The sequence below is a fragment of the Leptodactylus fuscus genome, chromosome 3 (genome assembly GCF_031893055.1).
Source record: "Leptodactylus fuscus isolate aLepFus1 chromosome 3, aLepFus1.hap2, whole genome shotgun sequence".
Classification (NCBI taxonomy): domain Eukaryota; kingdom Metazoa; phylum Chordata; class Amphibia; order Anura; family Leptodactylidae; genus Leptodactylus; species Leptodactylus fuscus.
This window is the reverse complement of record NC_134267.1, coordinates 145,730,266-145,802,354: the sequence shown is the minus strand read 5'-3', so window position 1 is coordinate 145,802,354 and position 72,089 is coordinate 145,730,266. Positions and strand designations below refer to the sequence as shown.

Here is a 72,089-nt window from a genome sequence, read left to right as displayed (position 1 = left end):
TCTAAAAGTTAACCCTGTAATAGCTTAATTCACATTGAATATCTTAAACTATAACATTAATACACATATAAGTTGAATAGTATTAACTTTAATGGGAGCGCTCATAGTGAAAAAAGCAGCCCATTAATTTCAATGGGGAGCGCTCGTACGCCGGCTCCCATTGAAATGAATGGGATGTGCTTTATACGCGAAAAAATATGAAAAGCACTGCAGGAAAAAATGCAATTAGTTTCCGCTGCAGTTTATCCTGCAGTGGTTCTTTTGCTGCGGCAGGCTACTTGGGGTCTTAAGCAAGCCACACATATAGTTAGGGTTTCTTTGTTTAGTTAATAGCTCAGACGTGCAGGATTTATGTAATTGGTTTTTGCCAGAAGTTAAGGCTTGTTTATTTTCTGCCAGTTTTTGCAAAATAAACATACAGGACAAAACCTGTTTGAACCTGATTTTTATGCGTCTCTGACTGTTTGGGTCCAGTGCGGCTACCACTGAGCCTATCCTCCCCACAATAGATATAACCTATATTACCTTTCAGTGACCTAATTCCTGTAAATAATTTACATTCCTGGATTGCATTATCCATATACTGTATACTAAATAATTATACAAAATAAGGTCGTTTTAAGATGGCGTGGGGGGGGGGCCCAGACACTTAGGCTGTATGGGGCTCCAAAATTCCTGATGGCGACCCTGATCATCTCTAATCATTCCAACCATGGTCGGGCTCACCTCCCAACATCCCAACTTGTGGCCGGACTCCTGAGAAACATTGTGGGCATTGTGATGAGTTTTTGTTGGACCTTTTGTGTGGCCCAGGCTGTTAATTGATTTCCACTATTCAGTGACAGCCTCAGGTCACGAGTTTGCATACAACTCAATATATTCATCTGGACTGGGGCTGTAGTTGAGTAGTTAAAATCAATGTGAAGCGCAACAAAAAGTCACGGTGTAGTCCTGACCTCAAAAACAACAGTGATCCCATGTGAGGGCTTATAGACCTCTGGCCTCTGCAGTACCTCTAAACTGCCAGTAGATGGTGAAAAAGAACCTTGAATAGAAAAACACTGAATTTCATGAAGATTTTTCTAATCTAATTTCTTTCTTTTACAGACATTACTTTAGTAGTGATGATCATTTTGGCCTGCATTTGTACTGCAATAAATGTTTTTGCTGTTATTGCTTGCATCATTCATTTCATCTGGTAAGTTCTTAACAACACTTGTTACATGGCAATAGAAATATGACTTGTTTCAGCCTACTTATCACTGGTTCTCTTTAAAGGGGTTGTCCGGGATAATATTGAATTCATAGACTAATTTAAACACCCTCCCCCACCTACTTTCTAATTTGCGTCATTTAACAAAAATGTATATTTACCCATATGACCGCCCCAGCAACATTTTCGGGTTATCCAGTGACATTCCGTTTCCCCATTTTAGAAAACATCACCAATCTACCCTCCCCCAGCCCATCATACTTACCTGTTTTCCTTCTAGGCTTCCTTCTATGGGACTCCTTCTCCTCTTCCTTGACTCTGCTGGCGTGCGCGCAATAGTCGCAGCGATGCTGCTCTGTGCTTTGCAGCTGGCTATCCATCTCTATTGCACAGGTGTGGGAACTCTAGTATCTCATGCCTGCGCAGTAGAGGTGAATCGCCAGCTGCAGCGCCAGGACTATTCTGTGCACAGAGTCAAATTTTTTTTGTCTGTCTCTGACTGTCTGGGTCCGGTGCGGCTACCGCTGATCCTATCCTCCCCACAATAGATATAACCTATATTACCTTTCAGTGACCTAATTCCTGTAAATAATTCACATTCTTGGATTGCATTATCCCCATATATTTCTTGCCCAAATTCTTAAAGTAGTTTTCCAATGAAATCCCTGCCATTCATTTCAGTTGGAAAACAACTCTCTAACTGGTAACAGTGTCAAGACCTGAATCACCAGATGACAAGAGTAAAAACATAAGAAATAAAACATTGTCATGGGACAACCAATGCATGTCCTGTCTAGATTGAATACATAATTGATTTTCCTTTTTATTTTATAGCAAGAGATGTAAAAATAAACAACATCAGGATGCTGAGCTGTTGGACGTCATTGTCCATAATCTAGGTAATAACTTCATTACTGTACAGGGCTTTACAGTTATCTACCAGCTATTATGTATGTGGCTTTTGTGACACAGAGCTCCAGACCCTCTCCAAAACACATTTTAAGCCTGTATTTACTACTTGTATCCATAGGAGCTCTAGGTAGAGGGGACTACAGTCCTATTGGTAGAGCTGGTTGGGGTCTGCTAAACTAAAGCAGCTTTGCCATGTAGAGGGCTTCAGGTCTTAGGGAGCATTCACACGGGAGTTTTTTGGCGTGTAATTTGGCGCGTCATTTTACGCGCTTTTTTGTGGCTTCCATTGACTTCAATGGTGTTTGACGTCCGTGTGGAATGACGCGCGTTGTTTACGCACGTCATTTCTACACGTGTCTTTTTTGTCGCATGTGTTTTGGAACGCACGTGTTTATTCTACGCGCGTTAAACAAATACGACGTAGTTCTATGGTGAAACGGACCGTTTTGACAGCGCGTATATGGCCGCGTTAACGGTGCATCTTTCGCAGAATACGCGCGTAAAGCACGCGCAGGCGTATTCCAGCCCATATTCAAGGCCACGGCCCACAAGGGCTGGGCCAGCGGCCATTTTAAAACACATTCAGCATCATCAGCATCCCCACTCCATTTCAGTTGGTGCAGGGAGCCTGGAAACATTCTCCATGTAAGTATTGGCCTTTAATGTACTTTTCTTACATGTAAATTTTGACCAAACCCACTATTTTGTACATGTCTACCAACGGAGGTTTTTTTTTCATTTGTTTTTAAATACAGCTGAATACATAGCTCACAATTTTGGTCTCCAAACAGACACGGACGGCCATTCAAGCTGTAAACTATCCCAACATTTCAAAACACATTAAAAACATCAAAAATGTAAGTTGTGTTTACGTACTATTTGTTTGACGGGTGCACTTTTTTGTAAAGTGAACTTTTTGCACAGTTAACACTGGCCTTTTGACTGAAAAGTGTGTATTATGGCTGTGTTAAGAAAGCAGCCTGTATTGGCCTTAATATAATACTGTATGTGTTTTGCATCCCAACACACACAATACTGTGTTTGGTGATGTTCTCACTCTTTGTCTATGGGTTTTTTTTTTGTTTGTTTGTTTTGGGTGATTTTCACACAATTTGTGGGCAATGACATTACGACGTTTTTGTGTGAAAACATGTTGTTTTTTTTCAATCTTTAGAAACCTCATGTCTGCACGTGAGGCCAAAACTACAACCCCCAAAAAGTCCACATATCATCGAATGGACATTAACGTTACACGCCTCATCGAATTAGTAAGTGTCTGGTCCAGATGGCAGGACCCATATTATGTTGCTGGCAATAAATAGCATGAAAATATGCACTTTAGTATGGCATGTCCAAAGTGTGGCCAAATTATGCCCCACCATACAGTTGTTTTATATCCAGTCTTCTGACATGTGGCGCATATGTGTTTTATAAAGCTCGACTAGCCTTTTCACAGGGAGGGCAAACATTTACACCCCAACCAAAAAACACTCATGTGTTGAGATTGGGACTTCAACGCCACTGTTTGTTAGGAAACTGTGTTAAAAATGCAAACATATAGATATAGTACCGCCTCCTTCTGGTGTGTCGTTTTGGTATATTAATTTCTCTGTTATGTTCCCCTTCACAACTATGCAGCTTCATTTGAAACCCAATCTTTGGGCTAAAGCGGATCCATTGTATGCTGATCGCCATGCTCGAGAGGCCACATGGATCAGTATCTGCGAGGACTTATTTGAGCCACAGTGGTCCAGCTTTCGGCGCAGTGAGAAAATACGAATTGGTGAATATATTTTTGCATTCAGCTTTTTTTGTTTTGTTGCAATTGTGTATGTTTAACACTGGCTTATGTTAAAAAGCATTTGTAATTTGTTTTTTTGGCTCACTGTTTTTTTTCTATATTTTTTTCACAGAAAACGATGTTCGCACACGGTGGAAGAGTGTGCGGGACCGCTTCATCCGAGACATCCGGAAGGCGGAGCGGAGTGGGGCCTCTCCTGCCAAGTGGCAGAAAATTACGTTCTATGAGGATCTGCAGTTCCTACTCAGCGGCATGGGAGAAAAGTCGTAAGTGTTTTTTTTTAATAATCTCTTTTTTGGTTAAAATCGACGGCCTTTTAAGTAATGTTTTTTCTTTTTTTTTGGTTCAACATCCAGATCTTCAGGCAATGTCACACAGACACTGTCAGACTCCCCTGCACCACCACACAGGAACTGCAGACTAGAGAGGCCAGCCACTCACAAAGCCCGCCTGCCGGTTGCTCGTATGAACCGGTGAGGGGACGACAAGAAACCAGTTACGACGACACCTCCTTCCGAGTGGGTTCCGAGCCAATGTCACCTGCTTCTTCTCCGGCTGGCCAACTTCTCACGGAAGAAGAGTCAGCCCAGGAGCCGGTGCCACTCACCCACAGGAGGAGGCATGGACGTCGTGCCCCTCAACGCCGCACACCTTCCACCTACGAGCAGACTGGAAGGACCCCCCGGATAGAGGACAGACAGTTGGATGTTGAGCGGGAAGCTGTGTCCTTTATTCGGAGGGTGAACAGCCAGGACCACGCCAGTTACTTTGGGAATGATGTGGCAGCTATCTGCCGCCAGTTGCCACATGAGAGACAGCAAGATTTCAAGGCGTATGTCCATGCTGTGGCGGCAGTCTTCCAGTCTGCTCGTGAGCTGCCAGAAGTGGGATATCTCATATCCCAGTTCCGGCAGCTGTGTTGCCGTGGCCCAGCCACTTGTCCTCCAGCCCAACTACAATCCCCAAACTTATCCTCCACCCCAACACAGCCCCTACTTCCCAGTCCCAGGCCCACATTTGTGCCATCTCCTGCTCCCCATGTTGCGCACTCTCCCCTTCCCAGCCCAATCCACTGTTCACTTTTGAATCCGGATGATTATCCGTCTTCTTAATTTCCTTCCCCGTGCTCTTTTCTCCCTTTTTTACTAAGTTGTAAATATTGTAATAAAATTTTTTTTTTTGTTTCAAAACTTTATACATTGTTTTGTGTTTTCTTCTTTTCAATACATTAGGTTGCAATATACTGCAGATTTTCCTGCCTTTCACCATAGGCATCTTTAAAGAGGACCTTTCATCTTATCCGGCCACATGCAGTGTTTTATATAGTGCTGGAAAGCTGACAGTGCGCTGAATTCTGTGCCGTCAGCTTTCCAGCAGTATATAACACTGCATGTGGCTGGATATGATGAAAGGTCCTCTTTCTAAGGGAGAAGTTTTCATGGTTTGGCACACAGGCTGCTCAATATACTTCTGCAAAGCCAACAGTGCACAGATTTCAGAGCATTGCTCCACACAGCTAATCTGTCAGGAAGATACTTCTGCAAGGCAGCACCTACAGCACTGTACAGTATAAATTCAGAACCACTCCAAATAGACTCATGTGAAAATGAACATGATGTAACCTAGCCCAACAAGGAGGCTGCATTCCTACACCCTGCAAACTCAGTACAGTGCTATAGATGCTGCCTACTAAATAGAAGGCCAGCCTGAAAAACATTATAGAAAGTGCAAATTGGCCTTTTTAACAATAGCTGTTCTCCTGGGGCCCATTGTCCTCTATTCTGCGCACTGTTGGATTTTGCACACACTTTCTGTGATTTGACAGACTATAATATCTTAAAGTGGCTAAATATATTAGGACAAATATCCATAGGTAACCTTCCTAGTTTCTGAAAGGAAAGGAAAACACAGACACAATTTTTTTTTATTTTTTTTTTTATATATTCTGTCTTTGACAACATACAAGGAAATACACATTTTACAGCCCAAAAGGAAGAATATATACATGTGACATGGTTTAAATATATACATGTGTGAATGTGCACAAATACACATGTGGGAAAATGTACATGTGTACAACACAAATGGCAAAGAAACCAAAAAAAAACCACCACGATGAGGAAGGTCTTCATTCCGGGTCAGGTTGGTCATCACTGAGGCGAGAAAACTGCCAAGGCACGGCACCTTCGGGACTCATGAAGTAGTCTGTGAAGGCATCTCTCACCTGTACAGCTGCATTGGCTGCCCGACCTGAGGGCCTAGCTGGTACCAGTGGGTGACCCAAAGCTGCCTGTGGCTCCACTCCAATGTTGGGGCTGTCACACTCCAATACAAAGTTGTTAAGCACACAGGCAGCTTTGATCAACACCTCCCCAGTTTCAGGAGCCAACTGCAGTGCACAGGTGAAGACCCTCCACTTACTACTCATGAGCCTGAAGGCGCACTCCACGAAGCGTCGTGCCCGGCTCAGTCTCATGTTGAGCATCCAGTCTCCTCCGTGGGAAAGGGCGCAGCAGGTTTTCCAAGAGGGGAAATGCCTCATCCCCTACCATGACGAAGGGGACTGGATGCGTGGCACCCGGAAGCGGTCTTGGTGGAGGTAGAGTCACCTGATCTAGCAGTACTGTGCGGCCCAAAAGCGAGGTCAGTAGCGCCCGACTTCGATAGCAACAAATCGGTACGTGGCATCAGCCACCGCCATCAGGACCACTGAAAAGTACTTCTTGTAGTTGAAGTACAGTGATCCTGAGTGCGGTGGCTTCCGCACACGTATATGCTTACCGTCGACGGCGCCTATGCAGTTGGGGAAATTGGCCACAGACTGAAAGCCTGCTGCTGACTGCAACCAAATCTCCGGGGTCGGACTGGGCATCACTATGGGTTGCAAGTGCTGCCATATCAGATGGCATGTGCTCCTCACAATTCCGGATATGGTGGATATACCAACCCGGAATTGGAGGTGCAGGGATGCAAAACTCTCCCCTGTTGCGAGAAACCTAGAAACAAACAAATATAAGTATTTTGCCAGTATATGAACAGTAGTGCCAATATTTACTTTATACCCAAATTTGTTTACCTACACATACAATTTGTTAACAGTAATGCTTAACTATATCCGACCACTTTTGGCCTAACGCCCTTCCAAACAGACGCTGACATTGTACAAACTATTTTATAAAGTATATGGGGACAGTGTTTGAAGGCGAGGTTGTGAAATACATGATGAATTTGTAGCATCAAACATTCGCCAAATTGTTTATCAGGTAATGTTTTGGCTCTTTAATTTATAACCCAAAATCTAAAAGTTCAACTAACAAAAATGGAAAATGTGAATGTAATACATACCGCAACGTGATGACCAGCCTTTCCGTGGGACTGATGGCCTTCCTCATGGTGGTGTCTTCACGCTGGAGATGCTCCGCTAAGAGACCAAGGAGCCGGTCAAACGCCTGTGGACTCATCCTCAGGAATGTGTGAAATTTTGTGGGGAATCTTTTTTTTTTTTTAAAAAAAGGAAACCTGTGATGGGATGCACTTGCAACTGCACACAGTGAAATGTCCCTATTTAATGGACCCTACACACAATATAAATTACCAGAGTGTCCACAATCGAACAATGACACGACATGAAAATACATTGATGAAGAAACATACAAGCTCAGAACGTATTGAAAAGGTAAGCCAAATATAAAAACATGCAAACATAAAAAAACTTACAGCCTCAACTCCTGGTACAGCATGGCAAAGCTTCCAGTGGAAGGCCGCTTCAAATTTAAGGGGTGTACCCAATATTGTCGTGGTTTCTTGGCCATAGGCGCCTGCTGGTGTTGGTGTTCACCCTCCTCCTCCTATGAAAGAGTTGTTGTTTTTATCAAACCACACGTGTTTTAACATCATTTAAAAATCCAACACATAACTATTTTTAGTGAACTTGCCTGCTGGGGAAGATGTCGTCTGCGAACCATATTGACTGGCACTGCCAGCAGCAGTGGCATGTCTTCATTGCGTACTGCAATTGTCGTCTCTTGGGAGTTTGGTTGCCTTGCACTCTGCAACATTTTTCAGTCTTCTGTAAAGGTAAAGGTAATGGCCTTCTCATCAGAGCTCAAACAAACTCTCTCGTGTCCATCATGACAGGTTTATCGTGATTAAATAATGGATTGTCCTTTCTGGCCCTGCCCAGTGGGCTGGCTCTTGTTTTTAATGAGTTGTAGGTGTTTTTACGCTTCCATAAACGCGAGTTGAAGACACGCCAGAAAACGCCTACATAGCGCGACGCGTTCAATAAAAAAACGCGCGTAAAATGACACGCCAAATTACACACCAAAAAACTCCGTGTGAATGCTCCCTAACACGGACGGCCTCTCCTTAGGATTAGATCTGCCGCTCTCATGGATAAGTGAATAACCCCTTTAAGCACTGTGTATTCTATAAAAAGAGAAGCCATATATACGCATATATACATATATATATCACACTATTCACATCATCATTTCTTTTCTTTCTTAACAGAGCCTTCTTTCAACAAAAACTATGAGAAAATAGATCATCATTTCTTTTCTTTCTTAACAGAGCCTTCTTTCAACAAAAACTATGAGAAAATAGAGATATGGACAACATCAGTGATGAAGGCAATAAAGCCCAGCGACGACCAGGGAGGATCCACATCCAATCAACAAAGAATATAAAATATGCATGCGACAGGAGATTAGTATTATTATCCATGTCTACATGGTTGTTGACATTTTATGGGTAAATGCAGTTTTTTGTTTTACTTTCTTCATTGGGCCCAACTGGGATTTAAAGATGGCTTGCACACTTTTGGGCTGATTCGCCCCTCCTCTCTCGAGCTACTTATCGATTTAGGTCATCAATGCATTTGTATACCAATTTTATACATTTTTTGGCTCTTCTTTTCCCATCTAGATCTGTCACTGTACATTTATTTCTTGATATAGGGGTTCATTCATTGAGGTATTCTGGGTCCCCTCATGTTTCCATATTTTGATGTTTACATATTACTACGCATGGGGCGATTTATCTTAAGATGGCTGATCATGTGATTACCTGGTTTCATAAAAGATACACAAGATCTATTAAAAACATTCAGGGACTTTAAGTGGGACTCCAACTTTAAGTGGCTTACTTGCAATATTGTATCATTATATTCTAGAATTCCTCACCTAGTAGCATTGGAAGCACTTTCCTACCATCTTTACTCGTACTCCAATTACACCGAAGAATTCTGCCACTACATCATAGAGTTAGTCGAATACCTGTTTAAGTATAATTATTTTAAGTTTAACGAGCAATGCTACCTACAACTATGTGGTGTACTGATGGGGGCGAAATTTTCGCCTTCCCTTGCCAACCTCACCATGGCTTGGTGGGAGGAATACGTCATCTTTACATCTCAGAAACCATTTATATCGGATATACAATACTATGGCAGATACATTGATGACGTGCTGCTGGTGTGGACGGGGGAAGAGAAGACAGCTGCAGCCTTCACCAACCACATCAACAGTAATGTCTATAATCTCAGATTTACTTCTAATTTCAGTATACAGTCCTATGAAAAAGTTTGGGCACCCCTATTAATCTTAATCATTTTTAGTTCTAAATATTTTGGTATTTGCAACAGCCATTTCAGTTTGATATATCTAATAACTGATGGACACAGTAATATTTCAGGATTGAAATGAGGTTTATTGTACTAACAGAAAATGCGCAATATGCATTAAACCAAAATTTGACCGGTGCAAAAGTATGGGCACCTCAACAGAAAAGTGACATTAATATTTAGTACATCCTCCTTTTGCAAAGATAACAGCCTCTAGTCGCTTCCTGTAGCTTTTAATCAGTTCCTGGATCCTGGATAAAGGTATTTTGGACAAACAATTCAAGTTCAGTTAAGTTTGATGGTCGCCGAGCATGGACAGCCCGCTTCAAATCATCCCACAGATGTTCAATGATATTCAGGTCTGGGGACTGGGATGGCCATTCCAGAACATTGTAATTGTTCCTCTGCATGAATGCCTGAGGATTTGGAGCGGTGTTTTGGATCATTGTCTTGCTGAAATATCCATCCCCGGCGTAACTTCAACTTCCTCACTGATTCTTGAACATTATTCTCAAGAATCTGCTGATACTGAGTGGAATCCATGCAACCCTCAACTTTAACAAGATTCCCGATGCTGGCATTGGCCACACAGCCCCAAAGCATGATGGAACCTCCACCAAATTTTACAGTGGGTAGCATGTGTTTTTCTTGGAATGCTGTTTCTTTTTGGACGCCATGCATAACGCCTTTTTTTATAACCAAACAACTCAATTTTTGTTTCCAAAATGAAGCTGCCTTGTCCAAATGTGCTTTTGCATACCTCAGGCAACTCTATTTGTGGCGTACGTGCAGAAACGGCTTCTTTCTCATCACTCTCCCATACAGCTTCTATTTGTGCAAAGTGCGCTGTATAGTTGACCGATGCACAGTGACAAAATCTGCAGCAAGATGATGCTGCAGCTCTTTGGAGGTGGTCTGTGGATTGTCCTTGACTGTTCTCACCATTCTTCTTCTCTGCCTTTCTGATATTTTTCTTGGCCTGCCACTTCTGGGCTTAACAAGAACTGTCCCTGTGGTCTTTCATTTCCTTACTATGTTCCTCACAGTGGAAACTGACAGGTTAAATCTCTGAGACGTTTTGTATCCTTCCCCTGAACAACTATGTTGAACAATCTTTGTTTTCAGATCATTTGGCTGTCCATGTTCGGCGACCATCAAACTTAACTGAACTTAAATTTTTTTTGTAGAAAGAAATGGTCCAAAATACCTTTATCCAGGATCCAGGAACTGATTAAAAGCTACAGGAAGCGACTAGAGGCTGTTATCTTTGCAAAAGGAGGATCTACTAAATATTAATGTCACTTTTCTGTTGAGGTGCCCATACTTTTGCACCGGTCAAATTTTGGTTTAATGCATATTGCGCATTTTCTGTTAGTACAATAAAACTCATTTCAATCCTGAAATATTACTGTGTCCATCACTTATTAGATATATCAAACTGAAATGGCTGTTGCAAACACCAAAATATTTAGAACTAAAAATGATTAAGATTAATAGGGGTGCCCAAACTTTTTCATAGGACTGTATCTAGTACAGACTTTCTGGATGTAACACTCATTGGAGATGCCCGCAACCACAGAGTCATCACCAAATTACATCGGACACCTCAAGCAGGCAACACAACAATTGTATCCTTAGTTATATCCAGAAGCTAACTACCTATAGCAGTGTCGGACTGACGGGTCTAGGGCCCAACAACAGGAACTTGTTCTGAGGGCCCACCCAATAGCTAACTACTAATAGCCTACACTATGGCTCCTTCACTGAAATCTTACATATGTGCTGACTATCCGGCATCGTGTATTTTGTCAGTATGGTCATTCTCTATAGTACTGTGCATGCCCTAATAGCTAAATGGCCTTTTCATGCAAAGTACTGTATGTGCAGGATTTTAGTGAAAGAGCTGTGATGCAGGCACATCACATAGGACTGCCATCAGGAATTTTGAGCCCCCTCACAGTGTAATGCCCCACATGGTATATAATACTCCACAGTATAAAATGCTCCCCTGAGCCCTCCTCAGTGGTGCCACACAGTGTAAAATATTCCCCTGAGCCTCTCATAGTGGCACCACATAGTATATAATGTTCCACAAAGTATAACGTACTTCCCTGAACTCTAATACAGTATAATGATCCACAGTGGATAAACACAGTATAATATGCACCTCAGAGTCTGTCCCACCACAGTATAATGCTCCACCATGTCTCCACACAGTATAATGCCCACAGTGGCCCCACACAGTTTAATATCGTTCACAGAGCCCACCCCATCACAGTGTAATATGTTCCTCAATGCCCCACAAACAGTGTAATGCTCCCGAGAAGCCCCACACGCTATATAATATGGCCTGCAAAGGCTACACAAAGTATAATATACTTCCCAGAGCCCCCACACAATATAATATGTACCTCAGTGTTCCCACTACATTAATATATGCTCTCCAGAGTCACACACAGTACGTTATGCTCCCCATAGCTCCATGCAATATAATATGCACCTCAGAGTCCCCACCACAGTATAATATGCTCCCCAGAGCCCCAACACAGTATAATACCCCACGGTGGTCCCACACAGTATAATATGCTCTACAGAGCCCGCCCCCACCACAGTATAAAGCTCCACAGTGGCCCTCACACAATACAATATGTATCCCAGAGGATTCTCTAGTATAATGCTTCACAGTGTACCCACACAGTATAATAGGATAACCATGCCCCTCTAGTATAATGTGCCACATTGGCCACACATAATATAATATGCTCCCCTGAGGCCCCCCTAGTATAATGCCCCACAATGACCCCACACATTCTAAAATATTCCCAAGAGCCTTGAGTTGATTCAGATAAACCCCTCGAAATTCTTTCCAATGCATATTCATGTGATTTGTACTGGTTAATATGGGTGCTATTATTATACTCTGTAATCACTTCAGCAGTGACATCCTGAACGCGTGGCATCAGCTGCAGGCCAGAAATGGCAAGAACATGACACCGGATCACCAGATTCCCAGGAAAGGAGACTATAAATATTTGTTATTTTTACACACCTTTCCTGGATAAGCTTTTCGTGGAAATTTCTGTTAGCAATGTGGCTGACGCTGACCTAGAGGCAGAATAAAGTTGCAGCTAAGAGGACAAGTTGTTTGTCACCTCCTGTGATGTAACTCAATGACATCAGGCAGGGGCATAGCTATAGTGGGTACAGCTGTAGTAGTCACTAATGGGCCCAAGGTAGGTAGAGGCTACATTATAGGTTTTCCATTGGGTCCAGGATCTTCAAGTTATGCCTCTGGGTTACCCAGTGCGGAAATGGATCCTTTTAATACTTCACAATAGTGGGCTGAATTGGAGGACCGCTTGCAAGAATGACTGTAGAAGTGGAGGACAGCTTGGAGACATGTAAGATTGGAAGATGGTTCTTCGATCTGCTGTAATTAAAGTGTTTGTCCAGAAATGATTTATGTATTTATATGTGATCAATTGGAGGCCAATAACTGGTCCTTGCACGAAACTGCTGTTTGGGGTATGTCTAGTCGCAGTGCTATACAGTGCATGGAGCCAGAAGCAGATAATTCTGTGCAATTGTGCCATATATAATGACCCCATGCCGTTACTGTCGCTCTGCTCCCATTGAAGTCGTTATTGATACCCAACTCTACACAATCAAAGTTATGTCCAACTTTCATAGATTTAACATTTGTAGATTTTTTTTTATTTCACATATGTGAAACAGGTTCCTGTTTTTCTGCAGATTTTATGTTTGAAGTAGATTACAATTAATGTGTCTCCTTCACTGCAGTGATAGAAAGGTGTGATTGTTTATAACGGGTCAGTGTCCTCATGCTATAAAGAGAGAAAAACAGCACCATCACCGTGGGTGTAGCATTCCAAAGATGAATGTTACAGATATAAATGTAACAGCCACACAGCAGATATCAGGAGCAGGCTAATGTTTTCAGTGATATGGAATACATTATTCTTTGGTTGTTCTAGTTGGCACTCAGTGTATGGTGGTAAGCATGCTGCATATGCCATGACATGTGCTATATAAGTTTGTTCATGTACGCCATGGAAAAGGTGCGCCATTGGTCCTCTGGAAAATATTGCAACATCTTCCCCTCCGTGAGTTTCTGAATCCAGTGGAACTGCAGCCTGGGGTTTATAATTGATCCCCTCTACAATAAAAAAAAACAAAAAAAACAAATATATATTAGGAAGACTTTAGAAGCTAACACTGGAGATCCATTATGATTTTGGTTCCTATCTAAACTTATGGTATGTTTTACTGTGCTAAGCCTACAACACTTCACATAACACATTATTAATAGAGATGAGCGAATCGAAGTTTCAGAAGTGGAATTCATTCTGAATTTCAGGAAATCTTCAATTCTCCAAGAAGTTGGATTTCCTCACACTGCTAAACATGTTAGGACAAGGGGCAGGGAATCTGATAACGAGGGATCACCCACTGTGATGGTCAGCAGGGTTTATTAAAAAAAAAACTAAACAACTGAAAAACCCTGCGGAGCCCTCTGGGCTACTGACTGCTAAAAACCTGGTGTGAACAGTGTCTGACAGTTGATGTCACTGCCAGCTAAATTAAACAACCAGGTTTGCTCTGTTACCAATCACAGAGTCCTGTGCAATCAGAGCAGCCGCACAAATAAACAAACTGGCTAGCCTGAACTCCAGGACAAGCCAGAGACCAAGTAAACCCTGTGTGTAGTTGTTCCACCCAACCACCCAGGCAACTACTGCCAAGCCCACTCCCAGTCACCCTGTCTGAGAAGTTATGCTAGCTGAACCTACTAAGTTCTACCACACACATACAAGGCAGCATGCTGCCTGACTGACTGGCATTGCTACCTCAGGGGTAATTTACTAGCTAGGGCAATTAATGTTTACAGGCTGGAACTCATATACACATATACATACACACACATATATATACACACACACACACATATATATATATATATATATATATATATATATACATACACACACACTAATTCAGGTTTCAGAATGTGATCATAGAGCGCCGGGCGTCCAGACCAGCCCCCTTATATAGGCAAGGGGCGGTCACCAGCAGATCGCCCAGCTGCCCAATCCGAGCGTCCATTGGTCGACACACCAGTCCATCAAAGACTGGACCACACCCGGCTGTTGCAAGGCAGATTAACCCTTGCAACTCTGGACTGTACAGAAGAACAGGCAGCGACGCCCATCTCATGGCCGCAGCTTCTGCACAATCCTAACACCCACATCGCATTTAGTGTAGGGACACCCCCCCACACACACACATCGCTTTTAGTGTAGGGACACCCCCCCCCCCCCCCCCCCCCACTCATTTCACATCGCATTTAGTGTAGGGACAGACATCAACAGGAGCTAGGGAAAAACTAAGGCAACAATACAAAACCAGTAGAAGTTGAAGGAAAAAGTAGTAGAAATGCAGGGAAAGGATAGAGAGGACTTTAGAGAATAATTTGGGGTGGTTGCAGCTTTGTTAATGGCAAGAATTTTAATACACATTGTAGCATTCAGTGCAATTATACTGCTGCTCATTACTCATATATGTGTGCTTCAAGTCTGTTGCAGTGCAGTAGTGCAAAAAAAACTGAATTCTCATCCACTAATATCTGCAGTTATCTGTTATAACACCTTTTTAAAAGATGGATGCAGGGAGTCCCTCGCAGTCACTTATGCAAATCGCCCGATGCATGCTCACTTGTTTGCACAGTGACAGCCAAATTGTCACCATTAGGCAGAGGGATGACTACTGGCTCTCCACCATGTTAGACCCTTACTACCAGGGAAAAATGGGGGCCTTTTTTACACCCGCTGAGAGGGAGGACAAACTGAACTACTATGAAGACATTCTATGTATCAAGTTGGTCACTGTCTATCTGCGTCATTGTCCATCCACTCGCATGTCTAACCGGGGGGACCCTGAGCGCTCACCTAACACTGGCACGGTAGCTGTGGAGGGGTGGGGGTAGCAGGAGCGGTATGGCCTCCATCCGCAGCAGCCTGAGCTTAGAGTCGCTGATGAGGAGCTTTCTTCACCTGCATAGTGAAGAAACCACTCATCAGGAGCTAGACATAGAGCAGAACCTGAACCAGGAGGTGATGGCATACTTAGAGTGCATCCTGCTACCCATTGTGGAAAATCCGCTGGACTACTGGGCAGCCAAACTGGATTTTGGGCAGCAACTGGCTGAGTTTGCCCTGGAAAAGCTGTCCTGCCTGGCCCCTGGCCAATAGTGTGGTATCAGAGTAGGTGTTTAGTGCAGCGGGGACCATAGATACCCCAAGGAGAACTCGCCAGTCCATCCAAAATTTGGAGAAACTGACTTTTGTGAAGACGAATCAGGTGAGGATCAGCCAGGATTTCCACCCACCAATGCCTGATGCATCAGATGAAATAATCCATGCTGCCTCACCACACCCTGTCACCGAGTCACTGTATGGCCTCCTAAGGCTGCTTCTACCTCTACAGTATGTCAACGAGCACTGTATGGCCTCCTCATACTACTGTTATAACTCCACACTGTCACTGAGCACTCTATTGCCTCTTAATGTGGATTAATGCTGCTGCACACCATATGCATGTGAAAACGTGAGATTTATTGGTACATATACGCCATGAATTGGGTAAATAGGTTTGTAAAGCATAAAGAACAACTAGATCATTTCAGTGAATAACGTTCTGGTCATATTAGACCTTCATCAGATGCGATCTAGAAATGGGCAGAGTATGCAGCGGGGTCTATTGCCTCCTAAGGCTACTGCTACCTCTACACCATATCACTTTGCCACTCTGTGGCCTCCTCATGTTGCTGCTACCTCAGCACTATGTCACCATGTCACAATGACGCCCTCTCCACTCTGTCAGGGGGGCTCTACTTGTATAAGTATTTACTAGAACAGGTTCTGAAGACATCTGTGTGGAATCAGTAGACGAGAGTGTTAAAGGAGTGCGCTCTTTCATGCTACAGTAGGATCTTGAGCCTCTGTACGGTTGTTTATACCTGGCACTAACATCGAGGTTATGTAAGGCTGAGTTCACACTTGAGTTATTTGATCAGTTTTGGCCCTGTAACTAGCCAAATAAGTGAGGTGTGCAGTGGTTGTAAGAGAGAAGCCTGTCATGTGCATATCATACTGACTCACTGTATTGTTTGACTACCACAGCAGACTTCCTATGCATGTTACTGCAAGGCACGGTGTTATACACCACTATACAGGCTCTCTGCTGCCAGGAAATAGCTGGCTTTTAACACTATTCGCCGCAAATAAATTAGAATGGAATCAAATCTTTTTGGGAAATCTGTAGAAACGGCCAAATTGAATTTTTCAAAACTTCGCTCATCTCGAAATATTAACAATTTATCTTCATATGTATACCGTAAGTGGATTAAATAACATACCAGCTTGTAAAATACAACTAACTTAAAGGGGTATTCCCATGAACATAATCATATATATATATATGTGTAGATAATTAAAAGTTAAGCATTTTTGCAAATAAAAGTAGTTAAACATTCTTCGGAGTTTTAAAGTTTAGAGTTTTTATGAGGCAGAGACACTACATGTATCAGAAGATATCCCGGCCACAATAAGTAAATCATGGCTGATTTTATGACCTTAGAAAGTTCCTGTATTCATGGTCATATCCACTGGCAACCGATCAAGCCAACAAACCTGTGACCACAAGATATTTAGAGAAAATCTTTAAACTCTGCAAAATGTTTACCGTATTTTTCGGACTATAAGACGCACCTAGGTTTTAGTGGAGGAAAATAGGGAAAAAAATTTTGAAGCAAAAAATTGTAAAATATTTAATATATGGGAGTTGTAGTTTTGCAACAGCTGCAAAGCCACATTGACAGGTGACCCTGCAGCTGTACGGGGACGCATAGAGTGGGGTTTTTTTGCGGGGCCAAGTGTATTTTTTAGTTATACCATTTTGGGGAATGTCTATTGCTTAGATCACCTTGTATTGAAAAAAAAACCCGGCGGTTTAGCACTTGTGATTTTGACATTCACCGTACAGGAAAACTATTAGTAGACTGGGCATTTTCGGACACAGGGATATCTAATGTGTATGTGTTTGACATATGATTTTCTACTTTTATATATATTCTAGGGAAAGGAGGTGATTTTGAACTTTTATTGATTTCATTTTTTTTATTATATATTTTTAAAGCTTTTTTTTTTTTACTATTTTATTCCCCCCCGGGGGCTTGAGCCTGCAGTCACTTGATTGCAAGTCCCATAGACGGCAATACAACTGTATTGCCGTCTATGGGACATTCTGTATATTACTATTACGGCTGGTCATAGACCCAGCCGCAATACTAATATAGCCGTGACAGGTCTGGGAGCCTTCATTAGGCTCCCGGCTGTCACCCGAACAGGTCGGCTCCTGCGATATCGCCGCGCAGGAGCCAGCCTGCAACTTTACAGATATGGGGCCGGTGGGGACCGGCTCCGGGGGAGAAGGGGCTGCCAATACAGACCCGGCATCTGCTATAATAGAGAGGCGGATGCCGGCGAAGGATAGACGCCGGCACAGGTGCTGGGGCCTGAGACATCGCTACGCTCCTCTGCCCTGCATGAAGCCAGCAGCAGCAGGAGCGATGCTGATATTCCCGGCGGGGGGACGGAGGAGCGGAATAGCATCGCCCCTGCCGCTGCTGGCTTCATGCAGGGCAGAGGAGCGTAGCGATGTCTCAGGCCCCGGCACCTGTGCCGGCGTCTATCCCTCGCCGGCATCCGCCTCTCTATTACAGCGGATGCCAGGCGGCCACATTTGAACTATAAGACGCACCCTTCTTTTCCCCAAAAAAAGTGCGTCTTATAGTCCGAAAAATACGGTAATTACTTATATTTGCAAAAATGTTTAACTTTTAATTATCTACTAATTTAAAAATAATTAAGTTTGTGGCAATACCTCTTTAAAGGGGTTTCCAAGAAAATTAGCATAAAAATTAACTGTTATTGATTCAATCCAAATCGGCACAATTCACACTATTACAAAACAGTTTAAAACCAAACTGCAGGGAATAAATGGAGCCCGGTCAAAGTCCCCCACAATGCTCATTCTCACCCTGCTGATGGACGCCAGTACTATGATGATGGTCCATCATCATAGTACTGGCGTCCACTATCAGGGCACCAGGAACTGTGGTTGCAAGCGCAAGCTGCCTCCTATTTAGGCTTCCAATAATAATATCTCTCTCTGCTGATGATCCCTAATGAATCCCATTGAGAGAATGAGCATTGGGGGGACTCTGACTGGGCTCCATACTTCTAGGGAGCAGTCCCTATAACTTATGCCTATCTATAATCATTATTAGTTCAGCTACTACAGCAGAGGTGTTTATCCTAATAGTGCATTAATACCTTTCCCCTAGCTAACTCTGGTTGACTTGGCTGAGGCATTGCTATTGGTTATCAGATGAGGTAGTGGGAGGATTGACTTTATATCCTACTAGTAAAATCCCCGCGGCTTCGCTCGTGAAAAATATGTTAAATTGTTGGTTATGCTAGCTAAAATCATCTGTTTCTTTTCAAGCCGCGAGAAACGTTGTTCACTTGTCTCAGCTTTTTGACACAATTTTGCGTTCTTAGCTTTTGGATGAACTTGCCCAATAGAAGGTCGTTTTTTGGGCGGCATTTTAAAAACCAGTCCTTAGTACACTGACCCTTTAGTATTCACCTGACACTGATAAGAGATGTAATAGGATGAATAGTAATCCAGAGCAGCCCTCATACAGTATTACTATCACATCTCAGTAATGAAAACCGTCTCACAGGCAGACTTGTGGAGTTGCCCATAGCAACCAATCAGAGCTCAGCTTTCACTTTACCTCAGCAGCTTCAGTGAAGAAAGCTCCCTGTATAGCCAGCAATAATGACAATCTTACTATCAGGCAGTTTTTGCCTGACCAATATTGCTGCTCAGTAAGGCTGCTTGCACACTACAGGATTTTTCACGGGTCTCTGGGCCGCGGATTCTCCAGCTCCACAGACTTCTATGCAAACTGCAAAATTCGCAGATTTGTGCACAAGGAAGTCTATGGAGCTGCCAAATCCATGGCCCGGAGGTCAGTGAAAAATAGTGTAGTGTGCAAGCAGCCACTAAGGATACCAGATGTGTTCTGTCAGTGCATGCGTGTATGTGTGTGCATGTGTGTGATCCATGTGTATGTATGCGTGTGTACATGCACGTGTATGGTCCATGTATATATATGCTTGTGTGTGGGTGTGCACTCATGTGATCCGCATGTATCTGTGTGTGTATACACGTGTGTGGTCCGTGTATATGTAAGTGTGTATGTGTATCCATGTGTTTGTGCGTGCGCAGTGCAAATGTCCATGCGTGCGGTAGTTGTGTGTGAGTACGCATGTGCTCTGTTTGTCCGTGTGCGTAGGGTTCAGGTGCGGTCCTTGCGTGTGTGTATATGCATGTGGTATTTATGGGATGGTGTTGTGGTATTTGTGTGGTGTTGTGCATGTGTGATGTTTATATTGTGTATGTGAAATGTTTGGGTGGTGGTTCGGCCCCTTTAGCAGCGACTCTTTGGCGCTGTCGCTAAAATCCGTCCCTGTCAGTCACAACTATTGTTTTCCCCTCAGCACTTTCACCTTCACATTTCCCCATTATATGCATAGGGCCTATCTTCGGGGGCCCCAATCTCATGGCGGGGGATGTTAGTGAGATGTAACGTGCGCAGTATTATGCTCCTGTGCGTGGAGAGGGGATGTGCCAATATAGACTATACACTTCTGTGTGTGTGTCAGAGAGTTTATGAATATAGTGTCTAAGGGTATGCACTCCCTCAGCTGTCAATGACATTCCCTTTTAAATCCCATATCTGAATAATAATAATACTACTTCAGCTGCCTTACTATTCCTCTGGTAAGGAAATCAATCCTGAGAGGGGTTAGCTGGGTGGACTAATAACCAAACTTTGTGCCAGGGTCTGTGGTTAGACTCCTCTTTCTCAGGATGTTGAGGGTTTGAATCCACCCTTGTTATACTATCCTTCGTTTATTTCAAAGTATTTTGTATTTTCATTTTTCCACTAGTCAGTCTTTGGTGAATAGACTAAAGCATTTTTATTTTGTTGTATGCTAGCTTACTAGGGGAGATCACTACTTCACCCTTAGTGTTTATCCTTCTCTATTAGTGAGCGTTTACATAAGACCCCAGATCAATTAAATCTTATTCTGACATCTATAGTCCAAGGTGTGGGTAGTTTATCCCCAAGCTATCCATACTAATAGGGCGGGCTGCTTTACACTTATAGTGCTCTACTTCAAGAGACTCCTGTGGTGAGGGGTTGGCTGAGTGCACTAAAGGCTAAGCTAGCCCTCAGAATTTAGGGTAGAAATACTGTATATACTCACTAGCCTTGACTACTAAGGGTTCTAGCCCGTCCCTGCTACCTTCTCTAGAATTTACATTTATTCCCTGCAGTTTGGTTTTAAACTGTTTTGTAATAGTGTGTATCATGACGATTTTAATTCAATCAATTTTCTTGGATATTCAATTGTAGCATTAAATACTCGTATTTGTAACTTAAAGAGGACCTTTCATCAGTTCGGGCACATGCAGTTTTATATACTGCTGGAAAGCTGACAGTGCGCTGAATTCAGCGCACTATCGGCTTTCCCAATCTGTGCCCGGTGTAAAGTGCTATCGGTCCCGGGAACGTAGCGCTTTAGTGTCAGAAGGGCGTTTCTGACAGTTAGCCAGGGACGCTCTTCTGCCCAGCAGCGCCTATCGCGCTGTACTGTGGAGCGGGGAGGATCGCCCCCTCCCTCTACTCACAGTGCTCGTCCATAAACGAGTGTTATCAGGAGTGGGAGGAGGGAGTTCCTCCCCGCTCCACAGTACAGCGCGATAGGCGCTGCTGGGCAGAAGGGCGTCCCTGGCTAAGTGTCAGAAACGCCCTTCTGACTGTAAAGCCCTACGGTACCGGGACCGATAGCACTTTACACCAGGCACAGATTGGGAAAGCTGATAGTGCGCTGAATTCAGTGCACTGTCAGCTTTCCAGCAGTATATAAAACTGCATGTGCCCGATCTGATGTAAGGTCCTCCTTAAAGGGGTTGTCCAGGATAACCGATTTTTTTAAATGAGTTCAGGGAAGGTGTAAAAAATAAACATATTCACCAGGCCCCAGTTCTCTGGTGTCTTCCACCACGGTGCGTTTATAAGTAAAGGAACCGGAACATCACTCACAAACGTCACCTGTGATGTCCCGTGTCCTTTCCTTGGCTGTAGAAGCTACTTATTGGCCTTAGCAGTGATGTACAGTAGGTACTCCTGCCAAAACAAGACACCAGAGCAACAGGACTGGACCGAAGTGGGAGACAGTGGAGCATCAGGGACAGGTACGTACAGTATATTTGTTTTGGGTTTTTTTTACCTTCCTTGTCCTCACATCAAAAAACAGGTTATCTTGGACAACCCCTTTAACAGGTTGAGTGTAAATAATGGCAAGATGGGGAAGGAATTATGACTTTTTACTAGAGTTGAGGTCTTAAAGGTTAGTTAAAAAATAAACTGTCTTCCACTTTCAAGAGTATATAGGCTTTTATTATGCCTTCCATCAGCTTAAACTTGCATTCTAATATCCTTATGCTGAAGTTAAATATTGGTTGACAGCTTTTTCCAATGGAATCTTTATTGAAGGATGATGAATACAAACATATACTACGTATCGACCCGCACTGGAGTCTCTGCCCAGTGTTTGTAACCTTATTGTCAGATTTCACTTTATACCAAAATGAAAATTCTTAACTACCATGTACTGAATGTTGGTGACAATGCTTTTACAATGAAATCAACATAGAATTCTTACCACTTATAGATGTATTAATTTCAACATAGAATTCTTACCACTTATAGTGGAATTAATGTCAGGACGTCCATCTGATGTAATAGAAAAGCCTGGTCCATTACCATACAAGATGGATGTGTAAGATTTCTGGTCACCTGCTTTTTTTGGAGCAAGACCTATAAACAACCAACAAATAACACATCATATAACCTAAATAAGACTCTATTTATTGCCCTTTTTTGAACTTTCTTTTACATATTTGTCAATAGATTTTAATGTATGTCTCCTATGTATGCCTTCATCAGTTGCATTTGTTATTCATGACTCTCATTGCAAAGCAATGGAAACATCTGTCAGGTTTATCGGAGTCTATGGCTACATTTAACGCATTGAGGGCCCCTTCACACTACTGATACGCTGCCTGATTCTGAACGTGAAAACACGGTCAGAAACAGCGCGTATAAAGCAGATCTCATTCATTCCAATGGGGAGCCGGCATACGAGCGCTCCCCATTGAAATGAATGGGCTGCTTTTTACTCTACGAGCGCTCCCATTGAAGTGAATGGGAAGCGCTCACGTGTACGGCTCGGGGGTCACGTTGGCGTCATAATGCGTCATGACGTCAATGTAGCCCATGGGGCCCTATCAGTGGTCTCTAATGTAAGGCAGAAGCACTGAAGAGATGCCTGAGTCCAGGGAAGGTGAGTAACATTATTTTTTATGTTTGATCACCTCTCCTGGGCTTCCACATATTATACTTATTATAATAATAGCAATTTTGTATCAGATGTGTTTGGTTTGGGGCTTGGGCTGCCATGCAAGGGAAATATGCCTTGTGTGAAACTCTTGACATGCGTGCCAGGAGTTGTGAACCTCTGCTATATTCTATACTGTAGGTCTAAACACAATAAATCAACGAAACAAGAATAACAGATCTCATCATATACAAAACTCTGTAGATCTTGTTACACCACCAGATGTCTTCTTTTTGTCCTTATAAAAATCTTGTGATTGACAATGAGTGATTAACACAACTTATCTATTCCCCTTCACTGCACAGCAACCTCTGCTGTTGTCAGACTAAGCCAGGCTGTTGTCAGCCATTGTGAATGGTGGTCCATGTGTTTTCTATATGTAAATGATACCTGCTATTGCAATCCTGTCAGTGCTCATAATAATGTGACTACTGCAAGGAAATCTACAGAACAAGAGGTGACAGTCTATTAGGCTTATTTGACGGTGGGAAAACTGGTGTAGTTTAGAATTATTTTTTAAAATATACTGTATGTCAACATGACAAATATAAAAAAAAAACATTAAAAATTCTTAGAAATATGTTTATCATGAAATCCTGAGGTACAAATAGCTAATTTTCTCATGACACATTCCCTTTCACAGTGTGTCACTGTGGGCTTTTATAAATTGGATAATATAATAATATATTGGATATATAATAATACTCAACCAGATTATGTGACCTGTAATACATTTCTGTAATGTCCTTTTATTCCTATATTCATATTAGCAATATCATGGCAACTGCTATGTCACATCTTTTACTAAACAGGGGCTTCAAAACCCTCAAATATACATATATATGGTCTGGTTTATTATAAGAACTCACTCACCAAATAAGCTGCTTCCTCTGTAAGTGTAGCCACCAAAACTAAAAACATGGGAATGGTCAGCAGTGACCACAGTCAATGTGTCTTCTTCATTTGTCAGCTCTCCAGCTCTTTTTATTGCCCGATCAAACATGACACCTTCCATCAGCGCCATTTTGGCCTTTCCGTCATGGTGCCCATGATCTATCCTGCCACGTATTAACGCAAAATAAAACTTTCATTACTTCAAACAGAGAATAAAACATACATTCAAATCCTATATAATGTATAATGATATAATATTACCAATGTAAATAATAGTGTGTGGATAAACACAATAAACATAAATTATTAATATAGTTGAATGATAACACTGTACCGTAGGGTACAGATTTTTTTCTTCAGATTTTCATATACATTTTACATGCAAAATAATATATATTTCAAGAAAAATAGGAAAGCAATAAAAGGGTGATCTGATCAGTGAGAAATAGGCTAAACTGTGTCAGTCAGCTCTTTTATGCTGTTACAATGGTGGCAGTTTGTATGAATTTTGTGTAACTAAGGGCTAGTTCACACGGGGACATGGACGCTGATTTTGACAGCGGATTTCGCGGCCAAATCAGCGTCCATACAATGTATCCCTATGTGAACTGCTCGCTTTTTTTTTTTCTGCTAGCTCGCTAGCAGAAAAAGAAGCGACATGACCTATCTTTCGGGCGGAAGCCGCTCGCGATGAGCCGCGGCTTCCGCCCAGCCGCAGCGCCCTCCATGTCGGCTCATTCATTTGAGCCGACAGCGGAGGTGAAAGCCGTGACCGCGATGGTCGCGGCGGGAGCAGTTCACATAGTGTGGACATTGTATGGATACTGATTTGGCCGCGAAATCCGCTGTCAAAATCGGCGTCCATGTCCCCGTGTGAACTAGCCCTAAAGATTTTCAAACTCTGAGAATGTTTATTGTTTGAGCAAAAAAATAAATAAATAAAACCTCTTAACAAATAAAGATTTTTTCAGGTTAGCAGACTATGTCACATTGTTTATTGGGTGACCAGAAAATAAGAACCTTTAGAAACAGAGATTTTTCAGATTACTGCAGGCAGAATCAATGTTTTGCTGTTAGAAAAACAGTTTGTACATATTTAAAACAAAATTAAACCCTTGCCCTAAAAACCTTTAAGAAAAGATTTTTCACTAAGGGGGCGTTCACACTACCGTCGGTGTCCGACAGGTAGTGTCCGCTCAAAATCTGTCACGGACATTAGGAGCGGACACTAGCTGTGTCCGTGACACCTGTCATTTATTTCAATGGGCATCGGGTGCGTTCTTCTGCACTCCGTGCCCGTGCTTCCCTGTCCGCAAGTGAAGATGTCCGACTTCTCAAGCGGACAGAAAAACCCTGCATGCTTTGACAGCTCTTTGGTCTTCACCATAGTAGAGTTTGGAGTCTGACTGTTTGAGGGTGTGCACAGGTGTCTTTTTATACTGATAACAAGTTTAAACAGGTGCCATTACTACAGGTAATGAGTGGAGGAAAGAGGAGACTCTTAAAGAAGAAGTTACAGGTCTGTGAGAGCCAGAAATCTTGATTGTTTGTAGGTGACCAAATACTTATTTTCCACAATAATTTGCAAATAAATTCTTACAAAATCAGACTGTGATTTTCTGGATTTGTTTACTCATTTTGTCTCTCATAGTTGAGGTCTACCTATGATGTAAATTACAGACGCCTCTCATCTTTTTAAGTGGTGGAACTTGCACTATTGGTGACTGACTAAATACTTTTTTGCCCCACTGTATCTATGATTTCTATCACTAATCTGCCTGTAATTGATTAAATAATTCTAGGGTTCTTTCGCTGTATTGCAAGCTTTGCGCCACTAAGTGCTTTGTATTGCTTAAAAAATTGAGCAATTGCTTTGGATCATGTGGTGATGAATAACAGATCCATCCCCTACTTCCACCATCACTGAAATACCTTGTGTTCCAGCCCACAGCACCTTATATACTGTAAATGACATTAGAATTGTGAGGTGTCTACACATCACAGACTATTGAGAGGTTGTCAGGTGATGCCAAAATAACATGTGTTTTCTGTATTTTCACTGCGCAATACATGTGGCAACAACCATTTTAGTTAATCCAAGACAAAAATAAAGCAAATTATTTGGAATAATAGGGTCGAATCCAACTCGGAACAAAGAAGTTCTCCAGTCTCAAATACTGATATATAATTCAGGATATAGTGATAGTAACAGTATAATTTGATAAAATAGATAGTGTAGCAGAAAAAAGGCCATAAAGTCTAGGCATGCAAGTTCATATCCATAAAATGTAGGTATCCTTAAAATCATTTACTGTTGCTGAATAGAGATGAGCGAACAGTGTTCTATCGAACACATGTTCGATCGGATATCAGGGTGTTCGCCATGTTCGAATCGAATCGAACACCACGTGGTAAAGTGCGCCAAAATTCGATTCCCCTCCCACCTTCCCTGGCGCCTTTTTTGCACCAATAACAGCGCAGGGGAGGTGGGACAGGAACTACGACACTGGGGGCATTGAAAAAAATTGGAAAAAGTCATTGGCTGCCGAAATCAGGTGACCTCCATTTTAGACGAATAGTGGATTTCAAATCCGGGTCATATGAGAATGTGAACTTTGTGACTATGAGACAGGGATAGCTGTACAGGCAGGGATAGCTAGGGATAACCTTTATTTAGGGGGGAATGTTATTAAAAATAACTTTTTGGGGCTCTATCGGGTGTGTAATTGTGATTTTTGTGAGATAAACTTTTTCCCATAGGGATGCATTGGCCAGCGCTGATTGGCCGAATTCCGTACTCTGGCCAATCAGCGCTGGCCAATGCATTCTATTAGCTTGATGAAGCAGAGTGTGCACAAGGGTTCAAGCGCACCCTCGGCTCTGATGTAGCAGAGCCGAGGCTGCACAAGGGTTCAAGCGCACCCTCGGCTCTGATGTAGGAGAGCCGAGGGTGCACTTGAACCCTTGTGCACCCTCAGCTCTGCTACATCAGAGCCGAGGGTGCGCTTGAACCCTTGTGCACACTCTGCTTCATCAAGCTAATAGAATGCATTGGCCAGCGCTGATTGGCCAATGTATTCTATTAGCCTGATGAAGTAGAGCTGAATGTGTGTGCTAAGCACACACATTCAGCTCTACTTCATCGGGCTAATAGAATGCATTGGCCAGCGCTGATTGGCCAGAGTACGGAACTCGACCAATCAGCGCTGGCTCTGCTGGAGGAGGCGGAGTCTAAGATCGCTCCACACCAGTCTCCATTCAGGTCCGACCTTAGACTCCGCCTCCTCCGGCAGAGCCAGCGCTGATTGGCCGAAGGCTGGCCAATGCATTCCTATGCGAATGCAGAGACTTAGCAGTGCTGAGTCAGTTTTGCTCAACTACACATCTGATGCACACTCGGCACTGCTACATCAGATGTAGCAATCTGATGTAGCAGAGCCGAGGGTGCACTAGAACCCCTGTGCAAACTCAGTTCACACTAATAGAATGCATTGGCCAGCGCTGATTGGCCAATGCATTCTATTAGCCCGATGAAGTAGAGCTGAATGTGTGTGCTAAGCACACACATTCAGCACTGCTTCATCAAGCCAATACAATGCATTAGCCAGTGCTGATTGGCCAGAGTACGGAATTCGGCCAATCAGCGCTGGCTCTGCTGGAGGAGGCGGAGTCTAAGGTCGGACCTGAATGGAGACTGGTGTGGAGCGATCTTAGACTCCGCCTCCTCCAGCAGAGCCAGCGCTGATTGGTCGAGTTCCGTACTCTGGCCAATCAGCGCTGGCCAATGCATTCTATTAGCCCGATGAAGTAGAGCTGAATGTGTGTGCTTAGCACACACATTCAGCTCTACTTCATCAGGCTAATAGAATACATTGGCCAATCAGCGCTGGCCAATGCATTCTATTAGCTTGATGAAGCAGAGTGTGCACAAGGGTTCAAGCGCACCCTCGGCTCTGATGTAGCAGAGCCGAGGCTGCACAAGGGTTCAAGTGCACCCTCGGCTCTCCTACATCAGAGCCGAGGGTGCGCTTGAACCCTTGTGCAGCCTCGGCTCTGCTACATCAGAGCCGAGGGTGCGCTTGAACCCTTGTGCACACTCTGCTTCATCAAGCTAATAGAATGCATTGGCCAGCACTGATTGGCCAGAGTACGGAATTCGGCCAATCAGCGCTGGCCAATGCATTCTATTAGCCCGATGAAGTAGAGCTGAATGTGTGTGCTAAGCACACACATTCAGCACTGCTTCATCACGCCAATACAATGCATTAGCCAGTGCTGATTGGCCAGAGTACGGAATTCGGCCAATCAGCGCTGGCTCTGCTGGAGGAGGCGGAGTCTAAGATCGCTCCACACCAGTCTCCATTCAGGTCCGACCTTAGACTCCGCCTCCTCCAGCAGAGCCAGCGCTGATTGGCCGAATTCCGTACTCTGGCCAATCAGCACTGGCTAATGCATTGTATTGGCTTGATGAAGCAGTGCTGAATGTGTGTGCTTAGCACACACATTCAGCTCTACTTCATCGGGCTAATAGAATGCATTGGCCAATCAGCGCTGGCCAATGCATTCTATTAGCGTGAACTGAGTTTGCACAGGGGTTCTAGTGCACCCTCGGCTCTGCTACATCAGATTGCTACATCTGATGTAGCAGTGCCGAGTGTGCATCAGATGTGTAGTTGAGCAAAACTGACTCAGCACTGCTAAGTCTGCATTCGCATAGGAATGCATTGGCCAGCCTTCGGCCAATCAGCGCTGGCTCTGCCGGAGGAGGCGGAGTCTAAGGTCGGACCTGAATGGAGACTGGTGTGGAGCTATCTTAGACTCCGCCTCCTCCAGCAGAGCCAGCGCTGATTGGCCGAATTCCGTACTCTGGCCAATCAGCACTGGCTAATGCATTGTATTGGCTTGATGAAGCAGTGCTGAATGTGTGTGCTTAGCACACACATTCAGCTCTACTTCATCGGGCTAATAGAATGCATTGGCCAATCAGCGCTGGCCAATGCATTCTATTAGCGTGAACTGAGTTTGCACAGGGGTTCTAGTGCACCCTCGGCTCTGCTACATCAGATTGCTACATCTGATGTAGCAGTGCCGAGTGTGCATCAGATGTGTAGTTGAGCAAAACTGACTCAGCACTGCTAAGTCTGCATTCGCATAGGAATGCATTGGCCAGCCTTCGGCCAATCAGCGCTGGCTCTGCCGGAGGAGGCGGAGTCTAAGGTCGGACCTGAATGGAGACTGGTGTGGAGCTATCTTAGACTCCGCCTCCTCCAGCAGAGCCAGCGCTGATTGGCCGAATTCCGTACTCTGGCCAATCAGCACTGGCTAATGCATTGTATTGGCTTGATGAAGCAGTGCTGAATGTGTGTGCTTAGCACACACATTCAGCTCTACTTCATCGGGCTAATAGAATGCATTGGCCAGCGCTGATTGGCCGAATTCCGTACTCTGGCCAATCAGCACTGGCTAATGCATTGTATTGGCTTGATGAAGCAGTGCTGAATGTGTGTGCTTAGCACACACATTCAGCTCTACTTCATCGGGCTAATAGAATGCATTGGCCAATCAGCGCTGGCCAATGCATTCTATTAGCGTGAACTGAGTTTGCACAGGGGTTCTAGTGCACCCTCGGCTCTGCTACATCAGATTGCTACATCTGATGTAGCAGTGCCGAGTGTGCATCAGATGTGTAGTTGAGCAAAACTGACTCAGCACTGCTAAGTCTGCATTCGCATAGGAATGCATTGGCCAGCCTTCGGCCAATCAGCGCTGGCTCTGCCGGAGGAGGCGGAGTCTAAGGTCGGACCTGAATGGAGACTGGTGTGGAGCGACCTTAGACTCCGCCTCCTCCAGCAGAGCCAGCGCTGATTGGCCGAATTCCGTACTCTGGCCAATCAGCACTGGCTAATGCATTGTATTGGCTTGATGAAGCAGTGCTGAATGTGTGTGCTTAGCACACACATTCAGCTCTACTTCATCGGGCTAATAGAATGCATTGGCCAGCGCTGATTGGCCGAATTCCGTACTCTGGCCAATCAGCACTGGCTAATGCATTGTATTGGCTTGATGAAGCAGTGCTGAATGTGTGTGCTTAGCACACACATTCAGCTCTACTTCATCGGGCTAATAGAATGCATTGGCCAATCAGCGCTGGCCAATGCATTCTATTAGCGTGAACTGAGTTTGCACAGGGGTTCTAGTGCACCCTCGGCTCTGCTACATCAGATTGCTACATCTGATGTAGCAGTGCCGAGTGTGCATCAGATGTGTAGTTGAGCAAAACTGACTCAGCACTGCTAAGTCTGCATTCGCATAGGAATGCATTGGCCAGCCTTCGGCCAATCAGCGCTGGCTCTGCCGGAGGAGGCGGAGTCTAAGGTCGGACCTGAATGGAGACTGGTGTGGAGCTATCTTAGACTCCGCCTCCTCCAGCAGAGCCAGCGCTGATTGGTCGAGTTCCGTACTCTGGCCAATCAGCACTGGCCAATGCATTTCTATGGGGAAAAGTTAGCTTGCGAAAATCGCAAACTGACAGGGATTTCCATGAAATAAAGTGACTTTTATGCCCCCAGACATGCTTCCCCTGCTGTCCCAGTGTCATTCCAGGGTGTTGGTATCATTTCCTGGGGTGTCATAGTGGACTTGGTGACCCTCCAGACACGAATTTGGGTTTCCCCCTTAACGAGTTTATGTTCCCCATAGACTATAATGGGGTTCGAAACCCATTCGAACACTCGAACAGTGAGCGGCTGTTCGAATCGAATTTCGAACCTCGAACATTTTAGTGTTCGCTCATCTCTATTGCTGAACTTTCCACTACAATAGTAGGAAGTTTATTACATGTCAATACACTTTCAGTGACTAAAGATAGTATATAGACAGATAAAAATGAGAGATAATGTACAGAGATTATATATATATATATATATATATATATATATATATATATATATAGCAACAAATGGTGCCAAATGACAATCTCAGATGTAAAGATAGATGGATAGATGGATGGATGGATAGATGGATGGATGGATAGATAGATAGATAGATAGATAGATAGATAGATAGATAGATAGATAGATAGATAGATAGATAGATAGATAGATAGATAGATCTCTGTCACTGCTAAGGGTGTACTATTGTACAGACTATCAGCAGACTGAACCCAGAGACACAGTCAACCTGTATGGTTTTGTAGTCATCAAAGTGAGGATTGTTGTTCTCCAATTAAAATGAGAGACTTTGGCCCCCAGATTATATGATTGCTATAATATCAGTGGCGTAACTACTGCCATAGCAGCTGTCACAGGGCCCGGGACATTAGGGGCCCGGTGACAGCCACTACTGCTGCTATCATTATACCCGGGGGTCTTTTCGGACCCCCGAGTATAATCATCGGCGGCCCAGGAGAGGTAAGCAGGGCCAACGTTAGGAGGAAGGGGGGGCAAACTTGGATATTTCCCAGGGCCCCAGCACTTGCAGGGGCCCCCTGTTGGTGGAATACTTTCCCTATTAATATAGGGAAAGTATATGGCCGAAGCTGCAGCAACGGCTGATACACAGGAGCCGATGCAGGAGCTGCAGGTCTGGCTCCTCTCAGCGCTCTCAGGACGCTTTCTCCCCCCCCCTCCCTTTCTTTGGCTGTCCTCTGCCCACCAATAAGAGGGCTGAGGAGAGCTCAGGAGGCAGGGCTTATCCCTATACAGAAAATGTGACCCCTGCCGAGCTCCTGGAAAGTGAAACTAAAGCTCCAGGAAGAAGCTCCAGGAAAGTGAAACTAAAAAAAGAAAACACAACTTCACAGGACATACTGGGGTTACTATGCTTATTAATATCAGGGATTTGGGGTGATTAATTTTGTTTTAATAACTCCATGTGCCTCATATTAATGGCAATTAACCTCATCATGTCCCTCACATTAAACCCTCTGTGCCTCACCATAATAGTTACTAATACATGAGACATATGGGGTAATAATAATGAAGATACTTTATTATTACCTCCATGTCTGTCATATATCAGTAACTCTTATGTGAGGTACACAAGGGTTGATGTGAGGGACATGATGGGGTTAACTGGTATTAATATGAGGCACATGGAGTTACTAAATTGTAATGCACATGACCAGACTTTTTATCCACAATTGTCCTGGTATAGCGGTCAGCGGGTGACGTGACAGTATTTAGTCCTGTAGGGGCCACTGAGGGACATAATACTGTGTGCAGGGGCCACTATGGGACATAATACTGTGTGCAGGGGCCACTATGGGACATAATACTGTGTGCAGGGGCCACTATGGGGGATAATACTGTGTGCAAGGGCCACTATGGGGGATAATAGTGTGTGGAGGGGCCACTGAGGGACATAATAGTGTGTGCAGGGGCCTCTAAGGGACATAATACTGTGTGCAGGGGCCTCTAAGGGACATAATAGTGTGTGCAGGGACCACTATGGGGCATAATAGAGTGCAGGAATGCGTAGGAGGGGCTCGGTCGAGAGCTTCGGGGGGGGGGGCATATCAAAAGTTCGCCACGGGGCCCCGCCATTCCTCATTACGCCACTGTGTAATATGTTGATGTAATAATGTGCACTGCTATTATTATCATTATGATTGTGAAGGATTAATATTCTTATTAATACACCTACATTATTAAGGTTCACTGGTCTGATCCCCATTGATCAGGAAGTGATGACATAATTTAGCTATTTGGCCTCACTTCTAATACTGGGAAAATCCCTTTGTGACAGTACAATTTGGCCTGTCGATTTATAGCCCAGTCTCAAACTATTACAACAGTGTTAAAGGTATTTTATCTTATGCAGTTTCTAAGTAGAACAAAGTGCAAATGAGATATGCAAGATATTTATTAGGTATCAGACACGGCCAATAAAACTGTTAATTCTTGCAATAGCAGCAGTTCAACAAGGCTTTGTAAATAATGAGTTAATGTATAGCTGCTACTTTAGCTGTCACTGTGCTGTGTCCTCTCAGCAACTGGCTGTATAATAAAGCTTCAGCCATCGTAGATTGGTACAATAGCTGAAGCAGGTCATCCTTAACCCTTAACGCTAAGAGTTGCCATAAGAAGAACAATTGTCATTGTTTAGCTTCCAGTCCAATCTGTTATCCAAGTATACAGTGCCTTGCGAAAGTATTTGGCCCCCTTGAAGTTTTCAACCTTTTGCCACATTTCAGGCTTCAAACATAAAGATATAAAATTTTATTTTTTTGGGGGGGAAGAATCAACATGTGGGACTCAGTTGTGAAGTGGAATGAAATTTATTGGATATTTTAAACTTTTTTAACAAAGGAAAAACTGAAAAGTGGGGCGTGAAATATTATTTGGCCCTTTTACTTTCTGTGCAGCAAACTCACTCCGTTCAGTTCAGTGAGGATCTCCAAATGATCCAAGGTTGTCCTAAATGACTGATGATGATAAATAGAATCCACCTGTGTGTAATAAAGTCTCCGTATAAATGCACCTGCTCTGTGATAGACTCAGGGTTCTGTTTGAAGCGCAGAGAGCATCATGAAGACCAAGGAACACACCAGGCAGGTCCGACATATTGTTGTGGAGAGGTTTAAAGCTGGATTTGGATACAAAAAGATTTTCTAAGCTTTAAACATCCCAAGGAGCACTGTGCAAGCAATCATATTGAAATGCAAGGAGTATCAGACCGCTGCAAATCTATCAAGACCCGGCCGTCCCTCTAAACTTTCATCTCAAACAAGGAGAAGACTGATCAGAGATGCAGCCAAGAGGCCCATGATCACTCTGGATGAACTGCAGAGATCTACAACTGAGGTGGGAGAGTCTGTCCATAGGACAACAATCAGTCGTACACTGCACAAATCTGGCCTTTAAGGAAAAGTGGCAAGAAGAAAGCCATTTCTCAAAGATATCCATAAAATGTCTTGTTTAAAGTTTGCCACAAGCCACCTGGGAGACACACCAAACATGTGTAAGAAGGTGCTCTGGTCAGTTGAAACAAAAATCGAATTTTTTGGCTACAATGCAAAACGATATGTTTGGCATAAAAGCAACACAGCTCATCACCCTGAACACACCATCCCCACTGTCAAACATGGTGGTGGCAGCATCATGGTTTGAGCCTGCTTTTCTTCAGCAAGGACAGGGAAAATGGTTAAAATTGATGGGAAGATGGATGGAGCCAAATACAGGACCATTCTGCAAGAAAACCCATTGGAGTCTGCAAAAGACCTGAGACTGAGACGGAGATTTATCTTCCAACTAGACAATGATCCAAAACATAAAGAAAAAAATCTACAATGGAATGGTTCACAAATAAACGTATCCAGGTTTTAGAATGGCCAAGTCAAAGTACAGACCTGAATCCAATCGAGAATCTGTGGAAAGAGCTGAAAACTGCTGTTCACAAACACTCTCCATCCAACCTCACTGAGCTCGAGCTGTTTTGCAAGGAAGAATGGGCAAGAATTTCAGTCTCTCGATGAGTAAAACTGATAGAGACAAACCCCAAGCGACCTGCAGCTGTAATCGCAGCAAAAGATGGCGCTACAAAGTATTAACGCAAGGGGGTCAAATAATTTTGCACGCTTAATTTTTTTCAGTTTTTTATTTGTTAAAAAAAAGTTTAAAATATCCAATAAATTTCGTTCCCCTTCACAATTATGTCCCACCTGTTGTTGATTCTTCCCCAAAAAATTAAAATGTTATATCTTTATGTTTGAAGCCTGAAATGTGACAAAAGGTTGAAAAGTTCAAGGGGGTCGAATACTTTCGCAAGGCACTGTACATGTAATAATTTGTACTGCTTAATGGTCAACGGTAACTGGATTAGACCTGGCAAGATCAACAATCAGTTCTTTAGTTTTGCCAATGTTTATGATGCGGACATTTCTCCCACATCATGCTTTGCTGAGAAGCCATTAACCACTTCCCTGTACTCTCTGTAGCCCCTATTTGTTAGACAACCGACCATTGCAAAGTCATTAGAAAACCTCTGGAGACAGTATGATTCAGAGTTATATTGGAAAGCAGAGGTGAATATGGTGAAGAGAAAGGGGGTCAGCCCTGTCCTATTCTCTTCAGGTCAGAAACACATTTTCCCATGACTGATTGGGGTCTATCTGTGAGGTATTCGGTAATTCAGTTTACTATGGATTTGGCCACCGTCATTTTTAGTACTTTCTGTTCAAGTATTTTAGGCTGAATAGTGTTGAACCAGAAGTTGAAATTGAAGAAAGTGTTTCCGACCGATGTGCCTCAATTCTCCAGGTGTGAGTACATTCTATGGAAGAGGAAGATGAGGGCATCATCTACTCCAACTCTTGTGCAGTAAGCAAATTGCAGCTAATCATGGTGTGGAATTACACGTTTTTAGGCTGCAGATGATCTGTGACAGTAAGGCAAAAGGGCAATAGTTTGCTGTAACAGTGTGTTTTCTTGGGTACGGGGATTAGTCAAGAAGTCTTTCAGAGTTTTCGGATGTGACATCATCCAGTTGGACTATGCAGCATTTGAGGACTTACAGGAGCATGCAATCGTGCCCAAATGACTTGCTGGCTTTGACCTTTCTTAGTCCTGTTTGTGTCTTCAGGGGTTATTGTAAAAGGGATCTCATCAGATCTACAGGTTCTCCACCAATCATTCATGGTGATCCTTTGCTTTGTCTACCTTCAAGTCTGTATCAATGAACCTGTTGAAGAATTTGTTCAGCTGGTCCATGTATCCCTTGTCCCCCACGCTTGGTTGGCTGATCCGGTTATTATTTTATTTTCCAAATTTTGTTTATATTCAGCTTTGCTTTCTTTTAGTCTTTCCTTCAGGTCTATTTGGACCTCTTTGGCGAAAGCCTTATCCTTGGTTGTGAATGCCATCATTTTCTTGTTCAGAAGATCTTTGAGTTCTTCAGTGACCCAGAGCTTTTTATTGGAGTAGCGTTTTACTTCCTTCCATGGCATTATGCTGTCAGTACAGAAGTTTATGTAAACAGTAACCATCAGTAACAATGTGTAACTGCCCTATCAAGTTCCCTACAAAGCATTTGGTGTTCTCGAAGCAGGTCTGCAGGCTTTCTTCAACTGCCCTAGAACACTCCTTCAACTTCTTTTAGGCCACTGGCCACCACAGGATGACTGGCGGGTGGTTGTCCAGTGGGAGGCCAGGTTCTCAGGCTTCAACCCTGTAGTGGTGTGAAGTGGCCCATATTATAGACAGTTGTCTAAGATGTGGTGTCCACAGGGAGATGATGGCAGTCCAGTGGACTGACAATGTAGAAGCTAAGGTCTCGAGGACTAGAACAGGTAGCCTGCCTTTTTGGGCTAGCATGTTTTCCTGCTTTATTCAGTCTAGTAGGAAAGCAGATAACAGGGGAGCATCCCTTCTACCTACAGTTGCATAACAGGAGAAAAGGGAGAACAAAAAATAACCGTGGACAAAGTGAATGAAAACAGCCAATCCATGAAAAAGCAGGGAGTTGAAACAATGTGTAGCCTCTCAGCAGGTGCATAGGAAAAAGAAACCTTATAAAACCTATATAATTACAATATGATTTACAGCACATAAACACAAGGTGATGCCTGACTTTTTTTGTTTTATTATATTTGAATGGGAATGCCCATACAATTGTTAAATATCTGTGCTGATGGATTTATTAGGGCTAGTTCACAGAGAGTTTTTTGGCAGCGGATTTTAACGCGGAATCCGCCTCAAAATCTGCTGCTAAAAACAGCTCCCATTGACTTCAATTATTTCAATGGGAGCCGCTTGCTTCTCTTTTCCACTAGCTAGTAGCAGGAAAAAAAAGTGACACGCCACTTCTTCCCGCGGCGCAAGACTCCCTCCCGATTAGGCCCATTCATTCAGACCTAATCCGCAGCGGAATTTCGCCACGGGATGCTGGTGCACTGCATCAGCATTCCATTGTGGCTAGCCATGTGGTATGTTCACACTCAGAATCCATTTTAGCAGTCAGTGATCTATTATTGTAAATCTGGGACAAAACTCTTTGCATATATAGGAACTTATGGCATACTGCTTATACTTTGAAAGCAATAATAACATGGTACACAGTAAGCAACTGAGTTCCCTCTTGTGGTTATTGCAGTTACCCAGGTTGTTCTCTTTTGAAGGAACATTAATGTAAAGAAAATTCACGAAAATATCCTTAACTATCCTTAAAATATCCTTAATGTCCTCCTTTCACTTGATCTTATTTTGTTTCATTAAAAGCTAAAAATATATAAAGAATTATTTTCTGTGCATCCCAAGAAGTAATAATTTCTCCCCCTCCTTAAAATCCTTTGTCTAACAGTAAGACAGCTGGATGTAGGAGAATTCAGGATTTTCATAAAACTGAACATGCAGGAACCTGAACCCACAGACTGAAAGACAGATAGGGCAAGTTTCTACTTTTATCATTCTTTAGAGCTCATATAACTGTATGTCTGTGTTTGGGATTTGGAACTCTATTAGCTAAATGAAGTTCCTTCCAGTAAGCAGATATATTAAGAAATTAGTCAGACCAGAATTTTAGACATAAAAACAGCATTATAGTAAATCCAAGTGTGAAGTCAGGTGAAGCCTTCAGGGTGAGTTCACACGGAGTAAAGTGCTGCGTGATGTGGCACGTATACGCCGCGTGAGCTTTTGCGGGCCGTATACGCTCCCATTGATTTCAATGGGAGCCAGGATCGTATACGAGACACTATTTTGCGGCCGTGATTTTGCGGCCGCAAAATAATGCCGCGTCTACAATCTTCACTCCCGTTGAAATGAATGGGAGCTTTTGCGGAGCGCAATCTGCCGACACATGTATACGTGCCAGATTGCGCTCCACTTTCCTCCGTGTGAACTTACCCTGATAGAAAGAGATGTCTATTTTATGTGGGTGTTATAGAAACTGATGCAGAAAATGAACAAGACTTATCTTCCACAAAGAGGTAGAATCCATTGGGATTTTTCTTCAGGATCTGGATGGCTTTTTCTGTCAGCTCCACAATAGAAGGATCAGTTGAATCATTACGGTTTAATTCATATTTCATATCCCCTGGTTCAAAAAGTCCTGCAATGCCCAATGATACAGTTACCCAAGTTTTTCAATTGTCATGGATCAAGAACTAGAGGAGGCTGACACTATCTACAGACACTTTGCAAACTAACGCTGCTGACTTATTAGGAAGGTCAGCAGTCTACTGATTTGAAGGGGTTTGCAACCCTCAAAGGAAATTTTTTGTACTGATGACTGGTCCATAGCATAAGTCATAAGTATGTGATCTGAAGGGTTCCGGTACTAGGTTCCTTCACATATCAGTTGTTCAGGTGGCAGAAGCTACTGCAGAGGATAGGGAGCGCACTCAACTGCTCCTAGTCATGCAGTAGGACCAGCGCTACAGTCCTGTTCACTGTATAGCAGTGGTTCCAGGGAATTGCAGCATCTCTCCTATTACTTGAATAGGTGCAGCTGCACAAACTCCCCATCCACTGTTAAAACTTTAAGCACTCGGACTCTGCCAATACAGCTGACCTGTGGATAGGTCATATAAAAAATCCTTTTGAGGCCAGAAAACCCTTTTAAAGAAATGCAGATGCACAACTGTTTTTAATTTTAAAATTTTGATATTTTAATTTAGAAGGTCCATACCCATTATATGAGTGGCAGTGGATTCATTAATCTTATCCAGCTCTTCCTTATTCCACACATACTTGGCATCCTGGAACAAAAATATTGATTTGTTACACAAGATATATAAAGAGAAGAAAAAATGGGGGCACTCACCAAAGCACTTTTTCTTTAAAAGAATTGCATTATTCCATATTCTTTAAAAACATCGGGAGAGAATGACATAGAAACAGGGCCCTTTTTCCTCGCTAAAACAGGCACATACAGGTATATCCAGTTTTCCTCCTCCATATATACTCTTATCTGATATTTGACCGATATATGTGTGTTTTTTCTGAGGATATTGTATATATAGCCACATTTAGGCTGTATTCACACTGAGTAACGCTCGCGTTTATTGTGCTTATTTTTGCACATAGCGCTGCGTTAACGCCGCGTAGCGCCGCGTTAACGCCGCGTGTACGCCGCGTTAACGCCGCGCTATTTTGCGGTGGCGTTGCCCGGCGTTAACGCGGCGCTATGTGCAAAAATAAGCACAAAAAACGCCAGCGTTACTCAGTGTGAATACAGCCTTAGGCTTACTGCAGTGCCACCAGTTTTTCCTCTTTGTGTATAAAAAATTGATTTGTTACACATTTTCTTCCATTGGTTACATTTCTTACAGGATTTTCTAGGATATTGATGACCTACAAGTCAATCACATGTCACCTCCACTGACTGGCTATTTGAAGAGGTCATACCACTTGGTGAAAGCTACACTATGTGATCAAAAGTATCCAGACACCCCCAAAAACATACGTTTTTCATATTAGGTGCATTGTGCTGCCACCTACTGCCAGGTACTCCATATCAGCAACCTCAGTAGACATTAGACATCGTGAGAGAGCAGAATGGGGCGCTCTGCGGAACTCACGGACTTCGAACATGGTCAGGTGATTGGGTGCCACACATCACACAGGTCAATGCCAAACGACGCCTCGCTTGGTGTAAGGAGAGTAAACATTGGACAATTGAACAGTGGAAAAATGTTGTTTGGAGTGACGAATCACAGTGCACAATGTGGCGATCTGATGGCAGGGTGTGGTTATGGCGAATGCCCGGTGAACGTCATCTGCCAGCGTGTGTAAGTGCCAACAGTAAAATTCGGAGGCGGTGGTGTTATGGTGTGGTCATGTTTTTCATGGAGGGGGCTTGCATCCCTTGTTGTTTTGCGTGGCACTATCACAGCACAGGCCTACATTGATGTTTTAAACACCTTCTTGCTTCCCACTGTTAAAGGGCAATTCAGGGATGGCGATTGCATCTTTCAACAGGATCGAGCACCTGTTCATACTGCACGGCCTGTGGCGGAGTGGTTACACGAAAATAACATCTCTGTAATGGACTGGCCTGCACAGAGTCCTGACTTGAATCCTAAAGAACACCTTTGGCACCTCGGCTCTCTATGAACTAAGGAGGTTCCATGAATGATCGATATGAGAATACCCCTTGAAGGTCAGCAAATGTTGGCCACATTTGTCATTTTTCTGCTTTATGCTGAAATTCAATTGAATTGTTACCATGTTTTTATTCAGGTGTACACGGCCTCGTGTCAATATTGTGTAGCATAAGCTTTAACCAGGTTACAATTATTGTTCATATATTGAAATATAAAGTAGGAGAAAATAAATGTTCTGCTTGAAATTTGACCTGATTCAGTATACAGAGCCATGAACCGCGGTGTAAGTGAACTGAATTAATACATGAGTCCCCCTGCGAACTTCCGGTTGGCACATGCGCAATGGAAGGGCGGCAAGAAGACTTCCTGTTCCTTAGTGAATTAACCAGGGCTGGGTATGTACTTCAGGGTATGGTCCTCGGGTTACGACGAGCCTGCTGCAGAACCTCATTTTCTGAATGCTATACAGTGTATAGCATTCGGCAAATGAAGGCTGATTGTGTAGCAGGCTCGTCCTTGCTACAAGCAGGTAAGTATGCTGTTACCAGTTGACTTTTTCTCATTGAAATGAATAGACCAGCGTTGATTGGCCAGTGGCCAGTGATTTGGCCAATCAACGCTGGTTCTGCCAGAGGCTCGTCTGAGGAGGCGGAGTCTAACATCGGACTATTCATTCCAATGAGAAAAACTCTTGCCTGCCTGTAGCAAGGACGTGCCTGCTGCAGAATCAGTGTTCATTTGCCGAATGCTATACATATATATAGCATTCGGCAAATGAATATATATACTGTATAGCATTTAGCAAATGAGGTTCTGCAGCAGGCTCGTCGTAACCACGAAACAGTATGCCTATACCCCTGCTAGACATGGCAAACTCTCAAAACCGGAAAGAGATCTTCGACCGGAAATAGGAAGGGCGGGACTTAATCCTTTGTTATTGTTGTCAAAGGGGGACTCATGTATACAGGCACTTATTTGAGTTTAGTGTACGCAAAGTACTTATGTTGGGGGACGTTGGGCAATAGTGTAATTTAACTGAAGGCTAGCCTATAATGTGTGATAGAGGACTTAAAGGGGTTGTCCAGGCAGAATTGAACAACCCCTTTAACTTTTAAATCAGCCAGCGGCAGTGAAAAAAATGTAAAAAATGCACACTCATCTCCGAGTGCATCCAGGTTCTACTGCTCCAGTGGCTTCTTCCGGGTCTCTTCCTGAGTTCCGCTGAAGCTGCTGGTTGGCCTGAGCAGTCACATGGCCCCAGCAGGCCTCAGGAAGAGACCTGTGATATCACAGGTAGTGAAATTGAATGTTCTTCACTGATTGGCCTCAGTGGTCATGTGACCATTGAGGAAGAGACCTGTTGAGCAGAAGGACCGAATGCAACAGGAGGACACCGGAGCATTGGGGACAGGTGAGTATGAATTGTTTTTATTTTTTTCACTGCCCTGCCTGATTTAAACGTTAAAGGGGTTGTCCATTTTTGCCTGGACAACCACTTTAAACATAAACTATTTAAGATACTAGTTTGTTAACCTACCTTATATTTACTGAGCCATTCATTTATAAGATTTCTATTATCTTTTCTAAGCCCATTCTGTGCAGAATCATTGGGGTATTCAGGATCTTTTGTACCTTTTGGAGTCATGTACTTTCGTCCACCTCCTAGAATAACCTGTAAAATAATCACATTATTGAAACAGTCACTTTTTTTTATATATCAAAAACAAAAAGTTATCATCCCTGTCCCACCACATAACAGCCAACATTGCATCCACTACTGATAATAGACTATAGCTGCAAAACATGACTATGCTGTAAAACATAGCACTAAATAATGTTACCATAGCAGAGGAGAAGTTCATGCAAGATGGCAACCCAAGAAATAAGATTACAGAAAAAAATTTAAAAATATCCCGTATACCGATTTTTTCAGCACATTTTTCATGCTGAAAAAGCCCCCCTCAGCTTATACACGAGTCAGGGTCCACGGAGCACAGAACACTAGGACTGGAAGGGGGAGGTTCTATAGTGCTACTGCTCTGTGATTGGCTTGTCATGAGGTCATGTGACTGTGATGTCATTAAAGGTCCTGTAGCCACTGATATGTAAAATCTGCAGATAGGATTGAGTCTAAATCCTAGTAGCTCCGCCCACACCAGAGTCCAATCACATGGTCATGACGTCATCAGAGGTCCTTTAGCACACTATGATTTAGCATCTACCCTGCAGATAAGTGAGTGGCCAGGATTCATTATGTCTTATAGAAGACGTCTGTCGTATGAGGAGAAGAAGCTACAGTAAAGTGACAGTAACACACAGGGACCTTCCTTTAGTTACTCTGCCTATTAATGTCAGGTATTTGGGGTTATTAATTTACTTTCAGTAACTCCATGTGCCTCACATTAATAACAGTTAACCTCATCATGTCCCTCATATTAACCCCTGTGTGCCCCATATAAGGGTCAGTAATATGTGAGACACCTAATTGAGATACCTAATTATTACCTCCATATGTCCCACATATCAGTAACTTTTATGTGAGGGGGGGTTAATGTGAGGGACATGATGGGGTTAACTGCTATTACTATGAGGCACATGGAGTTACTAAGCTGTAATGCACATGACCAGACTTTTTATCTGCAATGGTGGATTTTCCCCCCTAGGCTTATACTCGAGTCAATAAGTTTTCCTAGTTTTTTGTGGTAAAATTAGGGACCTCGGCTTATATTCGGGTCGGCTTATACTCGAGTATATACAGTACATTTCGGAAATAAAAACAGGTTAGAAAAAGTGATATATTTCAATATCTGGTTTTAATGCACAAATTACAAAACTGGCAACACATTTCTTTTACAAGCGAGAAGACTTCACTTCTCTGTTTCATAGTAACAATTGTGTAATGCCTGTATTGGTAATAACTGTATTATAATATACAGTATATGTAATGTGCAGTATATCTAATAGCAAAACACATGTACTGGATGAAACTTTACGTATTACTGATTTATGGTATATATTTATTTATACACCATATATTTTAGTTATTTTAATAAAAGAAAAGACAATATGTGAGCACACACAATCAAGCAAGTAAAATATAATAAATATAAGTTATAACATAATCAATTTTGTGGGGACGCGATGTCATGTATGCTAACACCCCAAGATATTCAGGGAATTCAAAAATAATAGGAAACTAGGCAGACGTCTGAAGTCTGATCACGGGTCCCCAGGCATAATGATGTAGGATTAATCCTTGAAACCAATAAATTCTGACTGAAGGCTGAACCTTGGTCTGTATTTTAATTGTTATATGGATTAAAAATTATGTTTAATTTATTACTGTTTACTCACTACCTATTCCTACTAATTCCCCACTTTACAGTGACTCAGTGACTCTGATATCTCTACAAGGTGGAATTAACCCTCTGTGAATTTGGGTATCTAATAGAGTGTGATGGTCTAGGCAATTGCAATATGATTTGCTCCCGTAGTTTTTTACGTGTCCATCTTGAGCTATTTGTTCTATGTTCTTATTTTATTATAAATAATGATTGCGTATTTTACTACTAAGTACAAAAAAACTCCTGTAAATTTATCTGGTAGTATTTTTAAAAATCTTATGGAATGTCCATGACATAAGAGGATTTTGACTGTTTATTGGTTTATTATTTACTTTACTTAGAAAAAAATCCACACTAAAGGCATTAAAGGTATGAATAGCTGATGTAACCGTGTGACAAGTGCTTCAGTCATTAAACTTTCAAACCTATATATGTGGATTTATCATAATTGTGCATCTGGAGGAACCTTGTGCATATTGCATATTTTCTACTCTGTTCATATCCACTTTCTAAACTTTACTAATGAAACGTTCCGTAGTTGTATGCTTTTAAACTCTTCATTATTGTGATTTATATAGAAAATCTGTATCAAAGTACCGTAATGACTAAGTAACTTGTAGAACTTATTCTATACTTTCCAAAGATGCCTTTCTTATTCTGTATTGCAGTTCCATGTCCATGAAAAAAAGCCTTATACAAATTAGCTGAAAAGTGCTTTAGATAACCACTCCTAACTGCAGACAAAGTGTAACAAAGTGGGAGATGTAACTCAAGCAAAGGAGGTGTAGCTGGGCGGCAGCCAGGGGTGATTATTTAGAGCGGAGAGTCAAGAAACATCCCTAATGCTAAGCGGAGAAGATACCAGCAAAGTGAATGGGATTTTGGTTAATTTCATCCACACCGAATGCCAGAAAGAGAAAGCTGCTTTCTCAAAAAAAAACTTTTGTGTTTGCAAAACGCAGCATATTAATTCTGGTTGCGGAATCACAAGCGTTTTCTTTAAAGATATAATAGAGTTAGGAAAAAAAGCATATAAAAATGCAGCAAAAGCTCAATGAAGCACTGCGGTAAAAAAAACACCAGCATTTTTCACAGTACTTTTTAGTTGTATTTTGCCACATGAGGTTATAGCCTAAAGCCCTTTTCAGTTAATTTGCATAAAAATAAAATGCTTATTTTCCTGAAAATAGAGCTGCAATGCAGAATACAAAAAACATCTTTGGAAAGAGTAGAAGCCGTCCTACAATTTACTCTAATTAGTTTGGTACCGATTTTCCTGCTGACAAACTCCCATTAAGGTTTAAAAGCTGTTTATCCCAACTGTTCCATACACATGAAGTGAGCCAATGTCATACATCTCTGAAAGCAAGGTGTACATGACATAGTATGTTATTTTACATCGTGTTAAAGATTTTGCTAACCATTTCGGTGTGGGTTGGGGGTCTTGAAAGCCCCTTAAAATGTATTCTTATTTCTAAAGTCAAGAATGAATCTTAACCGAAATTTGCATTTTCTTCATATAAACTATTAAACTATTAAAGCACGTTTTGAGCCTCAGCTTTATGATGGCCATACAGCTTCAAATACTCTTGGAAAGCAGCTATTATTTCTAAGTGCCTCATGTACATTCACCTCAGCCAAGCAGAGGGAAGCAAATCAGTGCCATACATCGCTGACCGCAGTCAATGACCCGAGCTAACAAATGATCTAGCTTGGTAGAATCTAACCTCTCTGATAGCTGTTGTTGGGGGATAGTTTAAATACCCCATGCACTTTTGTTAGTCAGTCAGTCCCCCAAAGTCAGTGGGTTCAGCTGACATATATCTAATATATATGGGTATTATTGGTAAATGAAAATTCAGGAAAAGAAGGAAAATTGTGGTGTCTAAAAATCTGACCTAGAATATGTTTTAGGTTTATTTGTATGACAGATATGATGTAACATCACTTGTCTCTATGCAGTCTGGAGATACACTTCCACAAGAGATAACTGAGTGCAATGTGCCTGGCATATAAATGAATTTTTTATTACGCAGCAATTTAACTGATAGGGTTGTTATATAGTCAGTACTTAGAGGAGATAAATTCCTCCTATTTTAGCTGCTATATAGTGCAGACAAGTGTCCTAGTCTGAACACGTCATTCAGCTGCTATTACTATGACCCTAACAATACAAAGAGCAGGCAGATATCAGGGATTGTAATCCACCTGCACTTACGAGGCAAGGCAATAATTCTCAGTCCTTGGCATACCATTATATAAACTCATACAAAGTGTTAGGCCTGGTTCACATCTGCATTCAGTATTCTTATCCACTTGGGGGCCCCTCAAACAGAATATCAAACGCATTAAAAAGCTGTTAGCAAAGAAACCACATGGACCCCATAGACTATAATGGGGTCCGTGTGTTTTCTGCGCAGCGTCAACATGATTCATGCAGACACCGAGCTAAAAATACACGGACCCATTATAGTCTATGGGGTCCATGTGGTTTCTTTGCTAACAGCTTTTTAATGCATTAGGTGATTTGTTTTGGGGGTCCCCAAATGGACTTCCTGAATGGAATACCGAATGTAGATGTGAACCAGGCCTTAGTAGTGGGCTATATTGCCTACAGGATCCTGTGCAGCTGTAGTGTTTATATTTCACATATGACCAGCCTACTAGATCAGACTCTAGTATCAGTGATAGAGAACATAGAGACTAAACATGTATGCAGTCTCACACCAAATCCATAACAATATCAACAATACAATACACTATAGAGTCTTAAAGTATTTTTGCTGTATTTCAAAATCATAGTTAGATTTTTGCGTTTTTTAAGCCAGTATGTAGCATTTCTCTACATACAGATTTTGCAATGGGCTTCAAGTTACAGCTCTGCCATCCAAAGTGTGCCGCGTACTTACATTTATGTCGACATTAGAAATTAGTTGGTGAGCGATATCTGTACATCCTAAATCTATAGCTTTCTGAGGCATGTTGGCATCTGAATACCAGTCCCGATCAGCGACATTGGCATAGGTTCCAGATGGGGAGGCATGCTGAACACGTGTTGTCGTTACAATTCCTACAGACTTTCCTGTTATATGTAGAAAATGAATTTGTTAAAAATCAAGCCTTATTAATTATAGCAATTGATTTGGTATCCATAAGCTGAGGTAGCGCACACATGCCACACCAGAGCTGTAGGGCATTATGTACTTCCCAAAATCAACCTATAAACCTCATCCTTGATGACAGTTTGCTATTATTACCACATTCTATTCATTTTGCCTGATATAATAGGTCCTTTGGCTCATCTTTTCCTATGCCATACTTTCTGTACTGCTTTTCACAAAACCTCCAATAAAACACACCTCAAAGGACAAAGGTTTATGCAAAGGTGTTCAATCCTGTGCAGATCAGGGAGAGATGTATATTGTCCCTGGAATAGACTGAAAGGTCTGGAGGTATGCTACTTAATAAAAACCTTTGCCATTGGTCACAGCTCATGTACCTGCTGCCTTTGCTCTCTTGAGTACTGACTCAACCTCATTTCCAGCCTGAGTGCTACAGTCAGATCTCTTAGCCGCAGCAGTTAGTCCAATGGTTCCATAGTTCCCCTTCACTCCACATAGGTAAGCTGTAGCTGTGCCTGCACTGTCAGGAACTTGGCGATCTATGTTATAGGTCTGCAAAAAAAAAAAAAAAAAAGACAGGAAATTTCAGTTAAAAATAATGAAGTGGTAGAAAATCTCTAGTAAATACCATCACCTTCTTATTTATGGATGTCGATTCACACTGCTGGGACTCTTCACAATCTTGAGAATGAAGTGTCACTCCTGAAAATTGGCTGTAGATGATGACCACAGATTAAAGGAATCGCGCTAACTTCAATTCTCTTGAACCACACACAACTTTATTCCAAATAGTTACCACAACTATTGGTAACTATTTGGAAGAGAATTGCGTGTGGTTCAAGAATATTTGGAGTAAGCGCGATGCATTTATTCTTTGGTCATCATCTACGTTCTCCATCCCTTGTGGATGTTTGTGGCTCCAGCTGCTGGTAAACACTCCATACCATTGGAACAGATACATCTAGGGCTCTATGGACCTTTGAGCAGGAACACCTACAATTGCTTGGTGGCTATCATTCCTTGAGCATTGGCTGTTAGTGAACAACAACACAGCTCCATGTACTTGAATGGAGCTTTGCTGCAGTTCCTTGCACAGAGGGGAGCTTTTTGGCTTGCACTGTGGTAAGCACTAGTAAAGGGACGCAATGGTATCTAAGAAATCTGTTTTAGTTATTCAATTCATACATATTGTACATATTCCTATTTTTAAAAGGGTCAACCAATCAAAATTTCACTATGCTTTGACTGGTGAGACCCCTAAAGAAAAAAAATTGAGAAGACCTAATTTAGAAAGTGCAGTGATTTCGTTAGGACTGGCTTTTTGTCCATTAAGTCCATAGTCAGACAATGCATTACATTGTTCAACATTCCTTCTCTTTAAACCAAATGCTACTATGTGAATGGAGTTCCAGTGCTCTTGAGTCACCAGCGCACCTTTCACTGTTATGGGGCTGCCATGACTGTAATCTCAAGCAATGCCCACAGTCACAAAGAAGCGAATGGAGCACCGTTCACACAAGCACAATGGTGCTCCATTCACAAAGAGGTTTTGAGGGGGATTTTGGCTCCCCCATACTCCTGATCACTGGGGCACCCTTTAAAGGGAAGATGTCATGTGAAAAATGTCATCCAATGTGTGGTGGCATGTTACAGAGTGGAAGCAGCTGAGCAGATTGATAGAACTGTTTCATGGACTTCTTAGAAAAGAAAGATCAGAGATTTCAAAGGGTAAATGGGTAAAGTCTTATTGAGTCTCTTCCCATAAAACTATATATCAATCTGCTCAGCTCCTGGTATCAATATCAGTTAATGTTAAAGGCCAATGTAAGTGAAGCAGCTTGTTATAAGTGGCTCTGAAAATGTAGTCTGTAACTGCACTTCCCCCACATTGCTCTGGGGGCATAATTCCAAATCTCCAAATCAGGACTTGAAAGATTTGTTTTTGTGAGTATGATGGGATTGAGTTTTAAGCAGAATAAATTATCATTGTCATTATTATGGTAATGGAAACATAAAAATATAAAACTACCTGTAATAATATATATTGTATATCTGTGAGTTCATTTGAGATTTACAATATACAGAAAGTGAGAACATGTAAATATCTAAACTGAAAAGTGACAATATAAAGTTTGCACTAGAGCACCTTGGATAATCCGACATAGGGAAAAGTATCCATTGTCAGTTCGCTCTCTTCCCCCAGCATTCCTTTAATCTGACCACTTAAGATTCGAGTTGCTGTAACTGTGGGAACCCCCATGCCTGTTCAGAAAGATAGATAGATATATATATAACACCACAGTATGTTACATTTCTCTGATGGTTTCAATTGGGTGTTTATAATTTAAAAGAAATTAAATAATGATTAAGCTAAAATACAAATGACAAAATGAAATGTTATTGAAATGATCTCATTACTAAGAATACTAAGAAATTAGTGTATATAGAGTGGGATTCCCTCTATCAAGGACTACCATGCGACTGTACTGTACTGAATCATTCTATATGGTCCATGAGACAGTGTGTTATAAACCTATTTTCCTCTAGAAGCATAGGATTGTATATTGGGAATAATAAACCATAGGTATTGTTAACATTTATAGACCTGACGGGCATTTCTATGGGGCAATATTTAAATATTATTTTGCCTTGTAAATTCCCGTTCCATATTCAGTTATAGTGTTATCTTTTATAATTATTATATACATGCAACAATTCTTTGTATCATGATCAAGCTCCACTCCCCCAGGGTTAAAGGAAAAGCGTCATCACTACTTGTTTCACTTAAACAATAATCTTACCATCTCCAAGAAAGAGAATCGTATTCTTAGCTCTGTGCTCAATGGGCTTGCGTTTTATAGCTTGCTGAATCATAGAAGCCATTTTGTCATTCCAGAACTTTGACGTTTTCTCTTCCTCTGTAAGTAAAGACTATGATCAAAATAAAATTCTGCTGAGTTTTTTTTTTTTTATCCTTGTGGAAACACACAATATAATGACACTACCAATAATTGGCACTACCAAATGTAAAGTTACTGGAGCGCTAGTCTGTGAGTACTAAAGATACACAAACTAAACACAAGAACAAAAGTACACACACAGTACACAGTGGCAGCATCACACAGTGGGAAGGCTTTACTTCAGCAGGGACAGGGAAGTTGGTCAGAGCTGATGGAGCTAAATACAGGGCAATCCTGGAAGAAAACCTGTTGGAGGCTTCAAAAGACTTGAGACTAGGAAGGAGATTCACCTTCCAGCAAGACAATGACCTAAACATACAGCCAGAGCTAAAGTGGAATGCTTTACAGCATATAATATTCATGTGTTAGAATGGCCCAGTCACAGTCCAGACCTAAATCCCATTGTGCATCTTTGGCAAGACATTTATTATTTATTTATTATGCTTACTTATATAGTTCCATCATATTCCGCAGCGCTTTACAGATATTGTCAGTCACTGTCCCATATAGGGCTCACAATTTACATTCCCTATTAGTATGTCTTTGGTGTGTGGGAGGAAACCCATGCAAACACAGGGAGAACATACAAACTCCTTGCAGATGTTGCCCTTGGCAGGATTTGAACCTAGCACTCCAAGAGCTGCAGTGCTAACCACTGAGCCACCATGCTGCCCTGAAAATTACTGTTCGCAGACGCTTTCCATCCAATCTGGCTGAGCTTGAGCTTTTGCAAAAGAAGAATGGACAAAAATCTCAGTCTCTAGATGCGCAAGGCTGGTAGAGTCATACTCCAAAAGACTTGTAATTGGCTCTACAAAGTATTGGGCACTCACCATCAAGAGGATACAGTAAAACTTTACAACTTTATTTTGAAAATAAAATATATTAAAAATATACACGGGAGGAGACACGCCTGTAAAGTTTTACTGTATCCTCTTGATGGTGAGTGCCCAGTTCTTTTTTTCTTCTTTAAATTTTATATGGACTATGTTGTTTACTGAGAGCATCACCATAGGATTATTCAATAGTGTATTCCCCTTATCCTACCTTGTTACTTCAAACCTGCATTACGTAGTGCCACCTCACTCTTTTTGTATATTTCTACAAAGTATTGCTATAGGGGGGCTGCATACTTTTGCACGTCACACTTTTCAGATTTTTATTTGATTAAAATTTTGAAAACCAGTTATCATTTTCCTTCACTTCACAATTATCTGCTACTTTGTGTTGGTCTATCACCATCTGAAAATCTCAATAAAACACATTTAAATTTGTGGTTGTATGGTGCAAAATGGGAAAAAGTTCAAGGGATATAATTACTTTTGTAAGGCACTGTATACCTGAGCTGGGGGCCCATTTGGATGTGTATCTTCCCTTCCATGCTGAACTCTTAGCTACACTGATGCTGGCTATTCATAGATTTAAGCTTTATTTTTACATTACCATGACCACCATGCACCACTCACCACTCTCACGTTATGGAAAATATGTATGGGATGAAAACGTCAAAACAGAGCAAAAATGGACATGGACTGAAAAATTGGGACTTCTTTACATGAGTAACGAAAGTAAAATGACCCATAAATTCATGACATTCAATTGTATTACATTGCATTGTTCAGCCGCATTACAATGTCCTCAGGACACAATATTTCCAACATACAATGATCTTTTCTGGAATATTGCAAGTAGGAACTGGACTCAATACAGAGTTCTTGGCTGAAGGTTCCAACAAATATTCATGTTTAAGCCACTGTATTAGTGAAGTGCATGCTCTAATAGCGCCTCTCTACAGTATAGCGCAGTACAACGTGTTCTTTACTTCTTTATATATGAGCTGGAAGGATCTTCTTCTTTGGACACAAGATGAGAGTGTACTGTGTGAATTTTTCAGGACCATAAAAAGGAATTGTAAATATTTGCTATATCTCTATTAATTACGTTATGATTAGAGATGAGCGAACACTGTTCGGATCAGCCGTTCCGAACAGCACGCTCCCATAGAAACAAATGGAAGCACCTGGCACGTACACTTTGCCGGTGGCCGGTCGCCGTGCCAGGTGCTTCCATTCATTTCTATGGGAGTGTGCTGTTCGGATCGGCTGATCTGTACAGTGTTCACTCATCTCTAGTTATGATTTTAATTTAAGATTAAGTTTTAATATTTTGCAGTTTTCAGAACCCAATACTAGCGGACAGAAAAGGTGCAAAACCTGCCCTCACATACTGACTAATGACAGGATAGAGATACCAAACGCTAACAGGGAATATGAAATCCCAGGTATGTTCACCTGTAACACACCTAATGTAGTGTATTTGATAATGTGCACCAAATGTTCCACTGAAAATCTGTATGTTGGAGAGACCGGCCAGAAACTCAGAATGAGAATTAATTCACATCGCCATACAATTAACCCCTTCCCGACATGCGCTTTAAGCAGTAGACAACCGGCTCTAATGCCTCCGATCGGTCCCCGGACCGATCGGAGGCATTAACCCCTCCGGCGCCGCGGTCAAAGGCGCCGGAGGCGCCATTTTCCCAGCGGCGCATGGGCGCCGCCATTTTGCCCGGGATCGCCGGCTCCTGGAGCATGCTCCAGGGCCGACCCCCCGTTGCCATGACAGCCAGGAGCCTGAACAAGGCTGCCAGGCTTGTCTGCAAATCCTCTCTTTTGCAGGCTGGTCTATGCAGCCTGCAAAAGAAAGGATGATTTTTTGCAATGCATTACAATGCATTAGCATTGTAATGCATTGCATTAGTGATCAGACCCCCTGGGGTTCAACACCCCTAGGGGGTCTAATAAATGCAAAAAAAAAAATAAAAAAAAAGTAAAAAAAAATATAAAAAAATATAAAAAGTATTAAAAGTTCAAATCACCCCCCTTTCCCTAGAACACATATAAAAGTAGTTAAAAACTGTGAAACACATACATGTTAGGTATCCCCGCATCCGAAATCGCCCGCTCTACAAATCTATAAAAATATTTTTCCTGTTCGGTAAACGCCGTAGTGGGAAAAATAGTCGGAAGTGCCAAACTGCCATTTTTTCACTGTTTTGATTCTGATAAAAATTTGAATAAAAAGTGATCAAAGCAATAACATTTCCCGAAAATGGTAGAAATAAAAAGTACACCCGGCCCCGCAAAAAAAACCCACCCTATGCATCCCCGTACACTTACGTATAAAAAAGTTATGGCCTTTGGAATATGGCGACTTTTAGAAAAAAAAAAATTTAACACAGTTTTGGAATTTTTTTAAGGGGTCAAAATGTAAATAAAACCATATAAATTTGGTATCCCTGGAACACAGAATATAGGGGACATGTCATTTTGGCTGCACAGTGAACGCCGTAAAACCAAAGCCCGTAAGAAAGTCGCAGAAATGCATTTTTTCTTCAAATCCACCCCATTCTGAATTTTTTTCCTGCTTCCCAGTACATTATATAGAATAATTAATGGTAGCATCATGAAGAAAAATTTGTCCCGCAAAAATTAAGACCTCATGTGGCTCTGGGAGCGGAGAAATAAAAAAGTTATGGGGTTTAGAAGGAGGGGAGTCAAAAACGAAAAACGAAAATCAAAAAATGCCATCGGCGGGAAGGGGTTAAACAACAAAGAATGGACCTTCCCGTGCCAAAACATTTCTGCCAGGAAGATCAAAATATCACCAATGACATGAAAATTTTGATTTTAAGAGGGAATTTTAAATCAAGGAAACAGCGACTGATTCATGAATACAAGAGCATGACCCTATTTAACACTCTGGATAATGGAATATATGCATCACATGGGTTCATGTCATTCTATACAAATCACTGAACTAAGACAGTCAAAGATGAGAACCTGGGAACTGTGAATTGTTTATTTGTTTTTATATGTATATAGTAATAAGCCTTTCCCCCCTCCCTCCTGAAATCCTATCCCTATGTGTCCAGTTGTACATAAATATGCAGCCTTCAGAAAGTGTTTTTAGATATATCTGAAGAAGAAGCCAGGAAGCTTCGAAAAGTTATATTCTGTCATCTTTATGAGTTAGCCATTAAAAAAGGTATCACCTACTGAAGACTTGCAAGTTTTTTTGTTTTTTTATATTTCATACCCACTGGCTAACAAGGTACAAAAACAAACATTTTCCTTATACCATAGTTTTCCCTAGACTTATAGTCACAAGTTAAAATGGTTTCAACTTAATCTTCTAACTTGAGGGCACATTGTACATTGTTTTACGATACATTCTATTTTATACATCCTCCTACATGAGAAAAATATCCATGCAACTATGTATGACTGAACAATACACATTACTTACGTTACAAAAAATACTACTTATTGCCTGAGACCCCAAATACATCTGATTCTAGACTTTCTGTTCAGTTTGGTAGTTACATTTTATACTACTGCATATATCCTGTACTTAAAACTTCAACTATGCATATTCCTAATGACATATAGTGAATATACAACACGATATAATACAGTTGTCCTTCTTACCAGGAATAGAAGCAGAGAGTGTCATTGAAATAATACTTAACAATATTCCAAGCCTTGCAATACTAAGAGCCATGGTTTTAGCCTTGATCAGTCTTCGAAGCTGACTTCTTATAAAGGAGACTGATCCTTTAGTAGGATTGAACTTCCATCCCAAGCCTATGTAGAGCTTGGTGCCAACTCTACTAATTTTTTACAACATATTCCTGATATCAGTATCAGTACATGACACACCCATTGTGGAAAAGTTTATTACATAGATACAGTGGCGTAACTAGGAATGGCGGGGCCCCGTGGCGAACTTTTGACATGGGGCCCCCCCTCCCCAAACCGATGCCGAAGACCTCGACTGACCCCCTCCTCCGCACTCTATTATGTCCCTTAGTAAGCCCTGCAAACAGTATTATCCCCAATAGTGTCCCCTGCACACACAGTATTAACCCCTATAGTGTCCAATGCACACAGTATTAACCCCTATAGTGTCCAATGCACACAGTATTATCCCCCATAGTGTCCCATGCACACACAGTATTTACCCCTAGTGTCCCCTGCACAAACAGTATTATTAACCCCTATAGTGTCCAATGCACACACAGTATTAACCCCTATAGTGTCCCCTGCACACACAGTATTATTAACCCCTATAGTGTCCAATGCACACACAGTATTAACCCCTATAGTGTCCAATGCACACACAGTATTAACCCCTATAGTGTCCAATGCACACAGTATTATTAACCCCTATAGTGTCCAATGCACACAGTATTATTAACCCCTATAGTGTCCACTGTACACACAGTATTAACCCCTATAGTGCCCCTGCACACACAGTATTATCCCCCATAGTGTCCCCATATGTCCCACTGTGGACACCCATAAACATTTATTATACTCTGGGGTCTGAAAAGACCCCAGAGTATAATAATCGGAGACCCGGGGGATTAAAACCATTAAAAGAACAGAGACAGTTGCTTACCTGTTCCTGTCGGCTGTCCTGTCCGCTCTAGTCCAGCTTTAATGACGTCAGACGTCACATGACCCGGGAAGCTGGCCTGGGTCATGTGACGTCAGACACGAATGACGGAGGCCTGGCAGGATCGCGGAGAGGTAAGTAACACTATTTTTTATGTTACCTTACCCCTCCCGGTGCGCCGATCATTATACTCGGGGGTCTGCAAAGACCCCCGAGTATAATGATAGCCTCTGTGGGCCCCGCAGTGTCACTTGCCGATCCCGGCCCAGCCAGGATCGGCAAGTGAATGGGGCCCGTAACGGACTTTTAAAAAAAAAAAAAACCGCAGCGGTAGCGGCTGTCACCGGGCCCCCTAATGGCCCGGGCCCTGTGGCAGCTGCTACTGCTGCTACCACGGTAGTTACGCCCCTGCATAGATATAATACTGAAATGGTGCCAAATTGATTAAAATAATTTATCTCATTTGATGCTTGCATTGCATGATAGACTGGCTTTAATGGGATTTTCCAAGATAAAAAAAAAATATATATTCAAATGAAATTGCATAAAATCGGAAAAAAATTGTTATTAACTGGATAAATCTCACTGTCATATCAATGTGCTGTACAGTCACGTGACCACTGCAGCCAATCTCTGGCTTCAGCCATGATGCCGACACGTACAGCACAAGACCACTAATGTCAGGGATTTGGTTGCAGCAGGACAATCAACAAAGACCGTTGGGAATCCCAGGAGTGGGAGTTCAGCCATTATACCAGGTATAGAAACATGGTGAAGCATGGTTCAATAAACATTACACTAAATGAATCTGTGGACTGCTTTGGTGCAGAGAATAATCTGCCTGGACATTTTTCGGTGCATGTCAATGGATTTACAAAAATCAATCCATACAGCAGAACTAGCAAAAGTGAGATACAACACACATGGAGCATTGGCCTATTGTGACTGCTCTAGTGGTCAGTGGGAAATGGTTTATGTAAGTATTCAAAAACACTATTAAAATTTTAAAAATAAAATGTAGACTTGTTAATAATGAAAACCTCTTTTAAGTAATATGCTCTTTTCTTGTGACACAGATTCTGAACTTGGTGACATCTACCTGTATATGTAGATAACATGTTGTAAGACTGACTGTTGTATAAACTGAAAACTCCCAGAGAAATGTCCTCCAAGCCTTCAAATATTTGACTGTCTGCTCCTAGCGTGAGTGATAAATGTATATGAACTTATTGACACCAATGAACTAAGTCCTCTCAAAACATGAACAATAAATGCAAAGTCACACGCAAAGTCTCATTCATGTCTCAAAATCTCCTGAAAGCCATGACTATGGCATGCCTCTAAATGGTACATTCACGGCTTATTGCATCAAAGTGTACAGATAATGGGTAGATAAGCAGATGTTAAAATATAATGTATTACCCTAGGTTCACACTTGTAGGTTGGTTTGAGTTTGAACCTAATACCCCATCAATAACCTCATCAGATGCTGATATAAAGTCAATGGTGCAGTAAGCAGATAGCTCTTTTCTTAATGCGAATTTTCCTAAAGTTTTGTTTTTTAAAACGTATGTATTTGTCTTTAGCAAACTGAAACGTCCACTGCGACATGCATTGTCCAGTGAAAATACAGAGTGATGTGGCTGGCTTCTGGCATCACCTGACAGCTCCTCAGTCAGTAATAAGTGGCAGGCGGAGATGTTACAGCACAATATAAGATAGCAGACACACAAGAGAGCCATTTTGTGATATATTCAAGGTGAGAGAAAGTCGTACTTGTGTTTGATCCAAAGCAATAGGTGCAATTTACTACTGGAAAACATATCATTTTGTCTTGCATACCTATATACTGTTGACATGTACGAGCCAACCATATTGTTCTTTTTAGTCCAGTTGTTTGTATTATTTTGTATAACGTAGTTTGTGGATAATATCTGATGTACATATGTTGATATATATAGATATTGATACATAGTCAATAAATATGATCTTGTATTTCGTTGTACACAGACTTTCTGATGAAGGTCCTAGATAGATTGAAAAGTCACAGAATAAGTCATACAGATCGCATTCACTCAATAAATCTGATTTAAGCCTCAGTTTTGGGGGTCATTAATTCATGTGTGAATTGGCAAAGCGAAGAATGAGGTTGTGTAAGAATGGAAGACTACATATGGATAAGTGGCGAGAGATTAGGTCAGATGTGTAGAATGGGGACAGGTTGTGGATGGTCTTTTATGTCAGTGTTAAAATGCTAAATTTTATTCACAGGGCAATGGTTACCCAGTGAAGGGATTAGAAGAGGAAGCAGAGGCATAAATAACAAGGGCTAAGTGTTTTAACTGGGCAGCAGAACTGAGGGTGAATTGTAGGGGAAGGAATGTTAGATGAGGAGCATCAGATGGATGTACAGTAGTCTAGGTGGGAGATGAGGACATTGACTAGCATTTTGCAGACTAGGGGTTGAAGAAAGGGCATATTTGACAAATGTTTTATGGAGGCCGCTAGCAGTGTTAAGGACTTGGATGTGTTGTTTGAAAAATAGAAAGTGCAGAATCTAAGTTTATCCTGTACAATGGGCTTGTTAGACCTGTGTGTGTGTGGAGCCAATAACTATAAAGGATAGGTCAGGTTGGGTATGGAAAATTGATGAACTCTGTTTTTTTATATTGAGATCGAGAAAGCAAGAGGAGAAGAAGGAGGCTATGGTTGTGGACCTTCTGGAACTATGGATAGCAGTGTTGCACTGTCTCAGTTTTGGGGGTCATTAATTCATGTGTGAATTGGCGTGAGATCCTCCCTGAGCACCTAGACCCTGAGGAGTGCCATATTATCTTAATATATTTTATAGGTTAATGACTTGCAGAGAAGTGGCACAACAATCACAATGGAGACAAAAGTCAGAGCGAGTCACCACAGAAGACTCATATTTTTATTTTATTATTAAGGGAATTATCTGGTTCTATAATATTGATGATTTCTCTATAGAATAGCTTATTAATATCAGTATTCATCAATAACCTGTAAGCAGCACCCCTGATGATCAGCTGCTTAAAGCTTATGGGGAGCTTTGCTGAGCTCGACCTCCATTTTACAGTCCTGTGACATTAAATTCATGAAGCCACTCACTCTCATTAAAATGAATGGTACTAGGCTGTAATACCAAGCAGAGATACCATACAATGTATGGCGCTGTGCTTAGTATGTAATGAAGGGCCACAGCTGTCATCTGAATGCTGTGGCACCTTCAAACTGCTGGTCGGTGAGAATACTCAGTGTCAGGCCACACTGACCTTATACTACTGACTGGATAGGTCATCAATATCATAGCAATGGAAACCTTCTTCAACCACCCTTTTTGACTGCAAAGAAAAGCATTGAATAATGTAGTTTCTTCTCCAGAAAATTCCAACTGAAAGATGTGCAGCGCACAGTAAGTCACTGCAGGTAAAATATATTTACTACTTTTATATCTGTTGTTATGGCTAGAAGACTAAAGGGCATTAAACAACGACTGCTATAAGGCTCTAAACATGAGTCATATACAGCAACGGAGAGAATCTCTGACTGTTAGCCAACACGTTACAACTTATCTGCAGAACACCATATTCCTAAGCATTGTTTTGATGGATATATCCCAAAGCCACATAGGCAAAGACTTTATTGTCTATAAAACCGTTAAAGGGTTGTCCACTTTCAGACTTAGAAAATTGGATATCTATTTATTATACTAACTGTAACATTTGTCTCTCAATATTGGTCTGAAAGTGAACAACCCCTTTAAGTCTGTTGTAGATTCCAACAGAGATCTTAGATAAAATAGTGCTGTTCCCAATTTGCCCTACATTTGTCCACGTTAATTTAAAGGTTTCAATGGGCTCCCTCTCTTTTGACAGCCATCATTATTACTGTTCCTGAGGTGGCCAAGCCCCCTACTGTCCTTAAAGACTTGTGTGAAATTATTATTATCGGTTATATTTAGAGCACCATTATTTCCTAGCAGTGTACATAGGAATAGATTTTTGAAACATGAGAAAAAACAAGTACAATAAACAAACAGTAAGGTGTACAAAAGACAAAGCACAGGTAAGTACCTTTACTGTAGCCCAATATTATTTCCCAAAGGGGAACTACTCCTATAATAGACAGTATGCAGAGGCAGTAGGATCAATGTTATTAGCGCTCAACGATCAGGCTTGGCTTTGGGTTAAAACACCACCATCGAATGACACATTCTATGACAAGTAGACTAACCATAGTTTACCCTGAACCCCACCCAATTAGCCAAGAGCAATAACTCCTGTCCTTGTGATGGAAGTACCACAAACTGTGCCCTAACTGCACCCTAATATTTCCTATACCATCAGGGGATTTTAGTGCTGTTTTTATTGGATATGTGATATTTATTAATATAATTTAGTAGAAGATAAGTTTTATAGATTCTATTTGCTTTCGATTTATTATAGGCTTTCCTAAAGAGGCATGTCTTCAGGATGTTCTTGAAGGTTTTAATTATGGAGGACAATCTTTTGTATCACGATAGCGAGTTCCAGAGTATAAGGAATACATGGGAGAAATCTTGGAGACAGCTGTTTGAAAAGAGAAATGTCCTACAAGCCTTCAAATATTTGACTGTCTGCTCCCAGCGTGAGTGATAAATGTATATGAACTTATTGACACCAATGAACTAAGTCCTCTCAATACACGAACAATTAATGCAAAGTCTCATTCATGTTTCAAAATCTCCTGAAAGCCATGACTATGGCATGCCTCTAAATGGTAGACTCACAGCTTATTGCATCAAAGTGTACAGATATTGGGTAGATAAGCAGATGTTAAAATATAACGTATTACCCTAGGTTCACACTTGTAGGTTGGTTTGAGTTTGAACCTAATACCCCATTCAATAACCTCATCAGATGCTGATATAAAGTCAATGGCGCAGTAAGCAGATAGCTCTGTTCTTTATGTAATGCCCAGATCAGGTTACTACAGATCAACACTAGATATGGGCGAAATGATATGTAACGAACCAGATTGGACCCAAATTTTCCAAAAGTTTTGTTTTTTAAAACGTATGTATTTGTCTTTAGCAAACTAAAATGTCCACTGTGACATGCATTGTCCAGTGAAAATACTGAGTAATGTGGCTGGCATCACCTGACAGCACCTGACAGCTCCTTAGTCAGTAATAAGTGGCAGGCGGAGATGTTACAGCACAATATAAGATATCAGCAGACACACAGAGAGCCATTTTGTGATATGTTCAAGGTGAGTGAAAGTCATACTTGTGTTTGATCCAAAGCAATAGGTGCTGCTATTACTTGAAAACTTATCCTTTTGTCTTGCATACCTATATACTGTTGACATGTACTTAGGGGATGTCACTCTTTTGCCTAAAACCACCTATATTGTTCTCTCTAGTCCAGTTGTTTGTATAATTTTTGTATAACGTAGTCTGTGGATAATAACTGATGTACATATGTTGATATATATAGATATTGATACATAGTCAAAAAATATGGTCTTGTATTTCGTTGTACGCAGACTTTCTGATGAAGGTCCTAGATGGACCGAAAAGTCACAGAACAAGTCATACAGATATACAGCATACAGCATTCACTCAATAAATCTGATTTAAGCCTCAGTCTTGGGGGTCATTCATTCATGTGTTAATGCATATCCCCCATCTTGCTCACACACAGCCTAAACCCCACTATTATGCTGACACACAGCCTGAACCCCACTATCATACTCACAGACAGCCTGTACCCCACTATCATACTCACAGACAGCCTGTACCCGGGTCATTCCGTGTCAAGTGAACCAATGATTTTTTCCCTCTATATTTTTAATTCTTTTGAGATTTTGTCATTTGGTAATAGTGTGTCAGAGAATGCAAAATGTGAAGAAAAAAAAATTCTAGAAATTTTTTTGGATTTTTAATTGATTTTCAAAGTTCAGAAAAAGTGCGAATTTCGGTGTTTCCTGCCTTTACATTTCTCCTCATAACTTAGGCTAGAAAAAAGATAGAGAAACAAAATAAACGCCATTCTACTCAGAACTATACAGGCTTTCACCAAATATGTCACAAGAGTATCTTTGTTAATATTTTACCCATGTGAACGCAAACGCAAAATTTTAAAACGCATTTCCGAAAAAAATGTTTTATTTAAAAATTTCAAAAAAATGCACATGGGCCTGCTATGCCCTTAGCCACATCTGTACCAAAATTCAAATTGGGATCGCGATGGGATAATATTTTAAAATATAACTATTACAGTGTCATTCCGAAAATCTTGAATTCAGATCTGTTCAGCCTGTGGTCTAAAATGACAGTGAAGTCCATGAAGTGGTAGAAGGCGGCACAAGATTGGCAATGGATGACATAACTAGTTCTGTGACCTGTGAATATGATCGGCGCTGGTGGCTGGCTACTGTACTCTCCAAAGATTGTGAAAATGAAGACAATAAAATTGACTTTTTTGCATCCTTCTGGTCCAGCACCATCCTTTGTGTATCCAAGAAAACCAGACATTTTACAAGTCAACAAAAATCAGATATTAACTCAGGTGGAGCCTAACACCATGACAGGCCGTACATACTCTTTGACACAAAAGGAAATGGCCATTGCTAGTAAGCGCTTATGGACAAGATTACATTTCACTCACTAGAAAGGACAAATTGATGATAAAAGGCCAGTAGTTTAAAAATGTCCTATTAATTGTTTGATTGGTTCATATTTTATGGAATGAGGATTTATCTACTGGACTATTTTTCTTAATTAATTACATGTTTAGTGATATAATAAAAAACAATTGTTACATGTAGAAATAGGTGTTATAAATATTGGTTCTTGTACTCTTGTTAACATCTAATTAGGATGAGACTATTTAGAAAATCGCACTTGAGCAGCTTTTTTCTTTCGGTTTGTTCAATGCATTCAGGTTAAAAATGCTGGACAAGTTGTGTTATGATGATAAGATGTATTTATTCTGGCACTTATGGGATTTGTTTTTTGTTTCTCTTTATTGTTGCATATAAATGTTGAATTCAGCAAGTTGTAATTTGAAAAGAAAAAAGGAAGAAGCTCACACAAACATAAAATCAGATGATTCAAGGCTTAAAAAAAAAAATTAAAAAAAATTGATCCCAATTTGGTCCCAAGTTGAAAACCTGTACAAATATAACGAAGAACACAAGTAACACAAATGCATTTTTTCACAATTTTAGAACATACGTTTTTTTTCACAATTGCGCATCAAAATTTTGAATTTGATTTCTCCAAAACAAAATATAAAGAAACATCATCTTGTGACATATCAAATGAAAGCTGGTACCGCTCTGAGAAAAATGATGCCTCTCCCACCTATTTATCTTAATTCTAGCCCAAGATATGTTAAAAAATGTAAAGCCATACCAGGCCAAAATTCACACTTTTTCAAAACTTTAGAAGTCTATAAAAAATTAACTGATGAAGAAAAAAATTCAAAACTTTTTATTTGTAATTAACTTAAGTTGTACTTCATAAAAAATAAAAATAAAAAAAATCTAAAGACGTCAGGTAAAAAAAAAATTCCTATTTGGATCACTTGATATGAAATGACCCACCCCACTATCATACTCACACACAGCCTGTACCCCACTATCATACTCACAGACAGCCTGTACCCCACTATCATACTCACACACAGCCTGCATCCCCTCCTATCATACTCACACACAGCCTGCATCCCCTTCCCCCCTTCTTGCTTACACTTGCTGTCTCCTCCCTCCATCTTACCTTCCAGCCTCCACTCACTGCAGCCTTCCCTTCCTGTGTAACTCGGCAATGTACTGAATAGCTCCGCCCACACCAGAGTCCGATCACATGGTCATGACGTCATCACAGGTCCTTCACCCCAATAGGATCTACCCTGCTGCAAAGGTAGAGTCTAAATCCTAGTGGGCTAAGGACCTGGTCCCTCTGCCCACTTGGATTTAGCTTGTTCTATATAGAGTCGGCTAAATCCTAGTGGGCTAAGGGACCAGGTCCTTCTATCCACTAGCTTTTAGCCTGCTCTATATAAGAAAGCTAAATCCTAGTGAGCAGAGGGACCAGGTCCTTTAGCCCACTAGGATTTAGCCTGTTTTATATATGGAAGCTAAATCCTATGTGGCTAAAGGACATGTAATATGTACATAAATCTATTTTTTTATTTAAATATAAAAATGTTTTATTTTAATTTATTTATATTTTTGGATAGCACCAAAGTATTCCAACACATTTTTCAGGTTCTTGGTCCATTTTATTGATGGATTATCTGATCAATTTATATTCCATGGGACTTTCATCAGCATTTTGGACCTGCAGTGACACACGCGGAAACCGTTTCCAATTTATTGGCCCTATGACGTAAGTCACATGACTTGATCGCAACTTGGTCACATTCAAATAAATAAGCTGAGCTGTAAAATCAAGCACAGTTCACGTGAACGCTGATCCGCTGTGGACTCCTGACAATCTGTAATTTCCCCCTAGAGATACAGTTTTCAGTAGAAGGACCAGGTCCCTCAGCCAGGGTCGGACTGGGATGTCTAGGGCCCACCAGTGGAATTGTTTCTAGGGGCCCACCGCCAGGACCCTGCAGATCAGCGGTACCGAGACAGGGTGGTTAAAGGTTATAACATGTTGGGAGCCATGCTGCTCACGCACTATACCATGTGCACTACATATACCTACTGCTACAGCCTGTATGGCAGTTGAACAACATGGCTCCTAGAAATGTTACCATTACCCGTAGCTGAAGTGTCCTGGAAAAGCTGATCTGCAGAGGTCCAGGCTGTTGTATCATCGCATATGTAATATTGATGGCTTATCCTAAGGACAGACCATCAATATTAGAAAGATGGATAAATCCTTTAAAGTGGTTGTCCAGGAAATGGATCAACTCATGTGGTGGGCGGGAGGTGTAAAATAAAAAACAAATAAATAAAAAAAGAATACTTACCTGTCCCCGGTGCTCCGTTGTCTGCCGGTAGTGTCTATTCGGTCTTGTGCTGGCGCTTCCATGCTGGCAGTCCTGCACCTCATGTGATTGCTGAGACCAATTAGGTACAGGATTTCCAGAAATGAAGCCATGAGACCAAACAGACACTACCGGCGGACAACGGGGGGCTGGGGACAGGTGAGAAGGCTTTTTTTAAAAAAAAAAAAAAAAATATTTTACACCTCCCTAGTGGCCACCACAGTGATCACTCCAGTTTATAGACAACCTGTTTTAAGGGGTTGTCTGGGCCAAATATTTTATGGCCACTTCACTGGTCCCCCCATACAGTGGCCTCTTCACTGGTCCCCCATAATGTATGGGGTACAGAGATGGGGCCATTATATTGTGTGGGAGCAGTGATGGGGCCATTATACTGTGTGGGAGCAGTGATGGGGTAACATCCTGTGCAGAAGGGGGATGTTAAACTGTGTGGGGCATATTAAAGGGGTTGTGCAGGGTTAAAGTTTTTTTTATGGCCTATGCTCAGTATAGGCCATAAATACCTGAAACCTCACATTGCAGAAACACAAGGTCTTTGGCTACTACAGAAAAAAAAAAAGTGTTTTACGGAACCAGCAAAGTGAATGAAATTTAATCAAATTTACCTCATCCACACACTGCAGGAAAAAAAGATGTGGAACAGCCACAAACTCTAAAATGTGAGCACTTCTAATAACATGGCCGGTTACTTTCAGCTGCGCAATTAGGAGAAAGTGAGGAAAACGCATCAAAAGCGCAATGAAAAAAACACTGTGGAAAAAATACATTGAGATTCGCCGCTATTTATTCCACAGCTATTTTTTTGGCTGCGTCTCGCTGTTGGGCCTCATCTTTAATATCTCAATATACTGAGCATCATACTATAAGGCTGAGTTCACACAGAGTTTCTGGTCAGCAATTTGGTTCTATTGGGAGGGTTAGAGTTCTATTGGGAGGCTTTTTTGGAGGCTGATTTTGAGGTGGATTCCTGACCAAATAACTCAGTGTGAACTCAGCCTTAGGCTAAAGCCCCATGTAGCAAGACAAAGCAAAAAGCGCTGTGGGAAAAACCCCCGGCGGCAACACATCAGTTTTTCCTGCAGCGCTTATTGCAGAAACTCCGCAGAGGTTTCCTCTGAAGACTTTGTTTCCTTTAGGGTAAGTTCACGTGGGTTTTTTTGGTCAGGAGGCCGTATCCGCCTCAAAATCCTGACCAAAAAGACGGCTCCCATTCAAATCAATGGGAGTCGGTCAGTTCTTTTTTCCGGGAGCCGGTTTGTTTCAGCTTGCGGAAAAAGAAGCGAGGTGCTCATTCTTCAGGTCAATTTGCCTCGCGATTGAGCCTGAAGACACTCCCTTCTCCCATCTAGGCCCATTTATTGTGCCTAACCTGGAGCAGAGTGCGTGACTGGATGCCGATGCAGTGCACTGGCATTCAGTCAAGGCTACCTGTTTTTTGGTCCGGAACCTGAGGCAGCCTCCACCTCAGGTTCAGGAGCATAAAACCCCGTGTGAACTTAGACTTATACCTATAGGGAAACTGCAGGTGTTTCTGCAGATATAAGTGACATGCTGCGATTTCCAAAACCGCAACAGTTTTGGAAATTGCAGTGTGTCCGCCGTGTGTGTTTTTCTGCAATGTGTGGATGGGATTGCACTCACTATATACCTACACAGTCAGGCCTGGTTCACATCTGCGTTCAGTAATCCATTCGGGGAGTCCTCATGGGGACCCTCCCAAACAGACTACCCAACGCATTAGCAAGTGGTATGCAGTGAAAGCACACATAGACTATAATGGGGTCCATTTGCGTTCCGTGCAGTGTCCGCATAGAACATGCGGACAGAAAACTACTTCACAATCTACTTTCCTGTCCACATGACTCGTGCGGACACCGTGCGGAAAGCACACGGACCCTATTATAGTCCGCATACTTTCACTGCACACCGCTTGCTAATGCTTTTGATAATCCGTGCAGACTCCCCAAACAGATCACCGAACGCAGATGTGAACCAGACCTTATACATATACCATATATACTCACATATATACAATACTATAGAACATATACATTTATATACATTCATATACCATATATGTCATATATATATACTTGTATGAATACTATATATACACACACATATATACATACACATTATTATAGCATACTGTATATACTCACACATACCTGTATACAAACATACAGTACTCACACAGTCAGGGTCGGACTTGGGTGCCTAGGGCCCACCAGTGGGATTTTTTCCAGGGGCCCACCCTACTGCCATATGAAATATTGCTAATAATAATACAAATACAAATAATACTTTGTATAGTGGGTTTGCTGGGATTCCTCAGCTCTGCTCCCATTCACTGGCATAGGAACTGAGCTGAAATACTCTGGCATGTCCACTATGTAGTGGATGGAGACATCTGCTTTTGGTTCCGTACCCAGTTGATCTCTGAAACAGCTCATCATCCCCATCCCCAATCTGATACTGACGACCTATCCTGTATGAACAATTTTACAATATATTTACACACTATGCAGAACACAACACTACAACAAAAGCAGGGTAGAAAAGCCATTGCTATGCAACACAAGTAATATGACTGTAATAACTGCATTGTTTCTTAGGTTCAGAATTCTCATCTAATATAGTGCTGCTCAGTTCGTGCAGCAGCGTAAAGGGTAATATGCACTAAAGTAGAAAAGACAACTTAAGTCTGTGATTAACTGTAGCAAGGAACTGTCCTTAAAGAGGTTGTCTAGGATAACTCATTTTTGGCAAGGAGGCCAGGAAGGTAAAAAAAACAAAAAACCCGCATACTAACCTGTCCCCAGTGCTCCGGTGTCACCCACTGTGGTCCGGTTCTGCTCCTCCCGGGTCTTGTTTTGGAGAATCTCCTCATCTCATGTGACCGCTGAGGCCAATCAGCGGCATCAGCAGCCTAAGTAACCAGGACATCACTAACAATTGTGACATCCCATGTCCGTTCCTTAGGCTGCTGATTGGCCTCAGCAGTCATATAAGGTGAGGATTTCTTCCAAAACAAGACCCGGAAGGAGCAGAACCGGACCACAGTGGGAGACATCGGGGACAGGTGAGTATTTTATGTTTTGGGGGGTTTTTACCATCCCCAGCCAACTTGCCAAAAACAGGTTATACTGGACAACCCCTTTAACACTAACAATTTTTCTGTCCATGTGTTATCTGTAAAAAACATCATCCATCTGTTGTCCATTTTCACACTTAGATTGCTACAGATGTGAAGTGATGTATACATGCATGATATTTTGCACCTGCATTGCTCCCCCCCCCTTGCAGGAGCTGCTTGTAAATGCAAATGAATTTCCAGGCAGTATCTGCTGTTAATGCAGGAGACACATCAATCCATATGAATAGCTTGTCAGCTCCTGTTTCTACTCTGACCCCCAATGTGATTGGATTATTCCTGGTCACATTGACAGGAGTAACAATCACACAGCTAGTCCAGGGACTCATCTATAGCTTAGGCGTCCCTTCATTAGCTCATTCTGGGGCACAAACCTTTGAGATGTGACAGAATTGTCTTATCTCCGGATTCCTTGCACCAGAATAGAAGCCAATTTCACCTTGCCTCAACTCCCCTAGGCAGTAGAGGACAACTGGGTTAAAGTCCCTTCTCTAAATACGTGTTACACAGAACAGGACAAGAAAAAACAACACAGAAGAGGAGTCAGCAAACCGAGGTCACACCAGAGAGGCAAAACAGTACCAAATCACAATCCAAAAGAGTAGTCAAAAAGCCAAGAAGCATAGGTCAATAAATACAGAACAAGAGCAACAACAAACACTTAGCAAGGTCAGAGACAATATCCAGCAAACTTTTGTGGCCTGTTGGCTACTTAAAGAGAACCTTTCATCACTTTGGGCACAGGCAGTTCTATATACTGCTGGAAAGCTGACAGTGTGCTGAATTCAGCGCACTGTCGGCTTTCCCGATCTGTGCCCTGGGTAAAGTGCTAGCGGTGCCAGTACCGTAGCTCTTTACAGTCAGAAGGGCGTTTCTGACACCCAGTCAGAACGCCCTCCCCTCCTGATATTACCCGTCTATGGACAAGTACAGTCAGCAGAGGGAGGGGACGTTCCTCCCCGCTCACACAGCACAGCGCGATAGGCACTGCTGTACAGAAGGACGTCTCTGACTGAGTGTCAGAAACGCCCCTCTGACGATAAAGAGCTACGGTACCGGGACCGATAGCTCTTTACTCGGGGTACAGATCGGGAAAGCCCACAGTGCGCTGAATTCAGCGCACTGTTGGCTTTCCAGCAGTATATAGAACTGCCTGTGCCCAAATCAGTGAAAGGTCCTCTTTAAGGAAGTCCAGAACCCGTCCCAGGCTTGATTCGCAGATAAGCTTTCAAACACAACGCAAACACCCCTAAGGGTGCATGCACACGGAGGAAAATGGAGCTGGATTTGGTGTGGAATCTGTGACAGATTCAGTGCTGAAAAAAAAAAGCCTCCCATTGACTTCAACGGGTTCCTTTTTCTGCAAAGCAACCCACTGAAGTCAAGGCTTTTTTTATCTGATGCAGATTCCACACCAAATTCACCAATATTTTCCTCTGTGAATGCACCCTAACAATAACAAGACAATGACAAGAGACCGGGAGCAGGTAATCCTAAGCAGACAGGCCTCCCGCACTGTACAATGCGGCAAGAGAATGGTGCAGGAGTCCGAACGGGTGACGACGTAACATGAGTATAATTTTTTTTTTATTATGCTGTGTTGTTTCTCTTTCAGGTTACAATGATCCATTGTATTATGTTGGATTCCATCGATGATCATCATTTTCTTTTTATCCTTTAATAACATGGTCAACGAATTGTCTATTTCAATAAAAATTTCTCTCATGTCTCGAGTTTTTATAAATACTTTCTTACCCTTTAGTAATGGTGACTGATAGACAGCATCCATTACTAAGGTGTGGCTTAGTATTAGCGGTGAATATTCTAGCACTAACCCTCCAATTATTACCCCACTACCTAACGCTGAGAAGAATTGGTTATCATCCAATACCCGGCTGTTTAAAAGAGGACTGCTGAGGATTGGGGCAGTCGCAGGCTGGACTTATTAGGGTCAGTGCACACTGAATTTTTTGGTGCTGATTTTGACGCTGAATCCGCCTCAAAATCAGCCTCCCAATAGAACTCTATTGGGAGGCTTTTTTGGAGGCTGATTTTGAGGCGGATTCAGCGTCAAAATCAGCACCAAAAACTCAGTGTGCACTGACCCTTAGGCTGGAAAAGGCCGAAATCAACAGGCTGGTATTATAAAGCTGAGAAGGGCCAAAAACCATGCCCTTTCCACCCTTGTAATGTCAGGATACTGCTTGTGGTATCTGACTGGCTCAGAAATACTGGGGGGACCCTATGTTGCTTTATAATTAGAAAAAAAATGACATAGGGTCCCCCCCAATTTTTCATAACCAGCCAGATATAACAAGCAGCAGCAGCCTGACATTACAAGGGTGGTAAGGGCCATGGTTTTTGGCCCTTCCCAGCCTTATAATACAAGCCTGCGACCACCCCAATCCCCAGCAGTCTCTTTAGACAGCTGGGTATTGGACGATACCCAGCTCTTCCCGATACCCCTGATGATGTTGGGTACCAGGGTAATAATTGGAGGGTTAGTGCTAGAATATTCACCAGCTAACACTAAGCCACACCTTAGTAATGGATGCTGTCTATCAGACAGTCGCCATTACTTGGGGGGTAAGAAAGTATTTTAAAAAAAAAAATCAAGAGACATGAGAGAATTTTTTTTTACTGAAATAAAAACGCCCTCAGACAACCCTCTTTGACCATTTTATTAAAAAAATAAAAAACGATGATCATTGATGGAGTCCAACGAATCCGATGTATTCCAAGCGATCCATCACAACCTGAAAGATTAAAAAAAAACCTGTATGACGGAGAGATTGCCGCTGTTGTGAACGTAACATAAGGCTATGGCTACACTACTACTGTCGTCATGCAACCAAAGTTCACAGTGTCACTTTGGGACTCTTACACATTAGTGAATGGAGTCGCATTGGGTCCCTCTGGTTGCAATATGACTCCGTTCACTAACATAAGTGAAAGAATCACAGGTTGTTTGTTTGTTTGGTTGTATGACAGAAGTTATAGAGCAGCTAGAGCCTAATTCTAGGTTCACAACAGCAGCAAGCTCCCCGTCATACAGGTCCGCCATGGGACCAGAAAGGTCCTCTTTAAAGAGATCCTTTCATGTCCTCAGAGATGTGCGGTATTATATACTGCTAGAAAGCCAACCAAATTCAGTGCAGTCAGCTTTGCCTCTATTTACCATGATGGAGATATTAGTGCAGTTAGTTTCGGCACCAATATCTCTCCACTGTTGGAAAGGTGGGCCTTCTAGCCTAGCGTCAGCACTGGGCGGTAAAGAACGCCCCTCTGACAGTACAAGGCTATGAAAGAGTAGTCAGGAGGGCGATCCTCACAGCCCAGCAATGACACTGAGCTATAAGACCCGCTCTTCTGACAGTGGAGAGATCTTGCTGAACGAAATTAATAGCACCAATACCTCCAGCACAGGGACACGTACCGGGAAAGCTGGCAGCGCAGTGAATTCAGTGCACGGTCGTCTTTCTAGTGGTATATAATACCGCCCATCTCTGAGGACATGAAAGGTCTAGGTATAGGATAGATATAGGACCTGCTCCATAATTTACAGCTCTTCAAATTGGCCAGGACACACGGCCGCAAAAACAACGGCCATATGTACGGGACAATTGAAATATAATAGTCCATACTTTTTTTTTATAAATTCTTTATAAGAAAATAAGGGCTCGCTCACATCTGCGCCCATACTCCGTTCTGCAGGTTTCCGTTTCCTGCACAAAACAGGGGCAGGAGACGGAAACCTCCCGGCACCTTTTCAAGCTCATTCATTTGAATGGGCTTGAAAAGTCTCTGGCCGTGAGCGGCGGTGAGCGATTTAAGCTCTCCGCCGCGAAACCGGCTTTTTTAAACCGGACACAGAGTCGGACATGCAGTACTCTGTGTACAGTTTAAAAAATCCGGTTTCACGGCGGAGAGGTTAAATCGCTCACCGCCGCACACGGCCGGAGTCGGCATTACAGGTTTCCCTCTTCTGCATGCATTCTTTAGTTGGTGCCATTTCACTGATTTAAGCACAAATGGTCTGTTTTTTTGTGCCCCTACTGTTCTCAAGCAATCATTTATATATGTTTGAGCATGTTCCATGAAAAAGTAAAAAAAAAAAAAAAAAAAGTGAAAAAATAAAATAAAGTGTATAAAAAAAGTAATAAAGTTATAAAGCCCGAAAATCTCTTTTTTTCTATAGAAAATGAATTATATAAAAAAACTTTAAAAATTAATAAAAACAATGCATATTTTGTATCGCCGCATCCGTAACAATCTGTACAATAAAAGTGTAATAATATTTCATGTACACGGTGAACGTCGGAAAAAAAAACCGGAAAAAACTCGCCGGAAGTAGTGATTTTTCGCCATCTCATCTTACAAAATATGCTATAAAAAGTGATCAAAAAGTCATATGCACCCCACAACAGTGCCAATAAAAAGCGCACATTGTCCCGCGAAAAATAAGCCCTCAACCAACACTGTCAACCGAAAAATAAAAATGTTACGCCTCTCAGAAGATGGCGATGCAAAAAACATTGATTTATGTCCCCAAATGTGTTTTTGTTCTGCAGAATTAGTTACGCATAAAAAAATAATATAAATGAGGTATCGCTGTAATCGTACCGACCCGCAGAATAAAGGGAACATATTACTTATACTGTACGCTGCATGGCGAAAAATTAAAAAGGTAAAACTCAATGCCAGGATTGATTTTTTTTTTTTTTAAATCCAGCAAGAAAGAGTTAATAAAATGTATTCAATAAGTTGTAGGCACCCAAAGATGGTGTCATTACAAAATGCATCTCATCCCCCAAACAACAAGCCCTTATATGGCCACGTCAACAGAAAAATAAAGAAATTATAGCATCTAGCAATGTGAAGACAAAAAAACACCAAAATCGCCAAATCATTAGAGC

The 72,089-nt window shown here is 41.9% G+C and overlaps 1 protein-coding gene across 1 annotated transcript; it reads right to left on the bottom strand.

The window, feature by feature from the left end:
- Nucleotides 1-13,262: 13,262 nt before the first annotated feature.
- On the bottom strand, nucleotides 13,263-54,133 carry LOC142197853 (intestinal-type alkaline phosphatase-like). The gene is made up of 11 exons (XM_075268489.1): nucleotides 54,021-54,133; nucleotides 49,372-49,488; nucleotides 48,717-48,832; nucleotides 46,948-47,122; nucleotides 46,358-46,530; nucleotides 41,642-41,776; nucleotides 38,688-38,757; nucleotides 37,974-38,108; nucleotides 24,042-24,233; nucleotides 22,472-22,588; nucleotides 13,263-13,726 (listed from the first exon to the last, which is right to left on the bottom strand). The coding sequence occupies exons 1-11, from the start codon at nucleotides 54,091-54,093 to the stop codon at nucleotides 13,452-13,454; spliced, it is 1,578 nt and encodes a 525-aa protein (XP_075124590.1). The 5' UTR covers nucleotides 54,094-54,133; the 3' UTR covers nucleotides 13,263-13,451.
- Nucleotides 54,134-72,089: the final 17,956 nt, after the last annotated feature.

Excerpts from the sequence above, each read along its gene's own strand:
- LOC142197853 (XM_075268489.1), bottom strand. The coding sequence starts at position 54,093 with ATGGCTCTTAGTATTGCAAGGCTTGGAATATTGTTAAGTATTATTTCA. Across the intron at positions 46,531-46,947 it reads CAAGAGAGCAAAGGCAGCAG|GAAAGTCTGTAGGAATTGTA; the intron begins GTACATGAGCTG and ends TACATATAACAG. Across the intron at positions 24,234-37,973 it reads ATTCTACCTCTTTGTGGAAG|GTGGCAGGATAGATCATGGG; the intron begins ATAAGTCTTGTT and ends TTGCGTTAATAC.